Raw genomic sequence first — 72,089 nt, 5'->3', positions numbered from 1 at the left:
ATTTGATTACTAAATACCTTTACAGCCACATTGCAGACCAGACTCTAGAGAGTATTTTATCATTTTTTAAGATCAATGAAATTCATAACACTGCTTAAACACATTGAAAACGAAACCTGTATTCACCTGATTTAATTGTCTTCTTGGAGGCTTACTGCTTTCTTGCTCTTTCTGAAATCTGGCTGACTGGTTTAAGTAATATATTTGGCTCAAACTGTTCTCCAAGCTGACTGCTTGAACCTGGCTTCTCTCAGCTTCTCACTGAATTGATCTGCTTGACCTCAAACTAACTCTGGCAATTGGTTCTAATCTTCTTGGACCTTCTCATTCTATGGTTTTTCTCTCTTCACCTGTGTCTAACTTGTTATCTCTTCAACCTATATTTGTTAAACTATCCCAGTAAAAAATAGTAAAAACTGCCTCCTCTCTCTGCACTGCTTTCATAAGTTTGTTTTTTCCTATGCTGTTCCCTTGAGGACTGGGCATATCTTATCTCTGATTCTTTTTGCCAAATCTTTCTCAAATTTGTCAATTTCTGTGTCCTTCAATGAGATTGACATTCCAACATGGCTGCTTTCTCTTACCTTCATTGTTTGGGATTGAATGTATGTATTGAGGGTGTATCTGTATTCCACGTAGAATTATAAAAGGTCTGTGTTACAGCCAGTTCACAGAGACCTAGATGGTCTTTGGAAGTTATTCCGTTCAAGAGTAGCAACATAGTTGGATTAAAATTTCTTTACACATTTCCTTTTTTGATTTAAACTAAAATTTTACAAATTTTAACTATAACAATAATTAATTCCAAGAACTTAACAGTCCAAATAGTCTTGAGGAAGATTTATTGATTTGATGATCCTTTATAACTGCAGTCCTGAGCATCTGTCCTTCAGCAAATGTCAGTATCAGCATCAAGGTTTTCCAATTGGCCAGTGTCATGAATGATCTGTTCTTTTGCAGCCACTTTACTGAGCTTTCTTCATGTAGAGTGGTAAACTTCATTTTTCTACATTATCTGTGTTGCTGTCTTTCTGCTTCTCTTCCTTTTTTTAATCATGCCTTTCATGTGGATGTTTCTCTTATTCGGTTTTGATATTTATCAATTAAACTATAGTACATAAGATAGCACTATAGCATCTTTAATACCTAGTTTAGTTTTCTGTAGTTGCTTTGTGGATTGCTGACAGAAAATATCTGGATCACATTGTTTGTTGACTGAGTACAAACTAACCCCCTTAGGGAGTTTCCCATAAAAAGGGATTGCTTGAAATATCTCTTGATGAACTGTCTTTATGAGCTTAATCCCTACACTTAACAAACCTTCTATGAATCCCAGAAGGGTGTGGTCTTCTAGAGCATTTTCTTGGAACACCCTATTGAAAATCCCTTTTCAAGGAGCCTGTCTCTTACAGTGGCTACAATGGACATTTGATGTCCAGGACTATTGTCTATTGCTTTTCCAATTCCAGTTATCAGAGTCAGTATCAGCTATGTCATAATCCATTCAGCCATGGTTGTTGAGTGAGGTTTTAAAAGTATAAGAACTTTTTAACATTCTGCATTATATTTTTGGAGTCAAAGTTTCAATTAAAACCCAGCTAACATCTGGATCTAATATTGTCCTCTTTATAGGACATATTATCTATATGCATTAATTCATGTAAGACATCAGTGAAAGTTTGTTTGGGACTTTTATTAATCTTTATGAAGGACATAGACATCTTTCCTTTTCCTATACCTTATCCCAGGCTCTTAAAACTAACAAAGACAGTATATAATAAGAGAGTCATAAAAAATGCATCTAGTGTTTTAAATCAGCAAATTGCCCTTCACCTAACAAGGGATCTTTCACAATATTAACATCTCTGGGCATATTACAATATTTCATAGTTGCAGCTTCTTCTAGCCACTAAGTCAGTTGTTATTGAGAATAGTTTAACTGCTATTATATCATCCCAGTTTTGGGAGATATTCTTCTTTTGTTTAGCTCAGGTATTTTATATCTGTCTCACATTGGAAGGGTGTATTCCATAAGCTAATATTGATCCTATACAATGTTTAAGGCTATATATTTTAAGAAGAATTCAAACTAGCTGCTCATTTTGTCATTAGTTACCATAGGTACAAAATTAAGCACTTCTCTTCCTCTATCTCTTATCTCTCAAGATTTTGCATTACCACAGCTAATTTTTCTTGTACATCTATTTATGTTGTTGTGCAGTTTGTTTTCAAACTTTTTTTTTTATTCTTTTTTTCATTTTTTTATTCGGTATTTATTTCATTTACGTTACCAATGCTATCCCAAAAGTACCCCACATTCCCCCCCCCCAACGACTCCCCCAACCACCCATGCCCACTACTTGGCCCTGGCGTTCCCCTGTATTGAGGCATATAAAGTTTGCACGACCAATGGGCCTCTTTTTAATTGATAGCCGACTAGGCAAACTTCTGATTCATATGCAGCTAAAGACAGGAGCTCTGGCAGAGGGCGGGATACAGATTAGTTCATATTTTTGTTCCACCTATATGGTTGCAGATCCCTTTAGCTCCTTGGGTACTTTCTCTAGCTTCTCCATTGGGAGCCCTGTGATCCATCCAATAGCTGACTGTGAGCATCCACTTCTGTGTTTGCCAGGCCCAGAGCATAGTATCATAAGAGTCAGATATATCTGGGTCCTTTCAGCAAAATCTTGCTAGTGTATGCAATGGTGTCAGCATTTGGAAGCAGATTATGGGATGGATCCCCAGATATGGCATTCTCTAGATGGTCCATCCTTTGTCTCATCTCCAAACTGTGTATCTATAACTCCTTTCATGGGTGTTTTGCTCCCAATTCTAAGAAGGGGCAAAGTGTACACACTTTGGTCTTCATTCTTGAGTTTCATGAGTTTAGCAAATTGTATCTTATATCGTGGGTATTCTAAGTTTCTGGGCTAATATCCACTTATCAGTGAGTACATATTCTGTGAGTTCCTTTATGATTGGGTTACCTCATTTAGAATGATGCCCTCCAGGTCCATCCATTTGCCTAGGTATTTCATAAATTCATTTTTTTAATAGCTGAGTAGTACTCCATTGTGTAAAAGTACCATATTTTCTGTATCCATTCCTCTGTTGAGGGGCATCTGGATTCTTTCCAGCTTCTGAAAATTATAAATAAGGCTGCTATGAACATAATGGAGCATGTACCCTTCTTTTTTTTTTTTTTTTTTTTTTTTTTTTTTTTTTTTTTTTTTGGTTTTTCGAGACAGGGTTTCTCTGTGTAGCCCTGGCTGTCCTGGCAGTCACTTTGTAGACCAGGCTGGCCTCGAACTCAGAAATCTGCCTGCCTCTGCCTCCCGAGTGCTAGGATTAAAGGCGTGCGCCACCACGCCCGGCTGCATGTACCCTTCTTACTGGTTAGAAGATATATGCCCAGGAGAGGTATGGCAGGATCCTCCAGTAGTACTATTTCCAATTTTCTGAGGAACCGCCAGACTGATTTCCAGAGTGGTTGTACAAGCTTGCAATCCCAACAACAATGGAGGAGTGTTCCTCATTCTCCACATCTTCCTCAACATCTGCTGTCACCTGAAATTTTTATCTTATCCATTCTGACTGTAGTGAAGTGGAATCTCAGGGTTGTTTTGATTTGCATTTCCCTGATGATTAAGGATGTTGAAAAAATTTTAGGTGCTTCTCAGCCATTCAGTATTTCTCAGGTGAGAATTCTTTGTTTAGCTCTGAGCCCCATTTTTTAATGGGGTTATTTGATTTTCTGGAGTCCACCTTCTTGAGTTCATTATATATATTGGATATTAGTCCCATATCTGATTTAGGATAGGTAAAGATACTTTCCCAATCTTTTGGTGGCCTTTTTGTCTTATTGACAGTGTCTTTAGACTTGCAGAAGCTTTGCAGTTTTATGAGGTCCCATTTGTCAATTCTCAATCTTACAGCACAAGACATTGCTCTTCTATTCAGAAATTTTACCCTTGTACCCATATCTTCGAGGCTTTTCTGTTCTTTCGCCTCTATAAGTTTCAGTGTCTCTAGTTTTATGTGGAGTTCCTTATTACACTTAGATTTGACCTTAGGACAAGGAGATAGGAATGGATCAATTAGCATTCTTCTACATGATAACAGTCAGTTGTGCCAGCACCATTTGTTGAAAATGCTGTCTTTTTTCCACTGGATGGTTTTAGCTCCCTTGTCAAAGATCAAGTGACCATAGGTGTGTGGGTTCATCTCTGGGTCTTCAATTCTGTTCCATTGGTCTACTTGTCTGTCACTATACCAGTACCATGCAGTTTTTATCACAATTGCTCTGTATTACAGCTTTAGGTCAGGCATGGTGATTCCACCAGAGGTTCTTTTATCTTTGAGAAGAGTTTTTTTTTTTCCCCTAGGTTTTTTGTTATTCCAGATGAATCTTCCAATTGCCCTTTCTAATTCGTTGAAGAATTGAGTTGGAATTTTGATGGGGATTGCTTTGAATCTATAGATTGCTTTTGGCAAGATAGCCATTTTTACTATATTGATCCTGCCAATCCATGAGCATGGGAGATCTTTCCATCTTCTGAGATCTTCTTTAATTTATTTCTTCAGAGAAATGAAGTTCTTATCATACAGATCTTTCATTTCCTTAGTTAGAGTCACGCCAAGGTATTTCATATTATTTGTGAGTATTAAGAAGGGTGTTGTTTCCCTAATTTCTTTCTCAGCCTGTTTATCCTTTGTGTACAGAAATGCCATTGACTTGTTTGAGTTAGTTTATATCCAGCTATTTCATTGAAGCTGTTTATCAGGCTTAGGAGTTCCCTGGTGGAATTTTTAGGGTCGCTTATATATACTATCATATCATCTGCAAAAAGTGATATTTTGACTTCATCCTTTCCAATTTGTATCCCCTTGATCTCCTTTTGTTGTCTAATTGCTCTGGTTAGGACTTCAATTACAATGTTGAATAGGTAGGGAGAGAGTGGACAGCCTTGTCTAGTACCTGATTTTAGTGGGATTGCTTCCAGCTTCTCACCGTTTACTTTGACGTTGACTACTGGTTTGCTATAGTTTGCTTTTATCATGTTGAGGTATGGGCCTTGAATTCCTGATCTTTCCAAGACTTTTATCATGAATGACTGTTGGATTTTATCAAATGCTTTCTCTGCATCTAACGAGATGATCAGGTGGTTTTTGTCTTTGAATTTGTTTATATACTGGATTACGTTGATGGATTTCCTTATATTGAACCATCCCCGCATCCCTGGGATGAAACCTACTTGGTCAGGATGGACGATTGTTTTGATGTCTTCTTGGATTTGGTTAGTGAGAACTTTATTGAGGATTTTTGCATCGATATTCATAAGGGAAATTGATCTGAAGTTCTCTAGTTTTCTTGAGTCTTTTTGTGGTTTAGGTATCAGAGTGATTGTGGCTTCATAGAATGAGTTGGGTAGAGTGCCTTCTGTTTCTATTTTGTGGAATAGTTTGTGAAGAACTGGGATTAGATCTTCTTTGAAGGTCTGATAGAACTCTGCACTAAACCCATCTGGTCCTGGGCTTTTTTTGGTTGGGAGACTATTAATGACTGCTTCTATTTCTTTGGGGAATATAAGGCTGTTTAGATCATTAACCCGATCTTGATTCAACTTTGGTAACAAGTATCTGTCTAAAATCTTCTCTATTTCATACAGGTTCTCCAATTTTGTTGATTATGGCCTTTTGTAGAAGGATCTGATGGTGTTTTGGATTTTTTTCAGGATCTGTTGTTATGTCTCTCTTTTCATTTCTAATTTTGTTAATTAGGATGCTTTCCCTGTGCCCTCTAGTGTATCTGGCCTAGGGTTTATCTCTCTTGTTGATTTTCTCAAAGTACCAGCTCCACATTTGGTTAATTCTTTGAATAGTTCTTCTTCTTTCCCTTTGGTTGATTTTATCCTTGAGTTTTATTATTTCCTGCTGTCTATTCCTCTTGTGTGAATTTGCTTCCTTTTGTTCTAGAGCTTTTAGATGTGCTGTCAAGCTGCTAAAGTGTGCTCTCTCTATTTTCTTTTTGGAAGCACTCAGAGCTATAAGTTTTCCTCTTAGAAATGCTTTCATTCTGTCCCATAAGTTTGGGTATGTTTTGGCTTCATTTTCATTAAACTCCAAAAAGTCCTAAATTTCTCTCTTTATTCCTTCCTTGACCAAGTTATTATTGAGAAGAGTGTTGTTCAGTTTCCATGTGAATGTTGGCTTTGTATAATTTAATTTGTTATTGAAGATCAGCTTTAGTCCATGGTCATCTGATAGGATGCATGGGACAATTTCAATATTTTTGTATATGTTGACGCTTGTTTTGTGACCAATTATGTGGTCAGTTTTGGAGGAGGTACCATGAGGTGCTGAGAAAGAAGGTATATCCTTTTATTTTTTTTTTAGGTTAAAATGTTCTGTAGATATCTGTTAGATCCATTTGTTTCATAACTTCTGTTAGTTTCACTGTGTCCCTGTTTAGTTTCTGTTTCTATGATCTGTCCATTTGTGAAAGTGGTGCATTGACGTCCCCCACTATTATTGTGTGAGGTGCAATGTGTGCTTTGAGCTTTATTAAAGTTTATTTAATGAATGTGGCTGCCCTTGTATTTGGAGCATTGATATTCAGTATTGAAAGTTCATCTTGGAAGATTTTATCTTTGGTGAGTATGAAGTGCCCCTCCTTGTCTTTTTAGATGACTTTGGGTTGGAAGTCAATTTTATTAGATATTAGAATGACTACTCCAGCTTGTTTCTTCAAACAATTTGCTTGGAAAATTGTTTTCCAGCCTTTCATTATGAGGTAGTGTCTATCTTTTTCCCTGAGATGAGTTTCCTGTAAGCAGCAAAATGTTGGGTCCTGTTTGTGCAGCCAGTCTGTTAATATCTGTCTTTTTATTGGGGGAGTTGAGCCCATTGATATTAAGAAGTATTAAGGAAAAGTAATTGTTGCTTCCTATTATTTTTGTTATAAAAGTTGGCATTCTGTTCTTGTGGCTGTCTTCTTTTAGGTTTGTTGAGGTATTACATTCTTGCTTTTTATAGGACGTGTTTTCTGTCGTTGTATTGGTTTATTCTGTTATTATCGTTTGAAGGGCGGGATTCATGGAAAGATAATGTGTGAATTTGGTTCTGTTGTGGAATACTTTCATTTTTCCATCTAAGTTAATTGAAAGTTTGGCTGGGTATAATAGCCTGGGCTGGCATTTGTGTTCTTTTAGTTTCTGTATAACATCTGTCCAAGCTCTTCTGGCTTACAAGCCTCTGGTGAAAAATCTGGTATAATTCTGATAGGCTTGCCTTTATATATTACTTGACCTTTTTCCCTTAATGCTTTTAATATTCTGTCTTTATTTAGTGCATTTGTTGTTCTGATTATTATGTGTCGGGTGAATTTCTTCTCTGGTCCAGTCTATTTGGAGTTCTGTAGGCTTCTTGTATGTTCATGGGCATCTCTTTCTTTAGGTTTGGGAAGTTTTCTTCTCTAATTTTGTTGAAGATATTTGTTGGCCCTTTGAGTTGAAAATCTTCATTCAGACCTACCTCTATTATTCTTAGGTTTGGTCTTCTCATTGTGTCCTGTATTTCCTGGATGTTTTGAGTTAGGATCTTTTTGCATTTTCCATTTCTTTGATTATTGTGCTGATGTTCTCTAAGGAATCTTCTGCACCTGAGATTCTCTCTTCCATCTCTTGTATTCTGTTGCTGATTCTCACATCTAAGGTTCCAGAATTCTTTTCTATTGTTTCTATCTCCAGTATTGCCTCACTTTGGGTTTTCTTTATTGTGTCTACTTCCCTTTTTAGGTCTTGGATGGTTTTATTCATTTCCATCACCTGTTTGGTTGTGTTTTCCTGAACTTCTTTAAGGGATTTTTGTGCTTTCTCTTTAAGTTCTTCTACCTGTTTAGCCATGTTCTCCTGTATTTCTTTAAGTGAGTTATTAAGGTCCTTCTTGATGTCCTCTACCTTCATCACGAGATATGGTTTTAAATCCGGGCCTAGCTTTTCAGGTGTGTTGGGGTGCCCAGTACTGGGTGAAGTGGGAGTGCTGGGTTCTGATGATGGTGAGTTGCCTTGGTTTCTGTTAGTAAGATTCTTCCATTTACCTTTCGCCATCCGGTAATCTCTGGAGTTAGTTGTTATAGTTGTCTCTGGTTAGAGATTGTTTTTCTCATGATTCTGTTAGCCTCTATCAGCAGACCTGGGAAACTAGCTCTCTCCTCTGAGTTTCAGTGGTCAGAGCACTCTCTGCAGGCAAGCTCTCCTCTAACAAGGAAGGTGCACAGATATCTGGCTTTTGGATGTCCCTCCTGGCCAAAAATGAAGGCCCAACACAGGACCTGGCCCTGAAACTGTCTCCCCAAGTTGCTCCTGCAAAGCTCTCCTGGGCAGGGCGGACACCTATCCTCTGTCACGGAAGGTGTCCGGATGTCTGGAACCCGAAAAGGGGGCTGCCTCAGAAGCTCTGTGGCTCACGCCTGTCCCAAAAGCTGTTAGCTTCTGTAGTCCACTCTCTCATCTGTGCAGACTACTTTCTGCCGGAGTCTTAGAACCAAGATGTCTCCTGCCAATGCTCAGGCAAAACCCTTATTTTCAACCTTTTTTGACAAGAAATATATTAAGATTGTGATTGAAAATAGGGAGGGTTATATTCTAGTGGTCATAGTTGCAATCATTATTATGATAGCTTTTTCAAGTAATATATCCGTCCTTTCAATTCCTACTCTTGGTCTTAACAAATCTGAAATGGAATTTCCCATGCATAAATCAGGAAAATTCTGTCTATACTGTTAAAATTGTAATAGTTCTGGTCTTGGGACCTCCCCTTGAGCTGAATCCCACTTTGGGCCTGTCACTGGATCGTCTTTTCCTCAAGCTTCTCTCAATTTTTATCCCTGTAATTATTTCAGACAGGAGCAATTGTGGGTCAGATATATGACTATGGAATGGCAACCCCATCCCTCACTGTCTTTCTGCTGATGGGATCTATAAGATCTCTTTTCCTACTGTCAGGTATTTCATCTAATGTCCTTCTCTTTGAATCCTGGAAATCTCTCACCTCCCAGGTCTCTGGTCCAATCTGTGGTTGCCTCTAAAATCCCATTTCCTGAGGAGGCCTGTTTACCTTCTTTCTGCTGTCCCTCTGGGGTTCACTACTTTTCCCACACCAATATGCGATCACAATCACCTTTCCTCCCTATCCCTTCCCCACCTCATACAATTTTCCCGTCTCATACTTATTATAATAAAACTGACAAACAATTTTTGATATTACTTACTGTGGTAGTTTGAGTATGCTTGACCATGGGTGCCTGCATGGAGCCATACTTGCAACCATAATGATAATGAACTGACCCTCTGAAACTGATATCCAGCCCCAATTATATTTTTGCCTGTGTAAGAGTTTCCTTGATCATAATATCTCTCTTTTTAAATATTTATTAGATATTTTTTTATATACATTTCAAATTTCAAATGCTATCCTGAAAGATCCCCATGCTCTCTCCCCCCCCATCCCCCGTTCCCTACCCACTTACTCCCACTTCTTGGCCCTGGCATTCCCCTGTACTGAGGCATATAAAGTTTGCAAGACCAATGGGCCTCTCTTCCCAGTGATGGCCGACAAGGCCATCTTCTGATACATTTGCAGCTAGAGGTGCAAGCTCCAGGGGGGTACTGGTTAGTTCATATTGTTGTTCCACCTATAGGGCTGCAGATCCCTTGAGCTCCTTGGGTCCTTTCTCTTGCTCCTCCATTGGGGGCCCTGTGATCCATCCAATAGCTGACTGTAAGCATCCACTTCTGTGTTTGAGAAGTCCTGGCATAATCTCACAATAGAAAGCTGTAGCAGGGTCATTTCAACAAAATCTTACTAGTGTATGCAATGTTGTCAGTGTTTGGAGGCTGATTATGGGATGGATCCCTGGGTATGACAGTCTCTAGACGGTCCATCCTTTTGTCTAAGCTCCAACCTTTGTTTCTGTAACTCCTTCCATGGATGTTTTGATCCCAATCTAAGAAGGGGCAAAGTGTCCACACTTTGGTCTTCATTCTTCTTGAGTTTCATGTGTTTTACAAATTGTATTTTATATCTTGGGTATTCTAAGTTTCTTGGTTAATATTTACTTATCAGTGAGTATATATCATGTGAGTTCTTTTGTGTTTGGGTTACCTCACTCAGGATGATGCCCTCCAGGTCCATCCATTTGCCTAGGAATTTCATAAATTCATTCTTTTAATAGCTGAGTAGTACTCCATTGTGTAAATGTACCACATTTTCTGTATTCATTCCTCTGTCAAGGGGCATCTGAGTTCTTTCCAGCTTCTGGCTATTATAAATAAGGCTGCTATGAACATAGTGGAGCATGTGTCCTTCTTACCATTTGGAACATCTTCTGGATAAATGCCCAGGAGAGGTATTGTAGGATTGACAGGTAGTACTATGTCCAATTTTCTGAGGAACCTCCAGAATGATTTCCAGAGTGGTTGTACAAGCTTGCAATCCCACCAACAATGATCATAATATCTCTTAACTGCAATAAAATCTTGCCTAAGACACTTTAAACTGGAGTTGAAAACATTTCTCACTTGTGAAATATGTGTATCTAGCAGAGGAAAATCAAGAAAAAATAGTACTTCATACAGAGATGGTTAAGATTGGCCTATAACTGAAGAATCATGTATAATGGCTATTTTTGGTTGTAAACTGGAGCATGTCTAGAATTAATTAAAACACAAGTGGGCATAGTGAAGAGGAATTTTCCCACCCATATTTCAAACATTTGAAGGGGAAGGACCCATAACCAACTCATATCTTTTAGGTGAGGTGGGAATATTAACAATATTCTGGGACATGCCTTCATTGACACCTACAGGAGGGATTAAGGGAGAAGGAATTTCTGGCTTTAGAGACAACTAAGTTCTGTTTCTCTAGAGAACCAAGATACTAATAAGTTATTTCTAGTAAGAGAAAATAAAACTTAACCACAAACTGTAACTGTTTGCATATCCAGTCTGTTAGTCTATGTCTTTTTATTGGGGAACTGAGACCATTAATGTTAAGAGACACTAAGAAAAAGTGATTGAGGCTTGCTGTTATTTTGGTTGTTGAAGGAGGAATTATGTTTGTGTGGCTATTTTCTTTTGGGTTTCTTGAAAGAAGATTACTTTCTTCCTTTTTCTAGGATGTAGTTTCCCACCTTGTGTTTGAGTTTACCAATCCTATATCGGATAAAGGGCTAATATCCAATATATACAAAGATCTAAAGAAGTTAGACACTACAGGACAAAATAAAACTATTTAATGATGAGCTAGCGAGTATAAAAACGTATTCTCAATGGCAGATTATCAAATGGCCAAGAAGCAATTAAAGAAATCTTCAACAACTTAGTCATCAGGGAAATTCAAATCAAAACAAACCTGAGATACCACATCACTACAATCAGAATGGCTAAGAAAAAAAACTCAGGCGAAAGCATATGCTGGCAAGGACATTGAGAAAGACCAAAACTCCTTCCTTGTTGGTGGGATTGGAAGATGGATCACCCACTCTAGAAATCAGTCTGGAGGTTCCTCAGAAAATTGGATGTAGTACTGGCTGAAGACCCAGCTATACCATTCCTGGGCATATATATATATATATACGTAAAAGGTGCTCCAACATATAGCAAAGACTCCACTATATGCATAGCAGTCTTATTAATAATATCAGGAAAGATGCTGGAAAGAACACAGATGTTCTTCACCAGGAGAATGGCTACAGAAAATGCAGTACATTTACACAATGGAGAACTACTCAGCTATTAAGAACAATGAATTCCTGAAAATCTTCGGCAAAAGGATGGAGCTAGGAAATATCATCTTGAATGAGGTAACCCAATCACAAAAGAACACACATGGTAAGCACTCACCATGGTTATTAACATAAGTGGTTATTAACAAAAATCTCAGAATACCAAAGATACAATTCATAGACCATATCAAAATCAAGAAGAAGAGTAACCAAAGTGTGAATGCTTCAGTCCTTAGAAAGGGGAACAAAATACTCATTGGAGAAAATATGGAGATGAAATGTTGAGCGTAGACTGAAGGAAAGGCCACCAAGAGACTACTCTACCTGGGGATACATCCCATATACAGATTCCAAATCCAGACACTATTGTGGATGCCAACAAGTACTTGATGTCAGGAATGTGATAAGATTGTCTCCTGAGAGGGTCTGCCAGAGTCTGGCAAATAAAGAGGCAAATGCTCACAGCCAATCATTGAACTAAGCATGCGGTCCCTAATAGAGGAGTTTGAGAAAGGAGTGAAAAAACTTAAGGAGTTTGCAACCCATAGGAAGAACAACAATTCCAACCAACCAGAACCCACAGATCTCTCAGGGACTAAACCACCAACCAAAGAGTACTCATGGAGTGTCCCATGGCTCCAGCTGTATATATAGCAGAGGATGGCCTTGTCGGATATCAGTGGGAGGAGAGGCCATTGGTCCTTTTTCGTTTAGATGCCACAGTATAGGAGAATGCCAGGGCTGAGAGGCATGAGTGGGTTGCTGGGTGGAGAAATACCATCAGAGAAGCATGGGGGACAGGGGATGAAATAGTGAGTTTCCAGAAGGAAAACCAGGAAAGGGGATAGCATTTGAAATGTAAATGAAGAAAATATCCAATAAAAGTAATATGCAAGTTCATGCACAATAGCTTGCGGGTTGCTAAAGCAATAGAGCTTCTAGAACAGGGTCCCTTCGGGCCTTCATCCTCATCCAGGAGGTCAAGCTGAGTTCCAGACCTCTGTGAACCTTCCCAGCCAGAGGAGAGTTGTCTTCTAGGGAGGGCTCTCACCCCATATCTCAGGTGTGTTAACCATCTTGTATCCCTGTCTCACAGAGACCAGTCTGCACAGGATTGTGCTTGGTCCACAGAAGCATTAGAGTCTCTTGGGCAGGGTTCCTGCAGGTCTTCATCTTCAGTCAGAAGGCTGGATACACCAACACACCCGAAAAGCAAGATTTCAATTTAAAATCGTATCTCCTGATGCTGGCAGAGGATTTTAAGTAGGGTATTAATAACTCAATTAAAGAAATACAGGAGAACACTGCTAAATATTTATAAGTCCTTAAAGAGGAAGAAAAAAAAAAACCCTTAAAGAATTACAAGAAAACACTGCTAAAGAGCAAGAAGAACTTAAGGAGGAAACACAAAAATCCCTTAAATAATTACAGTAAAACACAGACAAACCAGTGATGGAATTGAACAAATCCATCCAAGATAAAACAATAGAAGTAGAAAGAATAAAGAAAACCCAAAGAAAGACAAATCTGGAGATAGAAATCCTAGGAAAGAAATCAGGAAATACATCAGCAACAGAATACAAGATATGGAAGAATCTCAGGTGCAGAAAATTCCATAGAAAACATGGCCACAACCATCAAAAAAATGCAAAATGGAAAAAGAACCTAACTCAAAACATCCAAGAAATGAAGGACACAATGAGAAGACCAAACGTAAGTATAATAGGTAGAGATGAGAATGAAGATTTTCCAATTAAAGGGCCAGTAAATATCTTCAACAAAATAATATAAAAAAATTCCCTAATCTATAGAAAAAGATGCCCAGGAACATACAAGAAGCCTAAAAAACTCCAAATAGACTGGACCAGAAAAGAAATTCCTCCGAACACACAATAATCAGAACAACAAATGCACTAAATAAAGATAGAATATTCAAAGCAGTAAGGGAAAAAGGTCAGGTAACATCTAAAGACAGACCAATCAGAATTATACCTGACTTCTCCTCAGAGACTATAGAAGCTGGAAGATCCTGGTCAGATATCACACAGACCCTGGTGGGAAGAATTTGCTTCTTCTGGATGCTATCTTAAAGAATTGCCTGCCTTGATTTCAGTGACACTAGCTTGTGTCTTTCAGAGACTCCCACACTAAACTTCTATTCATAACTTACCATATTTCTGGAATACTAACCAACTGCCCCAACTTCTGTAGCCTGTAAGACAGTGAATTAAAATTTTACATAATAAATCCTCAATCCTCTCACACTATGTAACTTAATTTCATGATTCCTGCTGTCTCAATCAAAGGAGCATGGGGAAATAGGCAGGTGAGAGAAACAGAAATTCAAACTATTCAATATTTGTTATTATTCTCTATTACACCTTTCTACTAATTTTAGTTCAACATAAAATCTTTTAAGTTTTGGGTGCATGTGGATAGCTCAACCTAATCTCATTTCACAACTTTACATGATAACATTTGGGGAATGTATGTATAGTTTAATTCTTCTTCAAATAATCATAAACTGTAAGATATCAAATGCATCATTTTCTTCTAAACAAAATTAATGCCGTTGCCATAATCATTTCTTATAAGGAATTCACTGATTTTTGAAAATGTTCTTTATTCCAATGATAGTATTTCATATTTATCATAACATTAAAACTTTAAATATAATACTTCTTTGCAAGTATTAGTAAAATATTCTAATAATATAGTCACACATTACATAAGATCATATTAAAATCTACATATTCACCAAATCTCTAGTAAAGCATCTCTGAAACCACAAATGTAGAAATACTTCTCACCTGTTAGAGGACTTGCTAAGTGAATCTCAATGTACCTAATTTTCAGAATCTGTTTGAATTTAGGCAATATAAAATGAATTCAGTATCTAGACAGGAGTTCAGATACAAAGGTGTTGCCACATGTATGAAAGCTGCTAGTGAAGAAAACCAGAAATGAATGAATAGGAACTGAAGCTGACACTAGCAGGAAAGAAAAACAAGAGATAACATATAATTAGTAAAAGAGAAACTTGTAGCATGAATCCCTGCTTCCACAAATTGCCCTAAATTAGCCTTCCTTTTTTCTATTTTTTCTTTTCTTTTTTTGGGGGTGGGGAGGGGGATGTTAATAGAATTATCCATTTTTATTAGGCTTTCATTTTAGTAACATTTCAAATGTTATCCACTTCCCTGTTTTGCCCCCCCCCCACTTGAAACCCCTTATCCCATCTTCCCTTGCCCTGTATCTATGAGGGTATTCCTCCACCCACCCACACCTCCCTTTCAACCCTCAAAATTCCCTAAACTGGGGTATAGAGCCTTCACAGGACCAAGGGCCTCTTCTCCCTGTGGTGCACAACAAGGCCATCCTCTGCTACATATATGAATGGAGCCATGGGTCCCTCTCTGTATAATCCTTGGGTGGTGGTTTAGTCCCTGGGAGCTATGGGAGGTCAGGTTGGTTCATATATTTGTTCTTCCTATGGGTTGCAAACCTGTTTAGCTCGTTCAGTCCTTTCTCTAAGTCCTCTATTGGATACTACATTGGGGACCCCATGAACAGTCCAATAGTTGATTGTGAGTATCTGCTTCTGTATTCATCAGGCTCTGGCAGAGCTTCTCAGGAAATAGCTATAACAGGCTCCTGTCAGGATGCACTTCTTGGCATCCACAATAATATCCGTGTTTGGTGACTGCATATGGGATGTATTCCCAGATGGGGCAGTCTTTGGATGGCTTTTCCTTCAGTCACTGCTCCACACTTTGTCTCCATTGTGCTCCTGTGAATACTTTGTTCCCTCTTTTAAGAAGTACCAAAGCACACACTTTGGCCGTCCTTCTTCTTGAACTTCCTGTGTTCTGTGAATTGAATCTTGGTTATTACAAGCTTTTGGCCTAAAATACACTTATCAATACACTTGTCAGTGAGTGTATAACATGTATGGTCTTTTGTGATTGGGTTACCTCACTAAGGATATTTTCTAGTTCCATGCATTTTCATAAGAATTTCACAAATTCATTGTTTTTAGTGGCTGTGTAGTACTCCATTGTATAAATGTGCCATATTTTCTATATCTATTAATCTGTTGAAGAAAATTTGGGTCCTTTCCATCTTCTGGCTATTATAAATAAGGCTTCTATGAACACAGTGGAGCATGTGTCTTTGATATATGTTGGTCTTCCTATATAGAGGAAGGGAGCAAGGGAGGGAGGAAGATATCATACCACACATAGTGAACTGACAAGGTATTTGCAAATATTATTATGGAGGGAATAGCTGAATGATGAAACCAGAAGGCTGTCCTACAGCCCATGGAGAATAAATTTTCAAGATCCCAAATTGTTAATATCACTTAGGATTAGTAAGAATACAGAGCTCTGAATCTCACATTAGAAAAACAATAAAACAAACAAAAAAACCCAGTCATTTTAGTTTGCTTTATTAACTCATGTCATTAGAAACAAAGCATGACTTCTTTTTTAAAGTTTATGTATGTATGGAAAAAAGGGGGGGAGGGATTTAAAAATGTCTAAGAGACATGAGATGAATTAAGTCATAACTTGGGAAAAGAATAAAAAAAAACCAATAAAGTAGGCAAGCTAGAGATTTCTCCAACTTCTTTTAGGAGGAATAAGAGAAAATTAGGCTAAGTAAGTTACAAATCAAAAGGATACAGACACAGTTATGAATTCCGTAAACAATTGAAGGAGCAATAGAGAATGACCAAATGTCAGGGCACATAGCTTACGATTTGGATTCTTGTCTGGAATTGGAACTAGAAAGAGAAGAAAAAGAAAAGATTTCTGACTTGCAAGGCAGAAAGCAGGTCAACCTAGCAGTTAGGGTCTTGAGCAACTAAATATATTAGAAAGGTTAGAGTATATAAATTCCTATCTCATCCAGTAGACAGTCAATCCTCCCATCTTAATATGTTTTCATGTGCATCATGTTTCTTTTTTTCCTTCTGAAGTCATGCTATTCTACAGATGTTGTAAAATAGAATTTTTCTCCTTATCATAGGAGGTCATCAGACTCACCTTGTCCATTGAAGCTCCCTGGAGACTTTGTTAAAGGTATTATCAATCTATTGAACCATTTGTAAAGCAGATTATTGCTGGTTAACCACATTCTTTCAAAATCAGAATAGTGATTAATTTGTTCCTTTCTTCTTTAATATTAAAGTGTTAGAACACACAGAATAATACTCAAAAAAATAATAGTTATCCATCCTCAATAACTATAAAATGTATTAATTTTTAACTGGATATCTGGCAATTTTCATGAAAAGACATTAAAACTAGCTAGCAAGCAATTTTTATAAAAAGAAATATTAAAAAAAATACAATTTTCTTACAATAAAATCTTGGAAATTTCACTTTATTTTCTCAGATATTTGAACAAAATGAGATCTGCATCAAAGCTGTGTGAATATACAGCTTGTCCAGAGCATTTTTCTCTTTTTTCTAACTATCCTTAGACACAGGCCTGGAAGCTTCCAGCTTCTGACCAATTGAATCCTTCTGTATGGCTGATTCAATCAGACTTTTCTCTGCTTCTTTCTGAATTTCTATGTTTGACCTCATCCTAACTTTGCCAATATATTCCAGTCTTCTCCCTTCCTCTCATTTTCTGGCTTATTCTGTTGTCACCTGTCTCTAGCTTGTTTTCTCTATTTCTTATCTTTGTCAAATGAGCTGCAAACATTCCCACTGATTTTCCTACATAGATCTTAAGTAACCTCTACTTCATGTGCTGTTCACATGAATGGAGGCATGGCCTATGTCTGACTCATTGTGTCAAATCTTTCTCTGATTCATCATTTTCTTTTCCCCTCAATTAGATAGCACTTTTAAACATGACAGCTTCCTTCTATAAACTAACCTTAACTTCATTGTTATGGATGAAATTTTATTAAAGGCATGCCTATCGTCTGATGAGATCATACATAACTCAGAGCATTCCTGCATACCCTCAAGATCACATAGTCCTACAAAGTCTTCAGAGTGATCCTTTTCCAGAATACTCATGTTGCTGGACTAAAATTCTTCTACAAACTCTTTAATTTTTAAAGCCTTCAAGTATTAATTTGCCACTATCACATTTTATATACTTTTGTTATTTCAGCCACTTTGCTAGTCTATTATATGCAAGATGACATTTCTTGTAATAGAGACCAAAGTTATAAAATCATGCTGCCTTCTAATAAGGTACAACTAGTCTATTGTTATGTATAAATGATAACCAGATCACTAAAAACTAAGACAAAAGCTGCTGTAACACTCTAATATGTGCTTGGACTTTAGCCATGAGAATGAAATAAGAATCATATATAATGATATCCAGTTCCAATTTAGTAACACACTTATTGATCATCGAAAAGGAGATGGAAGCTACCCCATGCTTGTGGGTGCTGGCTGGATGCTTTCTGATGAAAATTAGGTAGATATTATAATGAAACAAATGGGCATGAAGTAGATGATGTTTTATGCACATAGCTCATTGGGCTTGGCATAACTATATCTACTAAGCAGTAAAGAAGGAGGATTATTAATTCCAAAGGTATGTGGAGAAAGATCATCAAATTCAAACATCATGAACAAATTAGTTCAAGCAAATGTATTGATTGTCCTACATATATAGTCTCTCTGTAAAAGTAGGGTTAAAAAAAGTTGAAGTTGGATGTATGGAAGAACATGTTTTGTAACTCAGGGGTAAATTTGGTTTTTATGGGGAATTTGACAAGCAAAGGGATGGACTTAGAAATATAGAAGCTTTGTGATCAAAGCCATGGTTGTAAGGTTGTCATAAGAAGGTAGTCATAACAATAAGTAGTAATAAGAAAAGGTCATCATAATAATCTTTTGGAACAAAGCAATAGTTGTTTGGCCTGGGACAGGAAGTACAAAATCAAATGTAGGTAAGGTATAGGTGGGGCAGAGCACAATTCTCGAGAATCAGACTCAGTAATAAACAGGAATAAATCTATAGTTTGTCATGACTGTAAGATTTTTTTTAACTCTAAGGAGGCTATGCTTAGTCTGATAATAACCTACTCTCTCTCTCTCTCTCGCACACAAACACACACACACACACACAAACACACTGATGTAGAGGCATGACCTGCAGCGTGTCCCTCTGTATGTGTTTGTGTATGGCTGTGTATTTATATGTATAGATGTACTAAATAAAACACTGTGCTTCACCTTCTCAGGAAAACATTGCATTTGGCATGGGGGAGAAAGTAACACTTATCAACATTGCTGGTCTGCATAATAGGGTGTTATCTTTTAAATAAAGAAGGTAATAGCTCTGAGGGTGTTAAAACTGTATGTAAATCATGTTTGGAATATGTTAAGCATTCACAGTAGAGATAATAGAGGAAAAAGCATGAAAGAGGATTATCCAGGTCACTCCGAGATAATTGTGTCAGGACACATGAACATGGTAGTTAGAAATGAAACATAGTTTGGTATATGTAGAATATGCTACAGACATTAAACATTAAATTCTGTTCATAAAAATTTAAAATGGAAGACATAAGTTGGTATAATAGAATGTTGGGGAAAATTAAGGGCCATAGGAACTTAAAGAGCTGTGCACCTTGTTGTTTGATGGAAGTCTTTCAAAGCTAGGAACTGAAAATTTTGATACAAGTAATAAAATTCATGGTAAAGGTTGTTGATATGTTGACAATGTGCTTATAAATTTTATGCTAAGATGACATGATTACGAGTGGGGCATTTATTGTCCTTGAGTTCCTTAGCTGTAACTCTCTACTTTTCTGAGCATGTAAGAGTCATGATTATGAGCTTAGTAAGAGTCAGAACTTATATCCAGGTTTTCTTTTAGCTTGCCTGTTGTATTAATGATTAACCGAGGCAGGCACCTTCAGTGTCACAATTCTGTTAATAATGTACCTTGAATATATTATTTTCCTTATTTCAAGATAGAACTTCATGGTGTAAAGTGAACATATTGAGGGGCATTTCTATACACACTTGAATATTTTATAGATGTGTTCCAACCTCTGAGATAGACAAGACTATCAACCAATATGTCTATTATGATTTTTTCTTTAATCCATGGGGTTAGACTGTTCATGCTTAGGGTATACTTCTTAAATGACCGTGCTTAGAATTAGATTCATTCTATTTTACAAAAAGGAGTTAAAATACAACAGTAGTTGGTATTGGTCATGTGATAAATATTCATATCTAAAGGCTGCGTGTGTTTTTTTAGAACCTGAAATAAAATGCAACATTTGCCACGTGTGCAATAAAAGTATGAATTTTATGGTTGAATCATGTTATATGCTAATTAGAGTTTAGGTCTATTCCACAGCAGAGAAGCTGAGCTTGGTACTGTGAGCCAGAACAAAAATTTATAAATAATAAACATGATTGTAAATGTCATAAATCTTAGTTAAGACCAAACTTCTATTGTTTTGTTAAATACGTGCGGTAAATATGTCAAATATAAACATCTGTTTTTATGTCAATTGACTACTGTTTTCAACAGCCTTGTTCATGGAGGAATATGTCTTTAAATAGTGGTTGGCAGTTAAAACAGAGAATCTGACATAACTGAAAGACTGAAATACTTGAATCTTGTTATAGCATGGAAGCTAAATGCTCTGACAGGTTCATAAACTTATAAGCAGTTTTGGGGCTCAAGGAAAATTATGGCAGAGGTTTAGGAAAAAAATAAGAGCAATGGGAAAGCACAGAATATTGAATAATAGCATTTGAATCAGAATATACATGTTAATTATCATAAATATATCTTAATATGGCATTAAAGAGAATCATTCACCAAAAGTGATAAAACAATACTGCCATGGATTGTAGGAAACATGTTATAAAGAAATAAATCATACTGTTCCAAAAAAAGATGCTACACTGTATCAATCCATAATATATGTGCATAAATAATGACAGAGCTCATTCTATTTTGGAAGAGGAAAATATTTTTCTTTAATACCCTGGACTTTTGAACAGGTGCATGCTTGAAGGACTGATTTAGATGAATTACAAAGTGTGTTGACTTTAGCTTTCTCTCCCTACATGATTCTAAGAGAAGAATACCTCGGTGAGGAAATTATGTATAGAGTAAATTCAGGAATTCTGACTGAGAAAAGACAAAAGCTTTGATAAAGAGAAGTATATCAACAAAAAAAGTTAAAACACTAAGATGAGATACAGAGAATATTGCAGAAGCACTATATAATACATGAGAAAAACTGTAAGTACAACAGTAATATTTTGCTAGTGCAGATAATAAACAAGTAAGATTTTACAAAGGATGTACTAAGGCTAGATTCTGTCTTTGATAGGTAAATAGAGTTATTTATTGATTGTTTTCATTTCTCTAAAAACTATTTTTTTAAGAATTTAGGTGCATCAGGATAATCTATAATTAGAAGCACAGTAAGTAGGAGGATATGAAAGACAATTAAAAGTTGAGGTTATGCTGTGCATATGGTGACACATGCCTTTAATCCCAACCCTGGGGAGGCAGAGGCAGGCAGATTTCTGAGTTCGAGGCCAGCCTGATCTACTAAGTGAGTTCCAGGACAGCCAGGGTTATAGAGAGAAATGCTGTCTCAAAAAAACCAAAACAAAACAAAAACAAAAACAAAAACAAAAAACAAAAAACAAACAACAAAAAAGTTGAGGTTATAATTTAGTGTTATACTAAATGTTGATTATACTTAAAGGTCCTAAGTAAAAATAAATGAATATAAACATATAAGTATCATTTCGAGTGTTTATTTAGCACTTACATTTTTCTCAGTTTGGTTTTAGATTTGATTATTTTTTCATTATTTATTTCCTGTTTTAAATATATCTTGACTGCAGTTTCTACTCCTTTCACTTTTCCCTAACTTCTCCTACATTTCTATTCAGAAAACAAAGCAAGCCTCCCAGGGATATCCACAGAACACGGCTTAACAAGATACAAGAAGACTCGGCACAAACCCTCATATCAACTCTGGAGATGGAGAATCCCAAGAGCTGATAAAGAGCCAAAGACATCCAAATCATATTTTAGGAGACCCAATAAAACACAAATGTAACAACCATAACATATATACAGAAGACCTAGCACAAATCCATGCAGGCTCATTTTTAAGAAACTTTTCTAGAAAAAATAAGATATAAAATTATGCATTTAATTTATGTGATACTTGTATATTATACTCATAATCTTGTTCAATGTAACTATGAAAATCTAATTGTTTTACTTTTTATAAAGAACTGCTATCAAATGCAGGATTTTCTGTAAATAGTAAATATCTTTAGGATTAGCAGCATTGGACATTGAGGGAATTTTGGTATTCTGTCTGTTTTTTGCTTGCTTGCTTACTTGTTTGGTTAGTTGGTTGGTTGGTTGGTTGGTTTTAGTTTGTTGATTTGTCACCAGAATCTTCCTGGAGGGGAAGAAAACTGAGGGAGGGGTGTATATATGAGGCATTGACACTCAAACACAGTAACAGGAGCAAGCTAGGCAAGGTTGATTAAGTAAAAATGAACTGGAATTAGGAGAAACCTTTGAGTAAATCGACATAAAGAGCGTCACAAGAAAACATATAGGAGATGGGAGAGCAAAGCATCTATCATGAAAATGTCTCATGAGACATGCTGTCTTAAGACATTTGTGCATTACCTGAGTGATTTTCCAGCTGTGAAATATTATATTTCTTCATTTATACCAAAAATTTATTCATATGACAATTGCCAGGTGCTAAAGCATTGACAGGAAGATTTACAAAACCTGTATGTCCTGCCGAATTTCCCAAATTCAAAAGCCAATAATCATTACAGCACACCTGTTCAAATATAGTGAGTACTGATGGTATAGAATTAGATCTAAATCTGCTCTGTAACAGGAAGGAAAGGAAATATGCGAGCTTAATGTGTTCAGAAAATATTACATAGATGTATGAAAATGCCCTTACATAATCCAATATCATGCTCATGAATATATGACAAGAGGAAACATTAAAAAATAATAAATTTTAAAACCAACAAGTGAGAAAATGGAATTAAATTCCTACTATTAACAAGGTTCTTTGTAATTCATTTTGAGACAGAAGATTAAAGTTGTTAGAGATTTATTTCATTATCAGTGTGTGTGTGTGTGTGTGTGTGTGTGTGTGCATGTGTTCATGTGTGTGCTGGGGATGCTAGTAAAGGAACTTAGGCTATCCCCATCCTATCTGTATCCTCTATCAAGCCAAGACAATTCTTGCAGCCTTTCCACCCACCCGATCGCCTCTGGATACACTTGTACTATGTAGATTAGACAGAGCATTACGTTTTTCCTTTAGCACATGACTTTCCCCCAAATCGTTTGAATTTTCTGTAATCTGTCAAATAATAGCTGACCTAGGAACATCAAAGCAGAATCACAATATTCTTTCACTTACTTCAACTCTGAGTGACAGCCGAGACCACACTTTGTGCATGGCACTTTTCATCTCACTGTTTCTCAGAGTATAGATAAGGGGATTCAACATTGGGGCAATCACAGTGTAAAACACAGATATTTCCTTATCTTTGTTCTCACTTCCTGCAGGTAAAATATAGGTATAAATGCAGGGCCCAAAAAATAAAACTACTACCATTACGTGTGAACTACAGGTTGAGAGTGCTTTGCGCTTCCCTGCAGATGATCTTGTCCTCAGAGAATACAATATAAGTATGTAAGAAACAAGTAGTACAATAAAAATGGCAACAACCACCATCCCAGAATTGGCAATTGTTAAGATACTAACAACATGAAGATCTTTACAGACCAATTTCAGAAGGGGCTTGATATCACACAAGTAGTGATTGATGAGGTTGGGACCACAGAACGGCAGACTGAGCACCATCAGTAGTAAAGCAATGGAGTGCCAGAACCCCAGTATCCAGGCCGTGACAATCAACATATCACATCTCTTCCTGCTCATGATAACCATGTAGTGCAGGGGCTTGACAATGGCAACATAGCGGTCCAAGGCCATGGACACCAGGATGAAGATTTCCACACCTGCCAGCAAGTGGGCAGTGAAGAGCTGGGTCATGCACTCATTATAGGAAATGTTTTTTCTTTTTGCTGCCAAGTCCCTGATGAGCCTAGGAATCACAGTGGAGGTGTAGCAGAGGTCCATGAGGGAAAGATGGCAGAGAAAATAATACATTGGTTGTTCGATTAGGTGGCTGCAGGTGATGGTGAGTAGGATGACAGAGTTCCCCATTAAGACAGCCAGATAGCAAAGCAAGAACAAGAAAAAAAACAGCAGCTCTATTTGTCTATTCTCCCAAAGACCCATAAAAATGAACTCTGTGACATTTCTATGATTTTCCATGAATTCTAGGTGAATCCACATGCAAGGCTGAAACTTAGTACATCTGAAATTAAACAAGAAAAGAGAGGGAACTTGATAGGCTTTTTTAACTTTTATAAGATCATATATTGAATAACAAAAGTCATTTTTGATTTATTTATATGCATTGACTAAGCCCATTGGGAAAGTATATAAATATACACCTAATTCTTAATTCAAGATTATTAATAGTGGTATTCTATACCTAGAAAATTTCATAAATATTTTATACATATTAAACTCTGATAAAGTCAAATGGGTTCTGTACTGATATACATTTTACATATTCAACAAATACAGAAATGGCAGGTATAACTGAATTACAGAAACTCCTTAAGAAGACATAAATCTAAGCACTGCATATTTTGCCCAATTCCATTTTACTAATTTCTCTCTCATATTTTTCAACACAAGAAGAGTTCCACTCATTTTCCTTCCTCATAAAATGATTGTATTATATTACATTGTTTCTGCATTATTAAATATATAAAAGTTTGTAAGTCTCGATTCTGTGTGTCACATGATTTAAATATATGTTCTGAACTCATAGATAGAAACTTATACATTATTTGGAATTAATACCAATTTTCTAAATAAGGTAATGGTCTTAATCACAAAAGTAAACGGGCATGAACAGACTGAAAGTACTTTCAGTGTTTCTCCTTAGGTGATTCCAAAAAATCCAAAAGACCACAACAACAACAAAAACAAACTTAAAGACATAAAACAGAAACAGTCTAGGAATAAATAATTTGAGGTTACCATGTCTGGCATTTAAAGAGAAAGTATAACTTTTATATTTCTGTAAGAATGTAAAGACATATTTTAGAGATAACTGGTAATATGCTATAACCACTCCAGAGTGCTAATCATTCCTCTGGACTGTCCTGTTTATTTACTCTCATACTGAGTACATAGTAGCTATGGTGAGGTTGATATCTTAGGATATCAAGGGAATAAGTTAACTATATCATGTTTTAACAATATTTCAATGTCCTTCTCAACAAAATCATACTTTATTTCTAATAGAATATATACTTTAATGAGTTTTTGAGTTGAGGTAGTAGGGGCAAAATTTTGGCAAGGGTCTATAGCACTCAATTCTTTGGTTTTGATTCTATAAATGAGGTTAGCTACATTCCCCCTGCATCAATTAGTGAAAAGAATTAGGGCTCTTGTTTTGTGTTTCCTCACTAAGAGATTGGTTGACAACAACTTGACAACCATTATTTATTACACAAAATAAAATACTGAATTTTTTATAAATTTGTTCCAGATTCATACTATACAGAATAATCTGTGGATCGAACAGACAAAAATAAATAAATAAATAAATAAATAAATAAATAAATAAATAAATAAATAAATAAAATGAGTATAGACAAGAAAGGATCAAAACCATAGAAATCAAAAATCCTAATGTTTCCAAGTATTGTGTAGATATTGATGTAAGCATGAAACTTTTTAATATAATAATCCAGTTCTATTTTAGATGCATTACTCAGATGATCTAAGAAGTGCAACTCTATGTGGACAGAAAAGCTTCAAGCTTATTTTACAGAGTATCTATTAGTCGATCAAACAAATCTCAGTATGTAGAATCATCCACAATCTCTACTCTATTGGAGAGCCCCCTCTGTTCTTTTCATTTTAAGTTGACTATTATTGAAGTAAGGAAGAAAGGAAAAGAAGTAGGATGGGAAGGAATGAGGAAGGGAAGAAGGCACAAATAGAAACTTTCATAATCATGTTTTAGGTTTAGTAACATACCTTTTATTTAAATCTTTTATTTATTTTCTAAAAGTCTACAATTTATTTTTTAGTAGAATGTCCTCAAATACATATTGTTTTCATATTTTTTCAATGCTTTGTTAACTGCATCTTGAAAGGGAAAAATAGTCAGAAAGAAAACCATTGAAATGTGTCCTCTAAGACTTAAATAAAAGGATAAGACCATGTGAATGTGTGGCTAGTGTTAACCATCAGGAAGTATTTTCTATGATTTTTTGCCACTTTAAATAAGCTCATATTCTTTGAGAAAATTGTAAATCAGCAAAACATAATCTCAATGTCATGTACAATTAAAAGGACAGAAAGGTTTACATGCTTTATATTTAGCAGTAATAATGTGCTAAACATAGCATTAAATTGTTTTTATCATTTTTCCTATTTTATCTCCATCATGACCTGGTGAGCCCTGTGACATTATTTTTCGGCATGTTTTATAAATAAATATAACAGGACAGGACTGCACATTAACAAACAAGATATCTCAACTCTGTTACATATTTCCGAAGTTCATGCTTAAATAAAAGGGACGTTAAAGCTTTGCTAGTAAGCTAATTGTCACTATAAGTGCAATATAATTTTAAAAATATCTTATTACTTAAATAAATATTAATAAAGATAAGTCAGGAATTGAATTTATAACTGAAATTTGTAAATACCATATTCTGTGCAGAATAAAATTAGTACCTTGAAGACTTGATTATAATCATAGTTCTTCTAAACACACAAACACACAAACACACACACACATACACACACACACACACAAATATATATATATATACATATATATATATATATATATATACACACATATATATGCTATTCATAACACTTATTTTTGTTAGGATTCCAATATTTCTGGGATGTCATGTTACCTTTAAGTAGTTCCTCTTTTCTGATCTTTGACCTGTAAGTGAAACAAAACAGTAGATGTTAAAAGAATCTATCTTTTCCATTAAGTTTTAACTCAATGTAGCTTTGAAAGATTCACTGGCTGAAGTACTTTATGCTGAAAGAAAAGAAAACCCAAGGGGAATAGTCTCAGGAGCACCTTTTGCAATATGTCTAGTCTATGGTTATGAATGTGAAGGTCAAGCCAACACTGGTCACATATTAAGGCATTCTTTTATTTACTCTAAAGAACTATGGGATAATATAATTGAATTACATAATGACAGGTAATAAATGCTGGATTGCTTTTCATTTAATTGTATCACCGTGCTAAAAGAGTAAACCTAAGTCTATTAATATTATCAATATTAATAGACATGCAGTCTATTACATGCAGAGTACTGTGTTTTAATAGGGACTCACAGGCATTAGTGTAATGCTGAAAGTGGAAAATTCTATAGGATGTAATGTGTTGTCCTTGTTTTGAGATGTGGAATTACTCTTACCCTTGTCTGAAGCAGCTTGAATAATCTGGGTAATTGAAACTGTGCATTTTTACAAATAATTCCTTCGTATGATTTAGTTGTTCTACCAAATATTCACTTACTTATGATAAAGTCTGGATATAAAACAGCAAATGCAAGTCTGTCATAGTGAAATATGTCTGCAATCATCCATCCCTCAGGAGACTGTGTCAGGAGGATTGACACAAGCTTTAAAACAACTTTTTGTTCCTTCAGAGTTCTACTTCAACCAGGAATACATAGGAAGGCTCTGTCTTAAAGTGGCATACATAACACTCTTTACTAGGAATCTGGGAAATATTTTGCCCTAATATGCCATTCTCACACATTTACATACAAGTCATTACCCATATCTTTGTATATATTTCATTTACTTGTTTTAAAATTATTTGGTTCCATTTTCCCTTCTTTTTTATTTTGCTTTATTAATCCTATTTACCTCTGTTTGTGTAGTATTTCAATATACAAATTTTTTTCATGTCTTCACTTTATACCTTCTCAAATATACTCCTTATTTAATTTCCATTAAGCATATGGTAAAAATGTTCTATTTCTTTTTTGTTGTTGTTGTTATTGTTGTTTTTACAGGTTAGCAGGTTTGAAGGCACTACCATTTTTTTCCTTTTGGTTTTTTTTTCAATTTTTATTAGATCGTTTCATCTTTCCATTTCAAATGTACCCCCAAAACACCCTATTTCCTCCTCCTGCCCTGCTCCCCAATCCACCCACTCCTGCTTAATTTATTTATCCTCATGTTATTTGATTACTAAATACCTTTACAGCCACATTGCAGTACAGACTCTAGAGAGTACTTTATCATTTATTTAAGATCAAAGAAATTTATAACACTGTTTAAATACATTGTATACAAAACCTGTATTCACCTGATTTAATTGTCTTCTTGGAGGCTTACTGCTATCTTCCTCTTTCTGAAATGTGGTTGGCTGGTTTAAGTAACATTTTTGGCTCAAATTTCTCTCCTAGCTGACTGCTTGAATCTGGCTTCTATCAGCTTCTCACTGAATTGATCTGCTTTACCTCAAACTAATTCTGGCAATTGATTCTAATCTTCTTGAACCTTCTCATTCTCTAGTATTTCTCTATTCACCTATGTCTAACTTGTTATCTCTCCAACATATATTTGTAAAACTATCCCAGTAAAAAACAGTAAAAACTGCCTCCTCTCTCTGCACTGCTTTCTTTTTTTTTTTGTTTTTTTGTTTTTTTGTTTTTTTGTTTTTTTGTTTTTTTGTTTTTGTTTGTTTTTTTCGAGACAGGGTTTCTCTGTATAGCCCTGGCTGTCCTGGAACTCACTTTGTAGACCAGGCTGGCCTCGAACTCAGAAATCAGCCTGCCTCTGCCTCCCAAGTGCTGGGATTAAAGGCGTGTGCCACCACTCCTGGCCTCTGCACTGCTTTCTTAAGTTCTTTTTTTTCCTATGCTGTTCCCTTGAGGATTGGGCATATCTTATCTTTGATTTGTTTTCTAAGTCTTTCTCAGATTTGTCACTTTCTGTGTCCTTCCATGAGATGTAACATTCCAACATGACTGCTTCCTTCTACCTTCATTGTTTGGGATTGAATGTGTGTATTGAGGGTGTATCTGTATTCCAGCTAGTTATAAAATGTTTGTGCACAATCCATGTCAAACAGACCTAGGTCTTTGGATGTTATTCCTTTCAAGAACAGCGACATTGGTGGATTAAAATTCCTTTATAACTTTCCTTTTCCAATTTAAACTAAAATTTTACACATTTTAACTATAACAATAACAATAATTAATTCCAAGAACTTAACAGTTCCAATATCCTTGAGGAAGATTTATTGATTTGATGGTCCTTTATAACTGCAGTCCTGATCATCCTGTCCTCCAGCAAATGTCAGTATCAGCATCAAGGTTTTCCAATTGGCCAGTGTGATGAATGATCTGTTCTTTTGCAGCTACTTTACTGAGCTTTCTTCATGCAGAGTGGTAAGCTTCAGTTTTCTGCATCATCTGTGCTGCTGTCTTTCTGCTTCTCTTCCTTTTTTGAATCATGCCTTTCATGTGGATGTTTCTCTTATTCGGTTTCAACATTTATCAGTCAAACTATATTACATAAGGTAGCAATATAGTATCTTTAATACCTAGTTTAGTTTTCTCTAGTTGCTTTGTGGATTGCTGACAGAAATCATCTGGATCACATTGTTTGTTGCCTGGGTACAAGCTTAGGGAATTTCCCATAATAAGAGATTACTTCAAATATCTCTTGCTGAACTGTCTTCGTGATCTCAATCCCTATACTTACCAAACTTTCCATGAATCCCAGAAGGGTGAGGTCTTCTAGAGAATTTTCTAGGAACACCTTATCAAAAATCCCTTTTCAATTGAGCTTGTCTCCCACAGTGAATACAATGGATATTTGATATCTAGGACTACTGTCCATTTGTTTTCCAATTCCACAGTTATTAGAGTCAGTATCAGCCATGTCGGAATCCACTGATCCATGGTTGCTGATTGAGGTTTTAAAGGTCTAAAAACTTTTTAATATTCTGCATTTGTATTTTTGAGGCCAAAGTTTCAATTAATACCCAGCTGACATCTGGATTTGATATTATCTTCTTTATAGAACATTATCTATATGCATTAATCTAGGTAAGAAGTCAGTGAAAGTCTCTCTGGGACTTTTATTAATCTTTGTGAAGGACATCGATCTTTTTCCTTTTCCTATACCTTATCCCAGGCTCTTAAAACTACTAAAGGACAGTATATAATAAGAGAGTCATAAAAATTGCATCTATTGTCTTAAATCAGCAAATTGCCCTTCACCTAACAATGGATCTTTCACAATAGTAGCACCTCTAGGCATATTACCATATTCCATAGTTGCAGCTTCTTCTAGCCACTAAGTCAGTTGTTATTGAGAACAGTTTAACTGCAGCTAAATCATTCCAGTCTTGGGGAATAATCCTCTTTTGTGTAGCTCAGGTATTTAATATCTGTCTCACATTGGCTGGGTGTATTCCATAAGCCACTATTGACTCTTTAAAATGTTTAAGACTGTAGATTTTAACAAGAATTCAGACTAGTTGTTAATTTAGTTACAAGTTACCATAGGTACCAAATTAAGCACTTCTATTCCTCTACCCCTTGTCTCTAAAGCCTTTGCAGTACCAAAATTGTCTCTGAGGCTCCTGTGTTTTTCTTTTATCTGGACTCAAGCCTTCAGAATTTCCTGAGTTTCTCTAGGTTTCCATCCAAACTGAAAGAACTTACCCTTCTTGTGGAGCTGATCCCAGGAAAATTTTTCCTGTGTCACTTTCTATCAGATGTTTCCAGTCCTCTGCAACGTTTCTGTCAGATGTTCTCTGAGACAACACTTACACTAGGCAAATAGAAATTTCTTTTACAATACAAGGGACTTTAATGTGTTTAGAAGTTTTGGAGGGTTTTTTTTGAGCTTTTTTCATTCCTTTTTCTTTCACTTTGCAAGTTTTGACCTTTATTGCTTTTACCATTAACAATAAATAAAATAAATGTCCCAGAAATCACTCCATTGATGGCTTTATTATTTGAATAATGAGATTTCTAAGGCCTTTGCATTTTCAATTTGTTACAGTTTTGAAGTTTATGAGATTGCCTTACACTGATTCAAGCCCTCAGTATGCACCCTTGTTTCCTTCAGACATTCAGTTCCCTGTCAAGCTTCCTTCAAACTCATGCATATTTTTTTTCTTGGCTTTGCTTGCAATCTTTTTTCTGAATTTCCACACAATTATAAGTGCTTCATTGTTTCTAGACTTTGTTTCCTAAATAGCCATATGTGATTGGCATACTTTCCTTTATCCTTCACTTATAAAATATACATATCATGTATATTCCAACAAAATTACAAAAGCTGTTGTTTTTTCTTTATTTTTTACTCTCCATATTCTATTTCCCACCCCCATGCACCCTCTGACTGCTCCACATCCCACACCTTCTCCCCACCCCACCCCATTTCCATGTGGATGCCCCTACCCCCACCTCACCTGACCTATAAACTCCCTGGGGCCTCCATTCTCTTGAGGGTAAGGTGCATCATCTCTGAATGAACAGACTCAGAAAACTTCTACTGTATATGTGTTGGGGGCATCATATCAGCTGGTGTATGCTGCCTGGTTGGTGGTCCAGTGTTTGAGAGATCTCAGGAGTCCAGATTAATTGAGATTTCTAGTCCTTTTACAGGATCACCCTTCTCCTTAGCTTCTTTCAGCCTTTCCTAACTCAACAACAGGTGTCATCTTCTTGTGTACACTGGTTGGGTACAAATATCTGAATCTGACTTTTTCAGCTGCTTAAGGGGTCTTTCGGAGGGCAATCATGCTAGGTCTTTTGTGATTATTCCATAGCCTCAGAAATTAGGTCAGGCTTTGGGATTCCACTTTGTGCCTGTCACTAGACCTTCTTTTCCTCATGCTCCTCTTCATTTCCACCCCTGTAATTATTTCAGAGTGAAAGAATTATGGGGCAGATATGTGACTATGGGATGGCAACCCTATCCCTCACTGTCTTCCTGCTGTTGAGCTCTATAAGTTCTCTCTCCCTACTGTCCGATATTTCATCGAAGTTCCCTCTGTTTGAATCCTGGAAGTCTCTCACTTGTCTCTGGTGCATTATGGGGTCTCCTATGTCCTGAGGTTGCCTACTTACATTCTTTCTGCTGGCCCTCATGGGGTCAGTATTTTCCCTCACCCAATACCAGACTAGGCTGCCCTTTATCCCCTAGACCACCCCCTCACATCATCTAATTTCCCTGTCTCATACTTATTGTAATCAAAGGAATAAACAATTTTTTATATTACTTACTGTGATAGTTTGAGTATCCTTGACCCATGGGTACCCCCATGGGAGCCAAGTTTGCTACCATGATGATAATAAACTGACACTCTGAAACTGATATCCAGCCCCATAAATAAATATTTGCCGTTGTAAGAGTTGCCTTGATCATGATATCTTTGAACAGCAGTAAAATCTAGTGTAAGACACTTTAAACTGGAGATGAAAACATAAGTGAGAAATATGAGTATCTAGAAGAGGAAAATAAAGAAAAAATAGTACTTCTTACAGAGAAGTACTCTGGTTAAGATTGGCCTATAACTGAAGAATCATGTATAATAGCTATTTTTGGTTGTAAATCAGAGCACATCAGTAATTAGCTAAAACACAAGTGGGCACACTGAAAAGAAATTTTCCCCACCCCATATTTTAATCATTTGAAGTTGGAAGACCACATCCAATTCACATCTTTTAGCTGAGGTGGGAATATTAACATTATTCTTGGACACACCTTCTGTTGCACCTATATGAGGGGTTAAGGGAGAAGAAATATACTTACTACCTTTGTATCTTTGCACTCTCACTAGCAAGTCTTTTCCTTTCTGGCAGTAGAGACCACTAAGTTATGTTCCTCTAGATAACCAAGATACTAATAAGTTATTCCTAGTAAGAGAAAACAAAACATAACCACAAACTGTAACTGTTTGCATATCCAGTATGTTAGTCTATGTCTTTTTAGTGGGGAATTGAATCCATTGATGTTAAAGAACACTAAGAAAAAGTAATTGTTGCTTCCTGTTATTTTGGTTGTTAGAGGAGGAATTAGGTTTGTGTAGCTATCTTCTTTTGGGTTTATTGAAAGAAGATTACTTTCTTCCTTTTTCTAAGATGTAGTTTCCCACCTTGTGTTGGAGTTTATAATACTACAACAGATAGAGGGCTACTATCCAATATATACAAATATCTCAAGAAGTTAGACTCCACAGAACCAAATAACACTATTTAATAATGGGCTACATAGCTAAACAAAGAATTCTCAATTGAAGATTATCGAATGGTCAAGAAGCACTTAAAGAAATGTTCAACACCCTAAGTCATCAAGGAAATGCATATCAAAACAACCCACATCACACCAGTCAGAATGGCTAAGTTGAAAGACTCAGGTGACAGCAGATGCTGGCAAGAACGTGGAGAAAGAGGAAGACTCCTTCATTGTTGGTGGGATTGCAAGCTGGTACAACCACTCTAGAAATCAGTCTGGAGGTTTCTCAAAAAATTGGATGTAGTGCTACGTGAGGACCCATCTATATCACTCTGGGGCATATATATACCTAAAAGGTGGTCCAATATATAACAAGTACTCTCCTATAGTCATAGCAGGCTTATTTCTAATAGTCAGAACCTGGAAAGAACCCAGATGTCCTTCAACAGAAAAATGGATACAGAAAATGTGGTACATTTACACAATGGAGTACTACTCAGTTGCTATGAACAATGAATTCATGAAAATCTTTGGCAAATAGATGGAACTAGAAAATATCATCTTGAATGAGGTAATCAAATTACAAAAGAATACACATGGTATGCACTCACTGATAAGTGGATATTGACCAAAAGCTCAGAATACCAAAGATACAATTCACAGACCACATCAATCTCAAAAGAAGAAAAAACAAAGTTTAGATGCTTCAATCTTTCGGAGGGGGAACAAAATACTCACTGGAGGAAATATGGAGACAAAGTGTGGAGCAGAGATGGAAGTAAAGGCCATACAGAGACTGCCCCACCTGGGGATACATCCCATATAAAGATGCCAATCTCAGACACTATTTATATGCCAACAAATGCTTGCTGATAGGAACTTGATAAAGTTTTCTCCTGAAAAGATCTGCCCCAGCCTGGAAAATACAGAAGTGGATGATCACAGCCAACCATTGGAATAAGCATAGGGTCCCTAATGGAGGAGTTTGAGAAAGGAAGGAAAAAGCTGAAGGAGTTTGCAACTCATTGGAAGAACAATATCAACCAACCAGAACCCACAGAGCTCCCAGGGACCAAACCACCAACCAAAGAGTACTCATGAAGTGTCTAATGGCTACAGCTGCATATGTAGCAGAGGATCATGCCTGCATTGGCAGGCATCAGTGAGAGGAGAGGCCCTTGGTTCTGTGAAGGCTAGATGCCACAGTGTAGGAGAATGACTGGGCAGAGAGGCAGGAGTGGGTGTCTGGGTGGAGGAACACCATCACAGAAGCATTGGAAGAGGGAATGAAATAGCAGGTTTTCAGAGGGAAAACTAGGAAAGGGGATAATATTTGTAATTTACATCAAGAAAATATCTAATTACAAAATAGAAGATTCATAGTAGAGTAGAGCTGTCCACTTTGTATTAGCCAAGAACAAAATTAGAGAAAGGAAATGGACATTTCAGCATACTTTTCACAACTTGAATGATCTATCTCCTCTATTTTATAACTCCTCATAGTATCAATGGTTGTAGAACCAGCCTATGACCTATGACCTATGAGCCTATGAGAAACATTAGTGGTCAATAGCATAAGTGAAGTTCAGTTTGTTGTTCTTGCCTAATGAATTGGTCTCTAGATCCCAGAGCTCATTTAATGCCCAGGTTCAGATTTGTACGCACACAATCATTCCAGTTGATGTTTTATGAGAGGGGGATAAGTGTTGGAAATTCATATTTCATTTCATTTCCTGGATTTTTACATGCCCTTCCTCAAAATTACATAACCCTTGATTTTATTGAAAGTGTTCTAACTCACCTCAAATTAAAAAAAAAAAATGTAGGAACAATTTAAGATCATCTCAGAGAGCTGCTTCATTACAGATTGTCAGGGGAAGCCTTCACCTAAAACAGACATAACACAAAGATTATCTTACGAGGCATCTCTCTTCTTCCTGCTCCCACCCACACTTACTTGGCTCTTAATCAAACAAGGATCCTACTCTTTCCAAACTCTGCTTCACTCTTCTACTCAGGAGGACAATATCATCTGACACCATGAAGAGAAATTTAGACATCGTCTTGACTTCATTCTTTCCTTTCTGTACTGGTATACTGGCAGGGCCCAGACATTCCAAGAGGAGAGGAGAAACCAAGTCACAGCATTTGGCCAATATTCTGATGTCCCCGTCTGTCCTGGCATACAGTGGATCTCTGATGCTCTGGAAGGAAACATAGACTGTGGACCTGAACCAGAAATACTCCATATTGTCCTCCCTAAGGCAATGTATTGGAGAGACAGAACTAGCCACCACACATATAGGTATATACATATGTATATGTACATATATGTGTATATATATATATATATATATATATATATATATATATACTCATATATATGCATGTATATATTTTCTGTTCAGTTCCTATCATGTTACTTGTATATATGTTTTTAAAGAGACCATTTGTCTCTGGACAACCAATTGTTATGCTCTTCATTGGTGGATATCATTTCTCCCACTTACAAATGAGATAGGCAGCGAACTCATGGAGGCATTTCCCCAACTGAAGCTCTTTTCTCTGTGATAACTCCATCCTGTGTCAAGGTGACACAAAACTAGCCAGTACAGGGGTGAACCAGGGATTATATATTTCTTGAGTGATTGAATACCTAGGAAATAAGAGTCACTGGCTTAAGACTCAGGGCTATCTAGATACCTCATTAGTATGGAGACAAATTCCAGGTGATAAACTACATGGCTGAATGCCTATGATCCTTTCAGTGGAGTGTCCTGATTATGTGTTCCAGAGTAGTTACAGAGACAGAGAGGATGCAGCTTGACTCCTGTTATTCTTTTTTTTTTTGGTTTTCGAAACAGGGTTTCTCTGTATATCCCTGGCTGTCCTGGAACTCACTTTGTAGACCAGGGTGGCCTCGAACTCAGAAATCAGCCTGCCTTTACCTCCTGAGTGCTGGGATTAAAGGTGTGCGCCACCATGCCCGGCGACTCCTGTTATTCTAAAATCTGTGAGATTCCTGGGGTTTGAGCTCACTGAACCTTGGCAATTCATATGCCTTTCTGGTAGCATGGTTCCATTTGACATACAAGTAGAGACCACTGTAGAAAGCAGGAATCTTGAATGGCTGAGAAGCACCTGAGGAAATGTTCAATGTCCTTAGTGATCAGAGAAATGAAAATCAAAACTACCTTACACCAATCAGAATGGAGAAGATCAAAACCATAGGTGACAACACATGTTGGAGAGGAGGTGGAGAAAAGGGAACACTCCTCCATTGCTGGTTGGATTGCAAACTAGTACAACCACTCTGGAAATCAATCTGAAGGTTCCTCAGAAAATTGGAAATATATCTACCTGAAGTTCCAGCTATATCTCTCTTGGGAATATACCCAAAAGTTGCTCCACCATGCCACAGGGGCATGTGTTGCATTATGTTCATAGCCAGAAGCTGTAAACAACCCAGATGTCCCATACCAGAAGAAAGGATACAGAAAATGTGGTTCATTTACAAAATGGAATACTACTCAGCTATTAAGAATGAAGACATCCTGCGATTTGTGGGCAAATTGATGGAACTAGAAAACATCATCCTGAGTGAGGTAGCTCAGACCTAAAAGGACATTCAGGGTATGTACTCACTAATGCCCCCTCCCCCCAAAAGTACAGAATACCCAAGATACAGTCCACAGAATTCAAAAATGTCAACAAGTTGAAGTACCAAGTGAGGATGCCTCAATCCCACTTGGAATAGAGAAGAAAGCAATCACAAATGTGGAAGGAGGGAAGGACCTGGGAGGGAAAGTGGGTAGGTTGGAGGGAGTGGTGCAGAGAGGAGATCTGGTATTGTGTGAGAGAAAGGACTGAAACCCTGAGAGCCAGCAGAAAGAATGGAAACAGGAAACCTTGGGAGATAAGAGGTTGGGGGACCCCCCCAGAATGCAACAGAGACCTGGGTGGTGAGAGACTCTCAGGACTCAAAGGGAGGAACCTTAGATGAAATCCAGACAGTAGGGAGAGGAAAATTACAGTGGGGTGGGCGTGGGGTGAGGACATGGGGACATCCACATGTAGACAGAGGGTGGGGAGGAGTTATGGGGTATGGGATGAAGAACAGTTGTAGGTGGATGGGGGGATAAAATGTGGTATGGAAAATAATTAATTAAAATAATTAAAAAATAAATATAATACATATGTGATCTGTATTACACATACACACACACACACACACAAATTACTCACACAACTAAGATTCAGGCAACATTGAAGAAGAGAGGGAGAAAAGACTCAGAACCAGAGAATAGAGGACTTTGCTATGAGATTGCATCTCCTTGTAACAATGGAAACTATATCCATAAAGTCTCAACAACATAGTTGTGAAACATGAGGTGAATACAAAAAAACCACAAATGGACATGCCAAATACAGTGTTGTTTGTTTACACATTTACTTATTTATCTATAGAAAAGGTACCACGAATGATGTGATTAGAACTTCTCTATGATAGCTATCTCTGAGAAAATATCCATTTCCTAAAATAGAGTAAAATTGTTGAGGTATACAGACTTTCTAATATTTTCATAACAGTATAATAGTAGCTATTATGTCTGTGATGATGAAGGGCAAAAAATCTTTATTTATTAAAATAGAAAAGACTTAATTAATTGATTCATCCATATACATAGTCCTCATGGCTTGGGGTCTTATCTTCTTGGGTCTTGAAACTTTTGTTGACTATACACTGTCTTGTTATCTTGTTGTGTTGCTCACATTTATTCTGTAGATAGGATAGGACTGAGCAAAAAGCTTTACCAGCAGAGGCTTCACTTCCCTTCAAACAGTTTGTCTTGGCACCACACCTTCCTCATGGCATTCTTCATGTCTGTATTCCTCAGTGTGTAGATGAGAGGGTTGAACAATGGGGCAATCATGGTGTAAAATAGAGCAAAAACCTTGTCATCCCCAACAGAATCACCCACTGGGACATAGGTAAAGATGAGTGGCAAGAAGAACATGAATACAACAGTGATATGTGAGCCACAGGTAGAAAGAGCTTTGCGGCGGCCTTCTGATGACCTGGTCCTCAGGATGGACAAAATTATTATATAAGAAATGACCAAGGCAAGAAAGGTCAAAATGGAGAGAACTCCTGTCGTGGTAATGACTACAATAACCAGGAGCCTTGTGTCTGTGCAGGCCAGTTTCAGCAGGGGGAATATGTCACAGAAATAGTGGTCTATTTCATTGGTGCCACAAAAGGGAAGACTGATAATAATAAATACATGTACAAGTGAGTGTATAAAAGCACCAATAGCTGAGGCTATCACAAGCATGTAACATACATGTCTGCTCATGGTGATCATGTAGTAAAGGGGTCTGCAAATGGCTACGTACCGATCATAGGCCATGGCAACCAAGATGAATATCTCAGTGGCACCAAAGAAGTGGGCATAAAACATCTGGGCTATGCAGCCATTGTAGGAGATTGTGTTACATTTTACAAATAAGTCTATTATCAATTTAGGAGCCACTGTGGAAGTGAAGCAGACATCCATGAAAGACAGGTAACTGAGAAAATAATACATTGGCTGCTCACTAAGGTGACTGCCCCTAATAGTAATAAGAACAACCAGGTTGCCACAGAGAATTGCAAGATAGCAAAGCAAGAACAACACAGCACACATTGCTTTGACATTCTCATTATGGAAAAGTCCCAGAAAAATAAATTCTGTGAGGTTTCCAAATCCCATCACTTCTGCATGCCTAATTATTTAGATGGAGAAAAAGCTGCTTCTGAAACCTTAGTGTTTCAAGTCCTTTTACTTGTTTCAAAGTCATTTTGATCCAATAAGTTTATAAGTAAGATGCACACAATAGTTGAGAATATAATAAGTTCCTTCACGAGAACATATGCACAGAGAGCAACTAAAAATTGAGTGTAATGAAAATGGTAAATTAATTTTAGTTGTTGGAGAAATTCTAAAACTTTATACTTATTAGAATTAAGGTAGTTAGTTAATTGAAACACATACTCTAAGTTCCAAATTGAGATAATAGTTCACAAGTTGACAGCATGAAGGGCTTTGTTTTGTTTTGTTTTTGATGAAAAGGCTATATTAATTCTCAGTCCTTCACAGTGATTAAAATACCCGAATTCTGAAAGTGCGTGTTGGCACTCTACTTCTTTGGACTAAACATGTCACATTATTGAGTATCTTCACAGCAATCTCAGAGATGTCTTTGAAACTTAGTGTAATTAAAAAGAATAATATAAGTGAAAAAGAACAACTAGCAAAAGTGTTGAGAAGAGAGAGATTTCTTGTCCAGTATCCAAAGTGGACTCCCTCCACTTCACCTTATTTCCCAATTCATTTTCCAGTCACTTCTGTTGGTGCCCATTGCTAGCAACAATAGCTCAGATTCTGGCATCACTTTGGATGTTAGTTCCTTTAGGGACACAGAATATATCCAGAGCCTTCCCTCTACCTGTTTAAACAGTATGTGTCTTTATGTTTTTTTCTTGTTTTTTTTTTCTTTTTTTGAGAAAAGGTTTCTCTGTGTAGCCCTGGCTGTCCTGGAAATCACTCTGTAGACCAGGCTGGCCTCGAACTCAAAAATCTGCCTGCCTCTGCTCCCAAGTGCTGGGAAAAAGGCCTGCGCCATCACTGCCCAGCCATCATGTGTTTTTAAATTGAACCACATGTTCTCACTATACCAGATCATTTGCATGAAGAAAAAATTCTTAAAGTATTTCAGTGAAAAGAGAAATAAAATATTTCCTTCCTTTCTTATTTATTTTCTGTAACTCTAGTAAGTGGTCTAAATCTTGTCACATAGATGCTCAATTCAGACAGCTTTACAAAAGTAACTCAATAAACCTTATTCATGAATGAAAATGTCAGTATAATATACAGAATTAAAAGAGTGAAAGACAAATACCCTTTGCACTGTGTAAATAAACCTTCAAGAAAAGTACAGTTAACCCAGAAAAAGATTATGAATAGAATCTTATTTATAGATTCATGTTCTACCCATTGATCTCAAGTTAACATTGTCTTTTCTAATTGTCCCCAAAATCTCTGAAAGTGTCACGTGAGAAAAGGTCCAGTTATAAGTCTAAATTCAGGGGAATGCAAATTAAAAATCAATGTCATATTATTCTCAGTTGTTGGCATTGTGCACATATAAATTAATTTTTTAAAGACAAATTATAAAGTAAGAACATTCCTTTCACCCTTGTGAACATTTGAAAAGGGGAAAAGGTTTAAATACTAAATATTAAAACTAAATACATAGTAGTATCAAAGCAGAAATAGAATATCATATGTTCATAAAATGCAAAGCAAACACTCCAGGAACCTAACTGAATCTGTATGACAGTAAGGAAAACCATATGATGTAAGCATAAAGTCAAAGGTTTTAAATAAATGACCAAAATCTAAAGATATCCGGAAAAGTCATGTCTATGAGAAGTTGAGTGCTTATAAGTGAATTTTACAATGTGTGGAATGGCATGGTTACATTTGAGGTATAAAGGAGGTGATCATCAAAGGATATCATAATCTAAGTATATCTCAATTTCCTCACCAGTGAGATTTTCCTTGCTTCTTTAATTAAAAACTCAACCTATTTGTTTTACTATGGCTTCAGAAAACAATACATAATATATTAGGAGGGATTTAGGTCAGTAAATAAGATATTGTAATCTTTATTCAAATTCTGCAGAAATTTGAAAGCCTTGTTCTTTATTATTTAACATGTGATTTTTCTCCTTTACTGATGTAAATTACGTTGCAGAAGGGATTGCCTATGCACTCTAGTCCACAATTGTCACACATCATGTGGATATAAGTAGATACACTCTTGTCCCATAATGAATGGCCAAAGAAATCTTATGAAATGAATTAATAAAAACCAGAAACGCATTGAATCAGCTCCTATATTTACAGAAATGTCCCTAATTCTGCATTTGCTATTTGGATGACTAATACTAAATTGCCTTGGTTTTTTTGTTTGTTTGTTTGTTTGTTTGTTTTTGTTTTTTTTTAAAGTTCTTAATAGGATTGGAATAAAATCTATGATCTCTTAGATGTAAATTTGACTTTGAGTCTCCCACAAAAAGAATGCAAAAGTAGGGGGTAGGGGAGATACTCAACCACATTTTCACAGCCTTAGTTATTTTCTTAGATAAATTGTTCTCTTCAGAAATAATCTTTGTCAGTTAAGTCCTCAGACTCAATCATGAAGTTGGTCCAGTAGAAAGGTAGGTCATCTTTATGATCGTTCTGCTCCTGTGCATAGAATGGGCTCTCTCATAATGACTACATGTCATATAGAATGCTGCTTTGTTTTTTCTCATGTAAAAAATACTATATAATATTTTCTACCACAAGGTAGTCATCTCAAATATATCCAAACAGGCAAGTCCTATGTAGGCATATATCTAAAAATATATTGTAAGATCTAAAATTAGCTACTCTGTGTGTGTGTGTGTGTGTGTGTGTGTGTGTATTTCCTTGTCTTTAATTGGCTTATTTTTTAAAAGAACAAAAAAATTGTGAAAAATTTTGAGGCAAAACCAAGGGACTCTCTAGGAATTTTTTTCTTCAGCAGTTTTAATGTGTCTCAAAATGCGGATTTCTATAGAAGTTATAACCTACTTTGACAACTACTTTGTGGTAAAAGGCTTGCACTAACAAGAACACAGGGAGCATAGTACATCCTGATGTCATGGATAGAGGGACAGAAAGCAGGGGTCAAATTTACTAAGGAAACACCTATCTAAATATTGCAAAAAAAAATAAATAAATAAATAAAAATAAAATTTCAGCTTTTCATGGGGAGTAATCATACCAAACACTTGCAGAAAATGACGATTTAGTTTCTGTACCAAAAGGATAGGTTTTTTTGTTTTGTTTTGTTTTGTTTTTTATTACAACTTTCTTCATTTACTTTTCAAATGCTATCCTGAAGTTCCCCTATACTCTCCCCAACCCACCCACTCCTGCTTTCCTGCTTCCCTGTCATTCCCCTGTACTGGGGCATATAATCTTCATAAGACCAAGGGCCTCTCCTCCCAATGATGGACGACTAGGCCATCTTCTGCTACATATGAAGCTGGAGATTCGACTCTGGGGGTACTGGTTAGTTCATATTGTTGTTCTTCCTATAGGATTGCAGACCCCTTCAGCTCCTTGGGTACTTTCTCTAGCTCATACATTGGGGGTCCTATGTTCTATGAAATAGACAACTGTGAGCATCCACTTCTGTATTTACCAGGCAATGGCCTGGCCTCACAAGAGATAGTTATAGCAGGGTCCTGTCAGCAAACTCTTGCTGGCATATGCAATAGTGTCTGGGTTTGGTGGTTGTTTATGTGATGGATCCCCAGGTGGGGCTGTCTCTGAATGGTCCTTCCTTCCTTCTCAGCTCACAACTTTTAAGAAAGTGTACATTATACATCTACAAATTTCTAAATAAACAAAAATGTCCTTTTGGATATCCTTTTGGGATATTTTTGTTTATTTAGAAATTTGTTAGATCTATATTGTACATTTTCTTCTTGGTCTTTGATTTACATTATACTAGTTACAAATATTTGATTTTATCATCACTTTTCTATCTTAAGTAACTAAGCCTGTATCCTCACTTCACTTTACATTCTATTCCACCTTTCTCATACTAAAATTTACAATTATGATTTTAATGATGTTTTTCTGTGACGGATTTTTGTTGGAAAACATCCTCTAAAATTTTCTGTGAAACTTTCTCCCAAACTATAAAAATAAGTTAGGATACAAATGTAATGAATTTAAGGCTATCAAAAACAGTTATCAAGCTGATATATTTTCAGAATACATAGTTCATGAAAACTGTGGTTTGGCTGGAAAGAATGAAAATATGATTAGATTATCTTATGATTTTTATTTAGTGTCAAATATTTCTTTAAAAGAAAGTAAAATAACAAAGCTTACCTTTCAATGTTGACCAATTCCTATCTATCTGTGACAATAAACTTTAAAAATGTATCCTAATACAAAATAACAAGTAGATATTTCAAAAGGTGAAAATTAAATCAAATAGCAGGATGCTCTGTGCGCTTGTCAAATTGTAGTTAGAAGAAATGGTGTCTTTAGCACTTAATATGTGAGTACTAAAAATGGAAACAAAACACTTATCAGATTCAAGTGAAAAGTGGGAGATGCATCCTAACCTGTTGCCCTTTTCTTCCTTCCTTCTCTGTGATAGTGAAGCTTCAAGTCCAGTCCTGAAGGGTTCAACATGTTTGGTGCGGCTGCAGTTCAGATGAAGAGAATTTAAGGGCAATGGATGAAATCCCACTTGACACTCCCCAAGGACATTCTGGGAAAAATATGTCAAAAATAAACTCATGTTTATTTTAATTACCCATACTTAGCTTTTCATATGTACTTTCAAAATATTATTTATTTAGGTATATGAAACAGCATACTACAAGATTTATGTTAAAGGGAAAAATGTAAGCTAAACTACCACTGTCTCCACAGGAATTGAATCTTTACCTAATAACTATATCTTGATAGTATCCCTAATTATAAAGACTATTAATTAACCTATTGATAATAAACAAATTTGTCTTTTTCATAATATAATTAAGCTCAAACTTAAATGCATCCATTTCAATTTCCTTTAAGATATACGTCTTACAATGTTATTCCAAGTTCCAAATTATGTTATCTGGTTTAAAACATCTATATTTTTCAGATCATATGACTTTTGTTCATGTGATATCTTTACTTCATTTTGTTTAATAGTATTGCCTACTTGATCTTTTTTCTCTTCACTTATTTCTCTTATTGTTTGAGATTATAATGATATCATTCCTCACTTTTGCTTTTCTTTCACTAAACACTCCCATAAATACATTCTTGTTCTATTTCCAATTCATGGTTTCTTTTTCATGAACTCTTGTTAAATACATTTTATGTATATGTGTATGTATATATGTATGTCTATGTGTCTATGTGTATGCATATACATATGCTTATGAATATGTGTATGTTGTATATTTTATATTGTATGATGTATAATTTATACACATGTGTATAATATAGATGTGAATGTACATATCTAGGATATACAAATATATTTACAAATATATATATATACATATATATATATACAAATACATATAATATATAAATATAACCTGCTCAGTCTATATACAGTTAGTTGTATTTATGTATCCAGGCTGATGATTTGGTATGAGATAACTAGTTGAAAATAGTCTTCCTTGGTGTAGACTATTTTTCTCAATTCTAGCACTCCTTAGTTTTCTGTATTTTTAACAAACATTATATTGAATTTTTCCATGGTCTTTAGAAAATTATTTAATTGTATGTTAGGAAAAATAAAATTGTAATTTTGAACAGCCATGGTAATATGAATTTGTGGTTGGATATTACAAGGAATTTTTTCTTAATGTATATAATTTGATTTATTTAATGGCATGGTATTTACTGTTTCAAAAGAGATATCAAAAAGAAATTTGAGCAGACTGGGCAAAGGGTAACACATAAAATCAAAACGTGGTCTCTGCTAAAATATTTCACCATTAAGACTATGTGAAACTGGCATATAATAAATCTATGTTGCTGACATTTACAAAATTATTACTACTTTTTCGTAGGTATAATGGGAAAATAATATGACACCCTCCCATACGTTACAGTGACATCTCCTAAGAATCTTAAAAGAATTATTGCATGTGTCCTGTTGATATGAAGTCAAACAGTCCTCTGAGTGGGGTATAAGGATGATTATATGAAAGACATAAAGAAGACTCAGAGGCAAAAGTTAGAAATCAAGAGGGCTGCAGGGCTATACCACATCAGTTATTAATGCATTTCTCAAAACTTTTTATATATTTTCTAGTATTGTTAGAAACAAAGTCACAAGCTAGCAGAAATAAAGGCTGAAGTACATAGGATATTTGTACCCACCTGAGTCCTGTTCCTTCCAGCGAGATTAATAGAATGTTCATTCCCTTGCTTTGAGCTTCAGGTGTAACTCCTCTTATTGTTCCATGCATCAGACCACCAGGAAGTATTTCAGCAGACTTAGACCTACCTTGAATCTGCCTGGCAGTCAGGACCTCACAGAGCAGGCAAAAACGGCTCCCTATAAATTATTCTGATGATTTCCAAGGGTCCTTAAGTACCATGAGGCTTAGAGGATAAGAATTTATTTTCACAGTTTCAAAGGCTAAAGACAGAGATCACACTAGCAGTGGGATAGGTTCAGGCTGAGTACTCTGAAGAGAATCTGTGGCATGCAAATTCAAGATACTGAGAGTTTATTGGCCTATGTGTATGTGCTCTCATTAGTAAAAACATCACTTCAATCAGTTGTCATTTGCATACAACATTCCTCTGAGTGTGGCTATGTCTATTTCTTAATTTCACACAATGGACTACTTTAGCATTAGTATCTCTATTTATAAATAAAGTCACAGGATGAGGTAGAGGAATAAGGATTCATCCCATTGTTTTCTAGAGGCAATCAAGGGAAACACAGTCATAGCCAATCTAAAGTCCTGTCTGAGTGTGTTGTATCAATTTCTGTTCTCTAGCCTTGCATTGTGACAACCTCTGTATAAACTTTCATAACTTACTCTGATACTGAAGTTCTATCAAGTTCCTTCCTGTACTAATTAGCTATCTCTCCTAAGGTTTCATGCTATGGCTTATGCTTACGTAAGGTTAAGTCTGTACTTTCCTACTCAGGAATATGTTGCTGTTGGAAGCAATAAGTGGGATAGTAATATGCCTATGTAGAAAGTAAACTCTACTACACAACTGAAGGACAGCCACTTGGCAGAGACGACTGCATTGTATAGATGTGAAAAACATATTTCTCTTTCAAAGAAGAGGAAGATATTTCTGACAGTCCAAGGGATATGAAATAGTTTATCAGGTCTAAGTCATCATTTCCCCTCACCATTGCTTTCATTTCAATACTCATATTTCTATCCTCTTTCCTGTTAAAGTGTTTACTTCAACCACTATACGTACAGAAGTTGCATATTCAGTCTTATTTCCATTTTTATTATAAAATACTGCAAATGATTTCATGTAGGGTCACAGTCTATGAGAGATGTGTGACAGCAAACATGGCAGAGCTATGTTCACCATTTGTCCCTAAGTAATATGAGACAAAGAATATACATATTGGGCTGAAGAGATGACTCAGTGGTTAAAAGCTCATGTTGGTTTTGCAGAAGACCCAGATATAATTCTCAGCATCCATACTGGGGTTCAAATCCACTTACAACTCCAATATCAGGCATCCAGTTTTCTCATCTGATGTCTGTGTGGATACCAGGCACATACATAGTGCACAGATAAACATAACACTCAAAAAATGAAGTAAAATAAAAAAGTATGGATATACATTCAATGTGCATTATCTTCCTTGTTATATAAAGGAAACTGGAACAAGAAGGATTCTGTCAACAAGATTTTAAAACTAAAAATGCTGCAACAAAAGAGTCAATCTCTAGGTATTGCATGAGGACAACCTGGTCAAGATTGAGACTGAAACTCAAATAATGTAAAATGAAGAGGTATATAATACACTTATCATTATAGTTCATTGTAGATTTTACAGATTTCTAACACACACAAAAAAAACAAATATGATTGTTATTTTGGGCTAAGGTAAACCTAATGTTGAATTATGTCTTAGAGGTAGATCCCAAGACCAGCATGTGTGATGACCTATGTTTAATCTCAGGTACACTAGAAATTCAAAAGTTCAAGTAATAGGAAAAATGAAATGAAGAAATTGTGTGGTTTCTTATACAGCAAATTTGATATAAATTTTGTTATCCAATTTACAAGTTTATGAAAATAATAAAAGTTCTCGAGGTAAAAAAGCCTGTGTTTAATATTTTCTATGAAAAAATACACAAGAAAATATTAAAATTATTCCAACTTTTAAATCTTCTTAGCATTATTCTTCAATACTGGAATATTAATGATAATGATGAAATTAACAGTCTTCTAATATAAAAAGGTCTGCTTCTTCTTTGCTAATACTACTTTCTTCAGAATTTAAAAATTCACTAAAATAATTTATGTCTGAAATAAAACAATTCTGTTTCAAAACCTGAAATACAGATTTGCGTCATTCTGCTTTTGTTTACTCTTCCAATATATCCAAATACCCTACATGGAAGTGATTGTTCTTGTGATTCTAAGGTAAATCTTAATAGTTAAATTAGAAGAGATCAAATCAAAAGAAGAGAAAAAGGGTCATTGTCAATACAGCCCCAATACTGAGAACAGAAAATCAGAGATTCTCAAGTAAATTTTTCTTTCTGAATCCTGCTAGCATTCTAGTATTCTATTTTAATAAGCACAAGGTAAAAGTTCTGAGTCAATCTCCAAATATAAGAGAGATTTCAAGTGTAAGCATTTCATCTTTGCTAGTACTTGCTACAATTGTTATAATCTGTCACAATCTGCTGAATTCAGAAATTAACACAAGTTTATGATATGATCAAAATGTTGAGCTAAAGGGGTCTGCAACCCTATAAGTGGAACAACAATATGAACTAACCAGTACCCCCGGAGCTCGTGTCTCTAGCTGCATAAGTATCACGAGATGGCCTAGTCGGACATCAGTGGGAAGAGAGGCCCCTTGGTCTTGCAAACTTTATATGCCTCCGTACAGGGGAATGCCAGGGCCAAGAAGTGGGAGTGGGTGGGTAAGGGAGTGGGGGGGTCTGGAGGACTTTTGGGATAGCATTTGAAATATAAATGAAGAAAATACCTAATAAAAAAAGAATAAAAATAATTAATTAAAATATGTATGTATATGTATATACATACATTAATGGAATAACATTTAGTAAAAAAAGTGAAGTCATGAATTAGACTTCTTTTTAGGTCTAATTAGACAGCAGTAAGGTACAGATGAGAGGGTTCTGACAGAGGAAGGGGAAGGGAGAATGTAGAGCTTATATTAAAATGACAAAAATAAATCAATTTGAAGAATAAGTAACTGGGAGAGGTATTCAGGCTTTGAATACAAGATGTGATTATACAGATATACAGTTATCTGGAAGAAAATTCAGACGTCAACAGGAAGGTGGTCAGAAAATACAATCACAATCAAAATTGGTATTAGGACCGAAAGGATAGAGAGTCAGTAACACAGTATTAAATATGAATAAAGACCAAGGGATGTCATACCTATTTGTATTTCATGCTTAATCCTACTACATAAAATCAACTCAACCAAAGTATGTTTTACATCATCTCTTTATTGTATGAACTTATAGTCCCCATTCCCTAAGAAACTGTTATATTAATCTAATAAAAATAGCATTTTATTGATATCATATTTAATGCTAAATATGAAAAAAATTGGAGACCTCATTTACTTTTTATCATCTGACATGATTTTCTTTCTCCACAACTTTTTCATAGCATTTTTCACCTCTGCATTCCTCAGTGTGTAAATCAGAGGATTGAGCAGAGGTGTTCCTATTGAATAAAACATAGATATCATCTTGTCCATAGGAAATGTTGTTGCTGGGCGTGTATATATAAAGATGCAAGGTCCAAAGAAAAGGATGACCACAATAATGTGGGATATGCAGGTGGATAGGGCTTTCCTCCTCCCTTCAGCACTGTGATTTCTTAGGGAATGAAGAATAATGACATAGGAGAGCATTAGCACCAGGAAACTCACTGTACAAATGGCTCCACTGTTGGCCACCAGAAGCAGGTTGATCAAATATGTGTCTGAACAGGCAAGTTTCAACAGTGGCTGCAAGTCACAGAAAAAGTGATCAATCACATTGGGACCACAGAAGGGTAAACTCAAGGCCAGAATTATCTGAACTGATGAATGTATACAGGATCCCACACAGACTGTGGCCACCAGCCTTCCACAGACCTGGCGATTCATGATGGCCATATAGTGCAGAGGCTTACAGATGGCCACATAGCGGTCAACAGCCATGAGGATGAGGATAAAGACCTCCAGGGAACCAAATAAATGAAACGTGAAGACTTGGATTATGCACTCATTGAAAGAGATAGAGGCCTCTTTCAGCAGGGAATCCACAATTGTTCTCGGGGCTACAGTTGTAGAGAAGCAGGTGTCAGACAAGGAAAAGTAGAACAGGAAGAAGTACATGGGACTCCCAAGGGCTGGGCTTGTCTTGATAGTAACAATAATAAGGAAATTCCCCAGTAATGTCCCCATATAAAAGAACAGGAAAATGGCAAACACTATGTTCTTCCTAATGGGGTCCTGTGTCAATCCAAGAAGAATGAACTCTGTCACATTGATATTCAGCTGCATGGTTCATGAATGAGAAGAAAACCAAATGAAATGAGTCATCTGAAAAAGATATAGGAGCTAGTTTTACTGAATAATGTGGTGGATTATTTTAAGCAAAGATTGGTGAGCAGGGCAGGGGGAGGGTATATGGGGCTTTGGGGACAGCATTTGAAATGTAAATATTTGTAATGAAGAAAATAACTAATAAAAAAGGAGAAAAATATTCCACCAATTGATTATTAAACTGTTTTCTCACTCTCCGTCTGCAGTTTCAAGAAATCCGATAAAATTGACAACTTCTACACAAAACTCTCCATCACAAACTTGCTGAATTTAGTATGATTCTGATTAGATTTGCAGTTCAATTAATATAAAATGAAATGTATACTTTCCTTTATTATTCACATTGTTCCACAGCAAAAAAATTCTGGTGGCAATAATTTATGTAATATGTTTTCTCTATTGAGAATTATCTTACTGTTCTTGGCAGTGATGAGGTGAAATTACCTAGCTCTCACATTTTATAAAATTCCTATTTCCATCTATGTTACATATTTATTACCAATATTTACAATTGATACTATACTTATTTTTAGGTATTGTTCCTTGAAAGATGAACAAGAAATGCCAGTAAGCTGCACAAAATCAGGTAGTGTTTTCAAACAATCTTCATGGTATTTCATAAATGTTATATATAAACAGAAAAGAATGTTCCTTTTCAATAACTACCAAATATCTCAATATAGTTTTCTTCTATTTCTGAACCTTAGGCTATTCATACTCACTGAAATTGCACTCAAATAGTAAGGTATTTGATATCATCTATAAGTATACATTTGTATAATCTATGTATTTATATATACATATTCATATATAGGATAATTTTTATCAAATATTACATAATTTAAATCATTTTATTGATTATATTACCTCTGGTAACTTTTACCATTAATCTATATACTGTGAATGTTTACAATGAGTTTAACTTTTCATTAATTGAATACAATTTATTTAAAGAAAATTTCTGTACACAGACACTTGAAAATCTACCATCTCCAGTCTTTATTGCTTTCTAACATAAATGCAGTGTCTGTTGAGATATGGATGTTTTAAGTGCAATTTTTATATTGCATTTTGAATGAAATAATCCTTATCTATTACTGCTAATGTCATTCATATTATAGATTTATTTCTATAATTATTTTGTGGTAGTCTTTTATATATCATGGGCACTATATGGCAATTACATTCATAATTTAGAAAGCTAAGACAAAATTCCAAACTGAAGCAAAATTAAAACTGATATATATCAAAATATCATAATAGATTTTCTAAATTTTTCAGAATGAAAGCCCCCCATGCTCTGCACAACATCATATAACATGAGATGTTGACATCCACAAGAATGACTACCTTGACAATACAACCTGAGATTTTAATCCATGATACTTGAGGCATGCAAAAAGAATATTAACTAAGTTGTATTCTACTTTGACTGTTGTATGAGTTTTTTGTTAGTTTGGTTTGGGATTATTTTTACTGTTTGTATTGTTTTGGTTTGGTTTTTATTTTTTAATACATCTTTTTTTCTTTGTATTTGAACCATTGCTGACCCTATACCCTAAAAGTAGCAATAAGTACAATCCATCAGGTTTTCATCAGACATTAAAATATACCTCAATGTCCTTAAGACAAATAGTATCAAGATAGAATATATCTTGAAAAATCCACTGTACTTACCCCAACTTTTCAAACAAGATGGATAAAATTTCAGTTGGTTACGCTTGTCAAAAATAATAGAGACTAAATGCTATGTAGGTGCTGTAGGTGATGGAGGAGATCTGAATAATAGTAAACATGAAAAGGCAGAGAATAGAAGATGTTGAAAATGAGTATCTGATGTTTCCTTCCATGGCTCTACATTGATTTAAAGAGGCCATGCTAGAAATAATCTTCTTCTCCAGCAGGCTATCTTAAAGAATCACCACTGCTGAACTTAATGATATGAGATTTGTGTCTTTCAGAAACTCATACACTAAACTTGACTTCTATCCATAGCTTACCATGAATTACCAGCTGTTCCAATCTCTTTAGCCTGTACGAGCTTAATTTAAAGCATTACATAAGAAATCCTCTTTAATTCTCTCCAACTATGACTTAATTTCATGATTCATACCATATCAACCAAAGAAACACTGGAAAATAACCTGGGCAGAGAAACAGAGACTTACACAATACCTGTAAGGTCTATTTTCTTAAATAGTTCCCACAATTGTGAAAAAATTACTATGTAGTCATTCTGTCTCAGGGCTTAAAGTTGATAACATGATACCTAATTTCTGTAAGGAAGTAACAAATTAGTGAGACATTAGCAACACTCCCATACATGTTATTTTTCCTTCGACTTCATTACATATATTTTAAGCATCACCAGTGACATAGTTGGTCTGAACTTTATCTGGAAAGAAGTTAGTCAAGTTCTTAAAGTACATATTGGGTTCATGCCCACCAAATGTGAAAGCTTTGGGATTTCATTTCAGAATCATGTGTAAAATAATCATCCTATACTCTAGTATAAACTATTCCACAAGTAATGCACTTGCTCATCACAAAGCTGATACTTCTGAGAAGTTTTGTGAATATCATTATTCCCTAATAACCTTTCCTCTAAATTTTAGTTAGGCATAATGTATTTTAAATTTTGGGTGTACATAGATAGTTTTTGCTCAGCCTAACCTCATTTGACCACTTTACATGAAAATATATGGGGAATATTTTCATAGTTTAATACCTTATGAAATAATAACAAATAATAGTATATCAGATTCATCCTTTCCTTCCCATATACTATTGATGCCTTTTACACACTTATTTCACTTTATCAGCACAAATTGTATATGCTTATATATTTATTGATAATTTCATTGATAGAAACAATTTCTGCAATAGAATTTTCTTCCACAACATACTGTCATTAACTCTTTAAAGAAAAAGGCCAATCATTATTTAATATTTCTATATAAATTGTCATCAGTTTTTCCAAGTGTTATTAACTAACAAACCATTTTACTCAAAGCAGTAGAAGGATGTTCTGACACTCCATACTAATTTCTTATAAGGAATTCACCGATTTTAGACAATTGCTTCTTTCCAAATCTAGTATTTTATATTTATCATAAGGGTACATCCTTAAAAGTATACTGGCTTATTAAATTTAATGCTTCTCCTCGAGGGCTAGTAGAGTATTCCAATCATATTTTCATACAATGTATAGAAACATAGTAAAATATACATATTTACCAAAACTCTAATAGTGTAACTCTGAATTCAGGAATGCAGAAATAATATATCTCACCTGTAAGAGGACTAGCTATATAAGTTTCATCAGCCCAATACCTTTCAGTAGCAGCTTTCTAATAGGATGCGGAAAGATAAATATTATTTCTGCCCTCCAGAGGGAATAGGCTAGCACATAATGGTACAAGACATTGACATTGTGGGCAGCTTTGTCATCCAAAGTTTCCCTTCTTAAGCTAATCAGAAACATTTCAGGCGCTATAATGCATCCAATTTGCACTGTCTCATTAGACAATTATAACAATATTACAATATTAAAATAATTATCCTTGATTTCAGTAACAAGATACAGTTAGGTTACAGAAGTGTTGTCAGTTTTACCAAAGTTGCCAGAAGAGAAAAAAAACAAAAAAACAAACAAAAAAAAAAAAAACAGAAATGCAAGAATGGATAGTGAAGCTGACACTAGTAAGCAAGAAAGAAGAGATAACATATAATTAGGAAAAATGAATTTAGATCATGAATGTCTGCTTCAATTAAGAATTGGCCTGCCCAAGCTTTGGAATAGAGCACAGGAGGGAGGAACATATTGTATTACCTACAGTGAACTTACAAGGTATTTATAAACACTAATTGAGAGAGAAGATCTGAATGATGATACCAGATGTCTGTAATGAAGCCTATAGAAGATACCTTTCAACATCTCAAAATTGATTAATTTCTTTTAGAATTAATATGAATACAGAGCTCTGAATTTGAAAGTAGAAAAAATCTTTCCATTTGTTTTAATAACTCATGTCACTGAGAACAGACAATCCCTTCCTTTTTCAAAATTATTTAGTATTATAGATAAAAGAGCAAAAGGACTAAGGAACTTGAGATGGATTGAGTCAGAACTTAGGAGAGGAAAAAAGAATTGAGTAGGCTGTCTACAGATGTCCCTAATTTCATGTAGGATGAATAAGTGGAGAAAATTAGTCTTTCTAAGGTATAAATCAAGAAAGTAGATAGACTCAGTAATGAGTTCTGTAAACAGAAAAAAAAATGGGCAAAGGAGTGTGTTCAGAGAGAATGCCTAGAGTATCAAGATACACACTTTAAGATTGTCTAGAAAAAGGAATTGGAAAGAAAAAATATCTTACTGAGGTGGAAGGCAGAAAGGATGCCAATTTAGCAATGAGGGTCTGTAAGCAACTGTATTACTCAGAAGGGTTTCTGGAGTATACAAATACATATCACATTCAGAAGACACTTAGTCTTTCCAATTTTAAAAATGGTTTCATGTGCATTACGTTGATTTTTCTACCTGTGAAATCAAGCTTATCTGTGAGGGTTTTAAAATAGCATTTTCTCTTTCTCCTAGGAGGTATTCAGACTCAACTAACCTATGGAGTCCTTGGAAAGGGTATGATCAACTTAATGATCCATTTCTAACAGTGATTACTACTGATTAACCATGATATCTAAAATTTCATGTGATTAACTATGATATTTCAAAATCATAGGAACAATGTTTGTTTCTCTTTCTTCCAAATTAAACTGTTAACAAGGACACATAGAATTAACCACAAAGTCAAGGCTAAGTAGGTGTCCAGCCTCAATAACTTTCAAATCCACTTACTTTTGTCTAGGTAACTGGGAAATTCAGTAAAACAACATTAAAATTAGCTAACTAGCAATTTTAGTAAAAAGACCTAATGAAAAATATCCCCTTTTAAATATAGCATCCTATAAATGTCACTTTATTTTCTCAGATGGTAAGATGAAATGAGAGTCATATACAGGCTGTACAAATACATGGCTAGGGCAGAGTCTAGAGCTTTCTGTGTTGTAACTATTCCTAGAAATAAGACTGAAAATGTCTAACCTTAGTGCAATCTAATCTATCAAGCTGACTTATTCAATCTGGCTTTTCTCAGCTTCTTACTCAATTGTTTTGCTTGGCCACATACTAACTTTGGTAATATGGCTCCTTCTCATTCTCTGGCACATTCTGTCTTCACCTGTGTCTAGCTTGTTCTTTCTGCCACCTTTTTATTAATTAATTAATTAATTAATTAATTAATTTATGTCAAATGGTTTTGTTAAAACAGCCATACTATCTTACTCCCTACACTAATCTTAGGTAGCTTGTCCTTCCTGTGCTATTCTTGTGAGAGTAGGGTATACCCTATCTCTGACACATTCAGTTAAATCTGTCCTGATTTATCACTTTGTCTGCACCTCAGGTATTGTTTTCAAAGATGGCTTCTTCCTTCTACAAAACAACCTTATTTTCAATGCAAGGGATCAAAAGTATGTACTAAAGGCATATCTGTAGTCTGCGGGCCTGGGTACCAGATGTTTTCTACGGAGATATCTGGCCAGGACTGGTGCAAGGGTTCCAGTGAAATGAAGCGAGTGCAGGCAGGGAGAAGAGGTCTCTGCCATGCCTTCCAGGTCACTAGGTAACGCCAAGCTTCTCTGCACTGAGTTGGGTCAGACTGGGCTGACAAGAAGCCGACTATCCAGTGAGGAGTGCAGCAGAACCTCGGGTGGCACTACGGGAGCGAAGATCTCTTCCCAAGTGTTACAGCTCTTGGAACAAAAATCTCAGATAAGGGAGTAGTTCTTGCACACCTTTAATTAATTCCCTGGTTAGAATTTATATACAGTTTTGGTGGTGATTCAGGTTTCTACAGCAGGTACAACACATTGGCTTGAACTGTGAGTTTAGGGAAAACCTTATTTGCATGTGGGAAGGCTTGGTGCTTCTTCTATGTGACTGATAGCCACACACTTCTCTTGTGGGGGCTGTGGGGAAGGTAACTTTGACAGAAGCCAGGAGTGCAGGAGACATGATCAAATACCTTCTGTCCCATGTAGATGGAAATTGGGTCCCCTAGGGTTCAAGACCTATGCTTGACTGGAGACTAAGCTGTCTGTGCACAGCCCACTGCCCCACAGTAGTCTAGCCATATCATACTGTAACCTAGAGCATTCCAGCTAGATTACATAGACCTAGAAGGTCTTTGGCTGTGATCCTTTGCCAAAAGAGCCATGATAGTGGATTAAAATTCATCTACAATGAAAATTTATAAAGCACTCCTATAATAATTTCCCACTTAACAACATTTATATACACTTATCTTTTTGCCTATATTGTTAGTTCATGAAGTACAAAATGACATTTTATATAAGAGAGATTAAAACTATAAAGATTATACTGCTTTCTCTTGAAGTATAACTACTTGATTGCCATGTGTTGATGACCAACAGATCACCAGTCATTAAGACAAAAGTTACTATAATAACCTAAAGTATGCTTGCTATGTAGCTATGACAATGAAATAACCATAATATATACTGATGTTCAGTTCTTGGTAATAGTAATAATGTTGTTTAATATTAGAAGGAATGTGGAAGCTACCCATGTTTCTGCATGCTAGTTGACTAGTTTCTGAATATATTAGGTACAAATTACAATGAGAAAAGTGGACATTAAAAAGATGGTGGTTTGTGCTTATAGAGTTAGATATAACAATACTTACTAAACAGTAAATAAGGAGAATATATTAATTCCAAAGTTGTGAGGAGAAAGACCACTAACCCAAAAGTTCATGGCAAATTAATTAAAACAAACATATTTATTCTTTTACATTGGGCTGTGTTCCTTTAAAGAGTGTGTTCAAAAAATGGCATTGGATGTAAGGAATATAATGTTTTTATATCTCAGAGGGAGAAGTTTTGTTTTTGTTTTTGTTTTTGTTTTTGTTTTTGTTTTTTTGTTTTTTTCCAAATGAGGAATTTGATAGGCAAATAAATAAGTTTACAAAAGTATAACTTAACAAGTGGTGGTAACCTCTTGTGAAACAAAGACATGGTTTCAAAATTGTCATAACAAGGTAGTCATAAGAGCAGGTGGTCATAACAAATGTGATTACAATAAGATTTAGAAACCAAACCATGATTACCTATTACTAGAACAGGCAGTACTAAAACATCTGTAATTAAGAATAGAGTTGGGGCATAGCCCAATCCTTGTGGCAACTCAATAATAACCAGGATTACACCTAGTTTGTCTTTACTATAGCATGAACTTTAAGCCTAAGAAGGATGCATGACAATGAGCTTACATCTATATGGATATGGACTTGTAGAGGCCTCCTGGATAAAATATTTTGCTTTCTCATCTCAGGAAAAACATTGCATTTGGCATGGGAGAAAGTGTTCCTTATCAATTTTGCTGATCCCCATAATAGGGTGTTATCTTTACAAAAATAACGTGAGTAATCTGAGGTAGATAGAACTGATTCCCTGTTGTAACTGACACCCATTATATGAGGACATTTTTCTTCATAAACAAAGTTGATGACAACAGTAGTTAATTAATGTCAACACAAAAGTTTAGAAGATACTTGACATACTTATCACATATATTTAACAAAACAATAGCAGTTGGCTCTTAGCCATGACCTATGACAACTCCACACACGTTTATTATTTATATATTTTTGTCCTGACTCACAGTGCTATGCTCATATTCTCTTCTGTGGAGTAGGTCTAAACTCCAATTAGAATATGATGTTTCACCCATAAAGGTTATGACTTTATTGAAACAATGGGAAAATGTAGCATTTCATGTGGTGATGTGTAAAAATATATGGACTAAAACACCCCCACCCAGAGCTCCTGAGATCTGGACCAACAACCAAAGAATACACATGGAGGGACATATAGTGATGGCCATATATGTAGTTGAGGATGCCCTTGTTAGGCATCAGTGGGAGGAGAGGCTCTTGGGTCTAAGGGTGTTTGATGCCCCAGTGTAGGAGAATTCCAGGGTGGGAAGATAGGAGTGGGTGGGTGGGGAAGCACCCTCATAGAGGCAGAGTAGGGCAGATGGGGATAGGGCATTTCCAAAGGGGAGACCTGAAAAGAGGAAAACATTTGAAATGTAAATAAATAAAACATCCACTTTAAAAAATGAGTAATTGCTTCAAAAAAATATGGACTCTTCAGTCAAAAATATCTAGCACACAACCAATAGCTTCTATGGTTGCATTTTATTCCCTTCTTGACGAACAAGGGTTTCAACCTACTCCTAAGCATAATCAATTAAGAACCCTTAAGCATGTTCTTTTGGGTCTGAGTTACCTCACTCAGGATGATATTTTCTAGTTCCATCCATTTGCCTGCAAAAGGCAGGATGTCCTCATTCTTTATAGCAGAGTAGTATTTCATTGTGTAAATGAACCACATTTTTCTGTCGTGGGACATCTAGGTTGTTTCCAGCTTCTGGCTGCTATGGAATGGGCAAATATTTTTCCTTATTATTCTAGACTTTTAAATGTTTGCATGCTTGAAGGATTGACTTAGATAAATGAGGAACTGTGTTAACTTTAAGATTCTCTCCATTCCCAATTTCTACATGATTATAAGAGAGTAATACCTCAGTGAGGGAATTATGTACAGAATAACGTTAGGAATTCTGATTTAAGTAGAGGTAATGAGTTAAAACACTGAGCAGAGATAGAGCACATAGTAACAATACTATATAACACATGAGAAAAACTGTTAAGTAGTGCAGCAATATCTCTCTAGTACAGAAAGGTTAACAGGGAAACATGCAAAGGCTGACTTCCATTCTGGCTTTGAGGTAACTGGAGATATTTGCTGATTGTTTTTATTTTTCTAAAAATTACTTCTAATAATATATGACTTTAATTGACAAGAGAGGTAATCTTTAATTTGAAGGACAGTAAATATGATGATGTAAAAGACAAAAAATTGATGTTGTAACTTAGTGATATACTGCACGTTGAATATATGTAAAAATCCTAAGTAAATATTAATGAATATCAACATGTAAAGTCAAAATGCATTTGAGTATTATTTGGTGTGTTTATTTTGATCCTCATTTTTTTATTATTTATTTCTTATTTTCAATACATCCTGATTGCAGTTTCCTCCCCTTCCACTTCTCCTCCACCTCACTATTGTCTTCCAGAAAATAGCAGACTATGAAATCTGGTATAACAAGGTGTACTAAGAATAGACAAAAATCCTCATCTCAACCCTGGTTAAAGGAAGCCAGTAGGTTTCAAGACTAGGTGGAAGAGTCAGAGACTCCCTAACTCCCACTATTAAGAGTCACACAAAACACCATGCTAACACCCATAACATACATACAGAGGACCTAGCACAGACCAAAGGAGGCTCATTTTTAAGAGTCATTTCTAAGAAAAATAAAGCATAAAAAACTATGCATTTATTTTATGTGACATATGCCTATTATTCTTAAACATGACTCAATCTAATTAAGAAAACCCAGTTTTTAAAGGAGAATTGCTCTCAAATGCAGGATTACCAGAAAAATAGTAAATATCTTGAGGCATAATAACATTGGAAATTGAAGGAATTTGGGTGGTTACTATGACTGTTTATCTGTTTGTTTGTTCGTTTTTAGGCTTGATGATGGGTCTCCAAAATCTTTCTTGAGAAAGTAAGAAAGAGCAAAGGTGGTGGTATATATAAGGCACAGACTTTCAACTATAGTAACCAGAATAAGCTGAGCAAATGCAATAAAGGAAAACTTCACTGGATCTGGTAAAGATTTTGTTTCACAACCATACAAAGGCTATCACAGGAAGGCAGAAAATAAGAGAAAAAGCATATATCATGAAAGTGTCTCATTAAACATACACTCTTAAGACTTTTGTGTGTTAACAGAGTGATCTTCTAGTTGTGAAATATTATATCACTTTACATGTACCAAAAATATATTCATAGGACTGTTGCAAACTACTAGAGCACAGATGGGAATATTTAAAAAGGCAAAATGTCCCCCTGAATTTACCACATTCAAGAGCCTCTAGTAATGATATCATACCTCTTCAACCAAGTGAGTTCTGAGTAGACAGATCTATATCTGCTCTGTGAGGGATACCAAAAGGAAAGGAGTGAAATATGGGATGTTAATGTGCTCTAAGTATGTTACATGGACATATGAAGGTGACCTTATATAATCCAGCATCATGGTAATGAATATATAGCAAAAGGAATCATTAAATAATAATAAATGTAAAAATTAACAAGTGAGAAAATAGAATTAAATTCCTACTAGTAACAGGGTTTCATGTATTTTTTTGAGACAGAGGACTGACATGGTGAAGCTATACTTCATTTTTAGTGTGATTGTGTGTATGTGTGGGTGTGCATGCTTATACATGTGTGTACACATCTCTGTGTGTGTGTGTGTGTGTGTGTGTGTGTGTGTACATCTCTGTGTATGTTGAGGTAGTTGGGAAAGAAACCTAGAGTGTCCCCATCTAAAGCACATACTCTACCAAATGAAAGCAAAGCTTGAGGCCTTTATATCCAGCTAATCACCCCTGGATGAACTTGTAACATAAAGATTGGATAGAGGCTAGTTGTTCCTTTGACTCATAACTTTCCCCTAAATTGTTTGTACTTTCTGTGACCTGTTGGATAGTAGCTGACCTAGGAACATCAGAGCAGAATTACAAGATTGTTTCACGTATTTCAACTCCAGATTTGACAGCTGAGACCACACTTTGTGCATGGCACTTTTCATCTCACTGTTTCTCAGTGTGTATATGACAGGATTTAGGATGGGGGCAATCACAGTATAAAACACAGAAATTTCCTTATCCTTGTTCTCATTTCCTGCAGGTAAAACATAGGTATAAATACAGGGCCCAAAAAATAAAACTACCACCATTACGTGTGAGCTACAGGTTGAGAGTGCTTTGCGCTTCCCTGCAGATGATCTTGTCCTCAGAGAGCACAATATGAGTATGTAAGAGGCAAGTAGTACAATAAAAATGGCAAAAAGCACCATCCCTGAGTTAACAATTGCTAAGATACTAACAACATGAACATCTTTACAGACCAGCTTCAGAAGAGGCTTGATGTCACAGAAGTAGTGATTGATGTGGTTGGGACCACAGAACGGCAGACTGAGCACCATCAGTAGTAAAGCAATGGAGTGCCAGAACCCCAGTATCCAGGCCGTGGCAATCAACATATCACATCTCTTCCTGCTCATGATAACCATGTAGTGCAGGGGCTTGACAATGGCAACATAGCGGTCCAAGGCCATGGACACCAGGATGAAGATTTCCACACCTGCCAGCAAATGGGCAGTGAAGAGCTGGGTCATGCACTCATTATAGGAAATGTTTTTTCTTGTTGCTGCCAAGTCCCTGATGAGCCTAGGAATCACAGTGGAGGGGTAGCAGAGGTCCATGAGGGAAAGATGGCAGAGAAAATAATACATTGGTTGTTCGATTAGGTGGCTGCAGTTGATGGTGAGAAGGATGACGGAATTCCCCATTAAGACAGCCAGGTAGCAAAGCAGGAACAAGAAAAAGAACAGCAGCTCTATTTGTCTATTCTCCCAAACACCCATAAAAATGAACTCTGTGATGTTTTTATGAGTTTCCATGAATTCTAGTTGAATCAACATGCACAGCTGAAACTTAGTTCATCTGAAATTACACGTAAAAAAAAAAAAAAAACGGAAGAGCATGTGGCTAGGAAGGGATATTGTAGGTAATATGAGAGCAATTACCGAGGAAAGAATGAAGGAAAGAAAAGAGGTAGAGGATTTTGAGAATAAAATAAACTATAGCAGAGAAATTATAGCAGCAAGCAGAGCTCTAACCATGTAGTCACAAGCATGGAGTGGATGAAAATGCTGGTGTCCCATTAGTATTATTTTCATATGTAGGTCTCTTCTATTCTCTTCTGCTCTGTCCTCCATCCTGCTACCACCTTGTCCTAATACTGTTTTCTCCTTTTTTGCATACAAGTCTATGGATGACTGCCATGTCACACATTATGCTATTCTCAGTTTTTTTTCTTTCTTTTCCTATAATACTGTAATCAGTCTCTCTCTCTCCTTCTCTTCATGTCCCCTTCTCCCCATTATCCCTTTCTCTCATTGCTCACTTCTCTGTGCCCCCTTCCTACTTCTATTTTCTCCTGTCTTCTTCTGCCCCTCTACCTTACTCTTCCTCTCTTCCTCTTAATCTCTCCTTTTCTCTCTTACTTCTCTTCTCTGCTACCCTCTCTCTGTATCTCTCTGTCTCTCTGTCTCTCTCTTTCTCTCTCATACACACAGTACACACAACACAACACACACACACGGTGGGGGGAGACAGAAACACGCAGAGAGAAATTTATTTACTCACATTTAGAATAAACACATTTTACCTTAGTTACTAACATATCTTTTATTTAAACAACACTTTTAAAAGTCTGCAATTTTTGTTTTTTAATGGGAAGTTCTCTCGTATATATCTTTTACAAACCTACCCGAGCTGCATCTTAATTGTATAATTTTTTTAAAGGGAAGCATTGAAATTTAACTCTTCAGACTTAAATACAATGCCCAGATCATGAGAATTTGTGACTAGTCATCAAGAATTTTCTATGATTTTCTGCTACTTTAAATAAGCTTACCTTAGAGAAAATTGTAAAACAGCAAAACCTAATCTCCATGACTTGGGTAATTCAAATAGTGAATAGAAAGTTTTATATACTTTATATTTACTGCCTATAATGGTCTAAACATGGTATTAAATAGCTTTTTATAGCTTTTCCTATTTTACTTTCATCGTGACTTCATGAGTCCTTAGTCATTGTATTTCTGACTGTTTTCTAAATAGACATAAAACAGTATAGAACTGCTTTGAAAGAATAAGTGATTCATATCTCAACAGCATTTGCATATTTTGAAGATCATGGTTAAATAAAAGGGATTTTAGCCTTGTCTATCAACCTAAATTTCCATATGATTGCTACATAATTTTTGAATGTCACCTTGTTTAAAATATCTGTGTGAAAGATACATCAGAAGTTGAATTTATGTGTGGGGTTTTCTAATATCAAATCCTATAAAGAATAAAATTAGTATACCTAAGATTTTATTATATTTATAGCTTTGATAAAGGGGGCACAGAGAGGTGAGCAATGGGAGAAAGGAATAATGGGGAGAAGGGAACATGGAGAGAAGGAGAGAGAGAGACTTTCAGTATTATAGGAAATGAAAGATAAAAATGAGACTAGCATAATGTGTGACATAACAGTCATCCATAGACTTGTGTGCAAACAAGGGAGAGAACAGTATTAGGACAAGGTGGTAGCAGGATGGAGAACAGAGCAGAAGAGAATAGAAGAGACCTACATATAAAAATAATACTAATGGGACACCAGCATTTTCATCCACTCCATGCTTGTGACTACATGATTAGAGCTTCACTTGCTGCTATAACTTCTCTGTCATAATTTATTTTATTCTCAAAATCATCTACCTCTTTTCTTTCCTTCATTCTTTCCTTGGTAATTCCTCTTGTCTACCTTCCCTACAATATTCCTTTCTAGCCACATTCTCCTTTATTTGAAATGTGTAATTTCAGATGAACTATACATATACATATGTGTGTATGTGGTTTTATGTATATTATTCATAATACTTACTTCTGTCAAGATCCAGATTTTTCCAAACTGCCATGTGTTCTTTAACGTGGGCTCTTTTTATTTTCTGTGACCTTTAGATGAAACAACAGTAGATGTGGGAACCACCTAGGCTCCCATGAATCTTTAACTGAATGAAGTTTTTAAAGATTCACTGCCTGAAATACTTTAAGCAAACAGGCAAGGATTGAATCTCAAGGGGAGCAGTCTCAGGGGCACTTTTAGAAAGGAGGCTATGCTGTAGATAGGGATCTGAGGGTCAAGCCAACACTATCCAGTGGTTACACTTTAAGAGTTTCTTTTATTTAATTATATGGACTATGGTCTAAATGCTTCTTTTTGTTGTTGTTATTGTAGTTTTTGTTGATGATGATGTTGAAGTTGATGAAATCCTGGGACCTTTTGCTTAAGAAATTTGTTTAAAGACTTAAATTGCTGGTGTTTTACATGTCATATATAATAAATGATGGATTACTTCTAATCTCACTATATCACTGTGCTGAGAATAACCTGACTATTACTATTATCTTTAGAAATATTACCATAAAACATTGTGTCTTTTTATTCTTTTTTTAAACTTAGGTATTTATTTCATTTACATTTCCAATGCTATCCCAAAAGTCCCCCACCCTCTCCCTCCTATTCCCCCCATCAACCATTCCCACTTCTTGGCCCTGGTGTTTCCCTAGACTGAGGCAGATAAAGTTTGCACAACCAATGGGCCTCTCTTTCCACTGATGGCTAACTAGGCCATCTTATGCTACATATGCAGCTAGAGACATGAGCCCTGAAAGGGGGGGGGGGGTAACTGGATAGTTCATATTGTTGTTCAACCTATAGGGTTGCAGATCCCTTTAGTTCCTTGGGTACTTTCTCTAGCTCCTCCATTGGGGTCCCTGTGATCCATCCAATAGCTGACTGTGGGCATCAACTTCTGTGTTTGCTAGGCCCCAGCAAGTCTCACAAGTGACAGCTCTATCTGGGTCCTTTCAGCAAAATCTTGCTAGTGTATATAATGGTGTCAGCGTTGGGAGGCTAATTATGGGAAGGATCCCCGGATATGGCCATCTCTAGATGGTCCATCCTTTTTTTCTCAGCTCCAAACTGTGTCTCTGAAACTCAGTCCATGGGTGATTTGTTCCCAATTCTAAGAAGGGGCAAAGTGTCCACAATTTGGTCTTTGTTCTTCTTCAGTTTCATGTGTTTTGCAAATTGTATCTTTTATCTCAGATATGCTAAGTTTCTGGGCTAATATCCACTTATCAGTGAGTACATATCATTTGAGTTCTTTTGTGATTGTGTTACCTCACTCAGGATGATGCCCTCCAGGTCCAATCATTTGCCTAGGAATTTCATAAATTCATTCTTTGTAATAGCTGAGTAGTACTCTATTGTGTAAATGTACCACATTTTCTGTATCCATTCCTCTGTTAAGGGGCATCTGGGTTCTCTCCAGCTTCTAGCTATTATAAATCAGGCTGCTATGAACATAGTGGAACATGTGTCTTTCTGAACATCTTCTGGATATATGCCCAGGAGAGGTATTGCATAAAACATTGTTGTTATGGAAATTTAAACATACTTCTTCAGTGTTTAATTATGAACACTGGAAACTTAGAAGCCATGGCTAATACTAGTATTAATAGATACTAACATTAATGCAATCCTTAAAATACAAAGTTCCACAGCATCTAATATATTGTCCTTACCTTTAATATTTGGAAATGCTTTTCTCCTTATCAGAAGCAGCTCATGTCATTCTGAGTGAGGTAACCCAGACCCAGAACGACATTCATGGAATATACTCACTTAGAAGTGGACATAAGCCATAAAGTACTTGAAAACCATGCTATAATCCACAGATCCAAAGAGCACAAGTAACAACAAGGTCACAAGGGAGGAAATTTAATCTCATTCAGAAGGGTACATAAAATACCCACTGGGTCTTCTGCTAGCAGGAACAGGGACAAGGGATACCTGCCCGTCCAGCAGCTGGGGTTCATTCTGGTTGGTGCACCATCCTCCCCTGTGCCATCTTTGGCACTATTTCAGCTGAGGGCCCCAAAGGACTCTCCATGCTGCAGGCACCCTAGCACACCCTGGACCAGGAGATCACTGGTGAGTGGAACACTACATCAGTTCCAAATAACCCAGAGGGTCTTGTGCTAGCAGGAACAGGGACAAAGGATGCCTGCCTAACCAGTAGCTGGCGTTCATTATGGTCTGGGCCACCCCTGTGCCAACTTCAGCACGATCTCAGCTGAGGGCCCCAAGGTACCCAGAACTCTCCTCTATGCAGGCACCCTAGCACATCAGGGATCTTGAGATTACTGGTGAGTGGAACATAACTTCAGTTCCAAAAAAACCCCAGAGGGTATTGTGCTAGCAGCAACAAGGAAAGAGGACAAAGGCAAGCCCTAGCACACCCAGAATCTTGGGATCAATGAGACCAGTCTACTCAGGAGAGTATGTGGACAACAGAAGCAACAGAGTTTCTTGGACAGGGTCCCTTCAGGCCTTCATCGTCAGCCAGGAGCCAAAGCTCAGACCCAGACCCCTGGACACCTTCCCTGCCAGAGGAGAGTCCGCCACCAGGGAGGGCTCTGACCCCAAGAATCAGGAGGGGATCTGAGCTCCAGAATTCTGTTCACCTTCCCTGCAAGAGGAGAGCTTGCCTGCAGAGTATTATGACCACTGGGATGCAGGAGAGAGTTGGTCTTCCAAGAGTGCTGACAGAGGCTAAAGAATCACAGGAGGAACAAGATTCAGCCAGAGACAACTAGAACATTTAACAACACATATTACCATATGGCTAAAGGCAAATAAAATAATCATACTAACAGAAACCAAGACCACTGGGCAACATCAGAAGGCAGTATGCCCACCACAGCAGGTCCTGGATACCCCAACAACCCAAAAAGCAAGATTCGGATCTAAAATCATATCTCATGATGCTGGTTGAGGATTTTTCAGAACGGCATTAATAACTCACTTAAAGAAATACAGGAGAACACAGCTAAACAGGTAGAATCCCTTAAAGAAGAAGCACAAAAATCCCTCAAGGAATTACAGGAAAACACTGCTAAACAAGTAAAAGTCCTTAAAAAGGAAACACTAAAATACCTTAAAGAAGTACAGGAAAACACAACCAAAAGGAGATGGATTTGAACAAAACCATCAAAAATCTAAAAATGGAAGTAGAAACAATGAAGAAAACCTGAAAGAGCACAACTCTGGAGATAGAAAGCCTAAGAAAGAAATCAGGAACCATAGATGTGAGTATCAGCAAAAGAATACAAGAAACAGAAGAGAGAATTTCAGGTGCAGAAAATTCCATAGAATGGATCCTAACTCAAAACATCCAGGGAATCCAGGATACAATAAGAAGACCAAACCAACAAATAATAGGTGTAGCCCTTTCAACTTAAAGGGCCAGTAAATATCTTCAAAAAAATTATAGAAGAAAAATTTCCTAACCTAAAGAAAGAGATGCCCAGGAATATACAAGAAACCTACAGAATTCCAAATAGACTGGACCAGAAGAGAAATTCCTCCTGACACATATTAATCAAAACCACAAATGCAATAAATAAAGATTGAATATTAAAAGCAGTAAGGGAAAAATGTCAAGTAACATATAAATGCAGACCTATTAGAATTACACCAGATTTTTCACCAGAGATTATGAAAGCCAGAAGATTCTGGACAGATGTTATACAGACACTAAGAGAAGATAAATGGAAGGCCATGCTACTATACCCAATAAAACTCTCAATTACAAGGGGAAACCAAAGTATTTCATGACAAAACCAAATTCACACAATATCTTTACATGAATCCAACCCTTTAGAGAATAATAATAGGAAAACACCAACACAAAGACTGAAGCTACATCCTAGAAAAAGCAAGAAAGTAATCTTTCAACAAACCTAAAAGAAGATAGCCACAGGAAGAGAATCCCAACTCTAAAAACAAAAATGACAGGAAGAAACAACTACATTTACTTAATATCTCTTAATATCAATGGACTCAACCCCCACCCCCACCCCAAAGACATAGAATAACAGACTGGCTACAGAAACAGAACACCAAATTTTGCTGCTTAAAGGAAACCCACCTCAGGGAAAAAGACATACACTACCTCAGGGTAAAAGGCTGGAAAACAAATTTCCAAGCAAATGGTCCTAAGAAACAAGCTGGAGTAGCCATTCTAATATCAAATAAAATGGATTTCCAACCCAAGGCTATCAAAACAGACAAGGAGGGGCACTTCATACTTATCAAAGATAAAATCTTCCAAGATGAACTCTCAATTCTGAATATCTATATTCAAAATGCATGGGCATCCACATTCATTAAAGAAACTATAGAGACAACACCCGCCACAGGATCTTAAGACTTCTGGTGTGTGGAACACAGCTTCTGCTCCAATCCAATTGTGCGCAGGACCTGAGACTGCACTAGTTAGGGAAGCAGAAACCGGCCTGAGTAGGGCCACAGGCCTCATCCGGCAGGATCAGCACCTGGGTAGCTAGAGCACAGAGTCAGCTGACACCCGCCAGCTACCCACGACCCCCTCCACAGGATTTTGAGACTGCTGGTGAGTGGAACACAGCTTCTGCTCCAGTCCAATGGGACCTGAGACTGCTCTGGTTGGGGAGAGAGAAATCCGGCCTACATAGGGCCACAAGCCTCTTCCAGTCAGAAAAGCACCTGGGGAGCAAGGGCGCAGGGTCGGCTGACACTCGCCAGCTACCCACAACACCCGCCACAGGATCTTAAGACTTCTGGAGAGTGGAACACAGCTTCTGCTCCAATCCAGTTGCGCGCAGGACCTGAGACTGCATTAGTTAGGGAAGCAGAAAAACGGCCTGAGTAGGACCACAGGCCTCTTCCGGCTGGACCAGAACCGGGGTACTGCCAGCGACCCACGACCCCCTCCACAGGATTTTGAGACTTCTGGTGAGTGGAACACAGCTTCTGCTCCAATCTTTAAACAGTGACAACGACAACAACTAACCCCAGAGATTACCAGATGGCGAAAGGTAAACGTAATAATCTTACTAACAGAAACCAAGACCACTCACCATCATCAGAACCCAGCACTCCCACTTCGCCCAGTCCAGGGCATCCCAACACACCGGAAAAGATAGACACGGATCTAAAAGCATATCTCCTGATGATGGTAGAGGACTTCAAGAAGGACTTTAATAACACACTTAAAGAAATACAAAGGAACACTGGTAAACAGGTAGAAGACAATAAAGAGGAAGCACAAAAATTTTTTAAAGAATTGCAGGAGAACACTGCTAAAGAGTTACAAATCCTTAACGAAAAACAGGATAACCTAATCAAACAGGTAGAAGTCCTTAATGAAAAACAGGAAAACACATCCAAACAGATGATGGAAATGAACAAAACCATACTAGACCTAAAAAGGGAAGTAGACACAATAAAGAAAACCCAAAATGAGGCAACACTGGAGATAGAAACCCTAGGAAAGAAATCTGGAACCATAGATACGAGCATCAGCAACAGAATACAAGAGATGGAAGAGAGAATCTCAGGTGCAGAAGATTCCATAGAGAACATCGGCACAACAATCAAGGAAAATGTAAAATGCAAAAAGATCCTAACTCAAAACATCCAAGAAATACAGGACACAATGAGAAGACCAAACCTACGGATAATAGGAGTGGATGAGAATGAAGATTTTCAACTCAAAGGACCAGCAAACATCTTCAACAAAATTATAGAAGAAAACTTCCCAAATCTAAAGAAAGAGATGCCCATGAACATACAAGAAGCTTATAGAACTCGAAATAGACTGGACCAGAAAAGAAATACCTCCCAACACATAATAATCAGAACAATAAATGCTCTAAATAAAGATAGAATACTAAAAGCAGTAAGAGAAAAAGGCCAAGTAACATATAAAGGCAAGCCTATCAGAATTACACCATATTTTTCACCAGAGACTATGAAAGCCAGAAGATCCTGGACGAATGTTATACAGACACTAAAAGAACACAAATTCCAGCCCAGGCTACTATACCCAGCCAAACTCTCAATTAACATAGATGGAGAAACCAAAGTATTCCACGACAAAACCAAATTCACACATTATCTCTCCACGAATACAGCCGTTCAAAGGATAATAACAGAAAAAAACCAATACAAGGACAGGAACCACGCCCTAGAAACAACAAGAAGGTAATCCCTCAATAAACCTAAAAGAAGACAGCCACAAGAACAGAATGCCAACTTTAACAACAAAAATAACAGGAAACAACAATTACTTTTCCTTAATATCTCTTAATATCAATGGACTCAACTCCCTGATAAAAAGACATAGACTAACAAACTGGCTACACAAACAAGACCCAACATTTTGCTGCTTACAGGAAACTCATCTCAGAGAAAAAGATAGACACTACCTCAGAATGAAAGGCTGGAAAACAATTTTCCAAGCAAATGGTATGAAGAAACAAGCTGGAGTAGCCATTCTAATATCTGATAAGATTGACTTCCAACCCAAAGTCATTAAAAAAGACAGGGAGGGACACTTCATACTCATCAAAGGTAAAATCCTCCAAGAGGAACTATCAATCCTGAATATCTATGCTCCAAATAGAAAGGCAGCCACATTCATTAAAGAAACTTTAGTAAATTTCAAAGCACACATTGCACCTCATACAATAATAGTGGGAGACTTCAACACACCACTTTCACCAATGGACAGATCATGGAAACAGAAACTAAACAGGGACACAGAGAAACTAAGAGAAATTATGAATCAAATGGATCTGGCAGATATCTACAGAACATTCTATCCTAAAACAAAAGGATATACCTTCTTCTCAGCACCTCATGGTACCTTCTCCAAAATTGACCACATAATTGGTCACAAAACAGGCCTCAACAGATACAAAAATATTGAAATTGTCCCATGCATCCTATCAGATCACCATGGACTAAGGCTGATCTTCAATAACAAAATAAATAATAGAAAGCCAACATTCACGTGGAAACTGAACAACACTCTTCTCAATGATACCTTGGTCAAGGAAGGAATAAAGAAAGAAATTAAGGACTTCTTAGAGTTCAATGAAAATGAAGCCACAACATACCCAAACTTATGGGACGCAATGAAAGCATTTCTAAGAGGAAAACTCATAGCTCTGAGTGCCTCCAAAAGGAAACTAGAGAGAGCACACATTAGCAGCTTGACAACATACCTAAAAGCACTAGAACAAAAGGAAGCAAATTCACCCAAGAGGAGTAGACGGCAGGAAATAATCAAACTCAGGGGCAAAATCAACCAAGTGGAAACAAGAAAAACTATCCAAAGAATCAACCAATCAAGGAGCTGGTTCTTTGAGAAAATCAACAAAATAGATAAACCCTTAGCCAGAATCACTAGAGGGCACAGGGAAAGCATCCTAATTAACAAAATCAGAAATGAAAAAGGAGACATAACAACAGATCCTGAAGACATCCAAAACACCATCAGATCCTTCTACCAAAGGCTATACTCAACAAAACTGGAGAACCTGGATGAAATGGAGAAGTTCCTAGACAGATACCAGGTACCAAAGTTGAATCAAGATCAGGTTAATGATCTAAACAGCCCTATATCCCCCAAAGAAATAGAAGCAGTCATTAATAGTCTCCTAACTAAAAAAAGCCCAGGACCAGATGGGTTTAGTGCAGAGGTCTATCAGACCTTCAAAGAAGATCTAATCCCAGTTCTTCACAAACTATTCCACAAAATAGAAACAGAAGGTACTCTACCCAACTCCTTCTATGAAGCCACAATTACTCTGATACTTAAACCACAAAAAGACCCAACAAAGATAGAAAACTTCAGACCAATATCCCTTATGAATATTGATGCAAAAATCCTCAATAAAGTTCTTGCTAACCGAATCCAAGAACACATCAAAAAAATCATCCATCCTGACCAAGTAGGTTTCATCCCAGAGATGCAGGGATGGTTCAATATACGGAAATCCATCAACGTAATCCACTATATAAACAAACTCAAAGACAAAAACCACATGGTCATCTCGTTAGATGCAGAAAAAGCTTTTGACAAGATCCAACACCCATTCATGATAAAAGTCTTGGAAAGATCAGGAATTCAAGGCCCATACCTAAACATGATAAAAGCAATCTACAGCAAACCAGTAGCCAACATCAAAGTAAATGGTGAGAAGCTTGAAGCAATCCCTCTAAAATCAGGGACTAGACAAGGCTGTCCACTTTCTCCATACCTATTCAACATTGTACTTGAAGTCCTAGCCAGAGCAATTCGACAACAAAAGGAGATCAAAGGGATACAAATTGAAAAAGATGAAGTCAAAATATCACTCTTTGCAGATGATATGATAGTATATATAAGTGACCCTAAAAATTCCACCAGAGAACTCCTAAGCCTGATAAACAGCTTCTGTGAAGTAGCTGGATATAAAATTAACTCAAACAAATCAATGGCCTTTCTCTACACAAAGAATAAACAGGCTGAGAAAGAAATTAGGGAAACAACACCCTTCTCAATAGTCACAAATAATATAAAATATCTTGGCGTGACTCTAACTAAGGAAGTGAAAGATCTGTATAATAAAAACTTCAAGTCTCTGAAGAAAGAAATTCTAGAAGATCTCAGAAGATGGAAAGATCTCCCATGCTCACGGATTGGCAGGATCAACATTGTAAAAATGGCTATCTTGCCAAAAGCAATCTACAGATTCAATGCAATCCCCATCAAAATTCCAAATCAATTCTTCAACGAATTAGAAAGTGCAATCTACAAAT

General features: G+C 36.4%; 4 protein-coding genes across 4 annotated transcripts; all 4 read right to left on the bottom strand.

The window, feature by feature from the left end:
* Window positions 1-23,207: 23,207 nt before the first annotated feature.
* On the bottom strand, window positions 23,208-24,152 carry LOC110290506 (olfactory receptor 4P4-like). The gene has a single exon (XM_021157058.1). The coding sequence runs from the start codon at window positions 24,150-24,152 to the stop codon at window positions 23,208-23,210; it is 945 nt and encodes a 314-aa protein (XP_021012717.1).
* Window positions 24,153-37,981: 13,829 nt separating this feature from the next.
* Window positions 37,982-38,908, bottom strand: LOC110307914 (olfactory receptor 4P4-like). The gene has a single exon (XM_021180189.1). It carries the CDS (start codon window positions 38,906-38,908, stop codon window positions 37,982-37,984), a length of 927 nt encoding a protein of 308 aa, XP_021035848.1.
* Window positions 38,909-48,581: 9,673 nt separating this feature from the next.
* Window positions 48,582-49,514, bottom strand: LOC110290003 (olfactory receptor 4C11-like). Its single transcript, XM_021156460.3, has one exon. It carries the CDS (start codon window positions 49,512-49,514, stop codon window positions 48,582-48,584), a length of 933 nt encoding a protein of 310 aa, XP_021012119.1.
* A 10,714-nt stretch (window positions 49,515-60,228) lies between these two features.
* On the bottom strand, window positions 60,229-61,239 carry LOC110290509 (olfactory receptor 4P4-like). The gene has a single exon (XM_021157062.1). It carries the CDS (start codon window positions 61,237-61,239, stop codon window positions 60,229-60,231), a length of 1,011 nt encoding a protein of 336 aa, XP_021012721.1.
* Between the last annotated feature and the right edge of the window lie 10,850 nt (window positions 61,240-72,089).

The sequence above is a fragment of the Mus caroli genome, unplaced genomic scaffold (assembly GCF_978045245.1).
Source record: "Mus caroli unplaced genomic scaffold, Mus_caroli_1 scaffold_2, whole genome shotgun sequence".
NCBI lineage: Eukaryota > Metazoa > Chordata > Mammalia > Rodentia > Muridae > Mus > Mus caroli.
This window is presented reverse-complemented; position numbering and strand designations above follow the sequence as displayed.

Bases quoted from the DNA above. Each gene is read 5' to 3' on its own strand.
- LOC110290506 (XM_021157058.1), bottom strand. From the start codon at position 24,152: ATGGAAAATCATAGAAATGTCACAGAGTTCATTTTTATGGGTCTTTGG.
- LOC110307914 (XM_021180189.1), bottom strand. From the start codon at position 38,908: ATGGGATTTGGAAACCTCACAGAATTTATTTTTCTGGGACTTTTCCAT.
- LOC110290003 (XM_021156460.3), bottom strand. From the start codon at position 49,514: ATGCAGCTGAATATCAATGTGACAGAGTTCATTCTTCTTGGATTGACA.
- LOC110290509 (XM_021157062.1), bottom strand. From the start codon at position 61,239: ATGGAAACTCATAAAAACATCACAGAGTTCATTTTTATGGGTGTTTGG.